This window comes from Phalacrocorax aristotelis, chromosome 20, assembly GCF_949628215.1.
Source record: "Phalacrocorax aristotelis chromosome 20, bGulAri2.1, whole genome shotgun sequence".
NCBI classification, from domain to species: domain Eukaryota; kingdom Metazoa; phylum Chordata; class Aves; order Suliformes; family Phalacrocoracidae; genus Phalacrocorax; species Phalacrocorax aristotelis.
Window position 1 is genome coordinate 4,905,143 of NC_134295.1, and position 69,721 is coordinate 4,974,863.

General features: G+C 54.8%; 1 protein-coding gene across 1 annotated transcript; it reads left to right on the forward strand.

The window, feature by feature from the left end:
- The first annotated feature begins 9,776 nt into the window (after positions 1–9,776).
- RUNX3 (RUNX family transcription factor 3) lies at positions 9,777–52,360 on the forward strand. Its single transcript, XM_075114808.1, has 5 exons — positions 9,777–10,506; positions 11,475–11,631; positions 16,572–16,676; positions 35,009–35,173; positions 48,698–52,360. Exons 1-5 carry the CDS (start codon positions 10,246–10,248, stop codon positions 49,219–49,221), a joined length of 1,212 nt encoding a protein of 403 aa, XP_074970909.1. The 5' UTR covers positions 9,777–10,245; the 3' UTR covers positions 49,222–52,360.
- Positions 52,361–69,721: the final 17,361 nt, after the last annotated feature.

Sequence of the window (69,721 nt, forward strand, 5' to 3'; positions counted from 1 at the left end):
ATTCCTGCTGTGATGCCAAAGTTCATCTTCATTTACTTATTCATTTACTTATTAATTTACATATTATTAAAATGCAAAGCCATTGCTCATACTTACTAGAAATATGTGCCTCTCCAGTCTCCAGGGTTTGTTTTTCCCAGGTAGCCCCAGCTGGAGGGGACGTTATCCTTGAGAAATGTGGCTCTACATGATGTGGTTGGATCTGGCTGAGCAGAAGACAAATGGGGTCGGTTAATGGTGATGAAGGCATCCCACAAAAAAAAAAATTGAACCTGTGATGGTGGGAGGGACTGGGACCCACAGAGTCAAAGCTTTGGGTCTGTGGTGGGAAAAGCAGGTCACCTGTGATGCTGGCTCTCAACATCTCCATCCCAGCTGCACCGAGAGCTGGACCCCCTTCACAGGAGGGGTTGAATCCCACTGGGGTTCCTCCTGCGCTGCCTGGAAAGTCGGCACACGCTTAGTGTAGGAGGTGGATTAGCCAAGCCCTTAAGGACCACCTTAAGGGCTTTTTAGTTGTTTCAAACCTCTGTCTACCTTGACAGCCAGCAGACACCAGTTAACCCAATGCCCTGCAAAAACCATTGCTTGGGTGGTCGGCCTCACCATCCCACCCTGATTTGGAGGAGGTGAAATATCCCTCATCATGTCCAATAAGAGCAGGGGCACCGGGGTACGCTCCTGAGGTGGGGAATTCATGATCTGTCTCCCCAAACTTTCACCAGAGACATCCCACCCCCCATCCTTGACCACCTCTGTGGTTCCACTGCTGCCGTTCAGCAGGCGAGCAAAGTCAACCCTCACCTCTGGGAGATGAAAAGACCCCAGTCCTGCCAAAACCCAACCCGCTTGAATCCCACTGACATCAGTGGAAGCAGGGAGCGCTTGCTGGAGGCAGGATGGGTTCGTCCCTGTTGTGTCTTGCGATGCCAAGAATGCAAATGCGAGCCTGCCAAGGCTCGCGGGGCTTTCCTCGGGTTAGCGTCACATCTAGGGGGGCTGGCTGAAATCGGGGGCTCCTTGCTGCCGGAGGTGGGATGCACACGTGGTGCCGGCACCGTGTTGCGTGGCAGGGTCTGGTGCGGGGGGGTTTGCTGCGGCCAAGGGGTGGGAGATGGGGGAACCGAAGCACTTGCCGGGAAGGCCCTGCGGGGTGCATTCGGGGTCCTTGAGGACGGCTGCGGCAGGGCTGCGGATTGAACCCAGACACCTCCCTATCCCTTGCCAATGCGTTCTCCTGGGGCCCGCGCTTCCTGCCAGCAAGGGCCTGCTGCTTGATTGGAGGAGAGAGTGTAAAAACATTCTCGAAAACCACCAGTTTTGGAGGGTCAGGCAGGCGCGGAGCAGCTCAGACCCCAGGACACGGCTGAGGTTGCATTTCGCAGATAAGATCCCCTCTCTCCCCACAGAGCTGGCTGCTCGTGCGAGACCGAAAGCCGCTACCGTTTTGTCTGGGCAAGTTCTCCATTTCTCTCGTCTCCAGCCCCAACCTGCTGTTGAACCGCTCCAACTTCCCGGGCTGCTGTCTGGGCTGGGGCGAGGAGCCTGCTCGTGGTGTCAGCCAGCTGACCCAGGCAGACAGGCACCTCCTGCTTACATATGAACTTTTATAAGAAACTTCTGCAAAAAAACCAATGAGCTCATGCTGATGAGCGCGGGACGGGGGTATGATGGAGGCGAGCCGGCGCGGTTCCCTTTCCAAGCTGCTGGAGATGGATGTGGAGCAACCAGTGACTTAACAGCGGTCCCTAAATAACATCGCATTTGATTTGTCAGAGTTCATAGCCAGAAACCAGAAAAGTACCTTCTATGTCGATTTTAACCTGTGACTAATTCCTCCAAGTCGGGGATTTGGTCTGTGCCTAAAGGGATGCATAAGTGCTGGGTGAATTTGCAGGCTAAACTCTTTTGGGGGCTTGTCTTCTGGAGCTACTCTACAACCACCAGACTTATTTGTGGGGGATGTCGGGGAAATTCATGCTAATGAGAGTCTTTACGGAAGGGCAAATATGAGAGCAAATGTTTGCACCGGAAAAAATAATCCGAGGAAGGAGCAGAAGCAATGCAACCCAGAGCCCATCTAGTCAAAGTGGCCAACCACAGCCCTGCTGTGAAATAGCATCACTCAGAGTTATTCATAGAAGTGAAAGCAGTGAATGATTGCAAAAAGCAAATGAACCTGGAAAAAAATGGTGTGGGCCTGCAGGACAATTTGCAACTGGAACCAGATGCTGGTTTTCTCAGAATTACTTTGCTATAGGCGAGTCATTGATGGCAGAGTTTGAGGTTGTTCCGTGTCGCTGCTGGAGGATCTTCACCGTTTCTCCTGTGGGTTGCCACGAAGTCTGGCAGAATTGGCAGAAATCAGGGATTGATCACATAGGGATGATAAACACCTCGCACAGGAAGAGCTGGTTCTTGCCCAGGACCTAATTTTTTGTGGAAAATGTCCAATGCATCGCATTGACGGAGATGTTTGGGGTGCAGTCATGGCACTAGCATTGCAAAAGGGCTGTCAGCCAGCCTAAACCTCGTCTGTATCTTCTGCCTTGAGCTATAAGGTAGCTAATGAGCTGTGCGTGCGGGTGATTTCATGGGCAAGCTGCTTGAGGAGCAACCTGAGCGACCTGGGGTGATGACTGACTGCAGAGATGCAGGATCTGCCCGCGAGGCTGAGCAGGCAGCTGCCCGCAGGCGACCTGGGCGCTGCCAGCCTTTTGCTCGTGCTCCACGCCAAGCAGCATCGCAATGGGCTGGAGAAACGCACTGTCAGCCTCCGGTTTGCATTTCTCCTGCTGTATGCGATGGTGCTTGGCACAGACCTTGCAGCTTCGCTGGGCGCCGTTGCTGCAGTCATCGGTCCCGTTCTTCCCATCCCTGACGTCTGCCTTTAAACATCAGTTTTGGGGGCTTTTCCAAACCTTTCTCTTGCTGGAGAACAACCATCAGCCACCCTGTGCTGGCACCACTCTGCAAAGCTCATCTGCCTGCAGACAGGTGGGGAAAACCCTTGCATGGATGAAAGCTGGTGGATTAGGCACATTTATAAACCACGCATTTATAAAGCACCTCCTGTGATCTGCCTCCCTCCCAGCCCGCCGGCTCTGCCTCCATCAGGGCTCAGCCCAGGCAAGAGGAATGGGGTAACCACCGCAGGGGGAAGATGGGGAAAGCACTGGGGCTGAGGCAGAAGGGAGGAGATGCCTGTGCTGGTGCCACCGCTGGCCACTGCAGCGTGCCAGTGGCTCTCCCGGCGAGGTGTCGCAGGCTGAGGTTTGGGGGGAGAAACTCTCCACTTCCAGCAAGAGAGTATTCCAGGAAGGGCTTTGGAAATTTAGCAAAGCTGCTGTGAGGCATCTCTGCTGCCCTGTGGTCAGCCAATGTGAGGTGGCACGACCCCGCCATCCTCTTCAGGGCATGATGCATGATGCACAAGGCCACCGTGGAAAGCACATCTGTGGGCTGCCTGGTTAAAGGGGTGTCTGGGTCTCTGAAATAGTGGGGCACCCTCGGGGTGACCAGGCTGGGTTCCCTTTGCGATGCTGATGCCCTACAGGGAAGTTAAACAGATATAGCTTGTTTGCACTTGCCTGTAAAGCTGCTTTTGCTGAGATGTGACCCTAAGATGCTCTATCAGACCTGAACCAAAAGGGAAATTGGAGTTCCCTGTCTGACGCCAGCACCCATTGCAGGCAGCCGCCAGCCCCCTCCTGCCCTCCTGGTGCGGGGTGAGCACCCACTTCTGTCCCACATCCAAGGGGTATTTGCAGACATCGCAGCCCTGAAGCAGCTAAACCTTTGGCCGAGGTTTGCTTAGAGCCAGGTGCTCTTCTCAGGGAGGTAGGTAAGTGTGCAGGAACGTGAGCCGTTCCCAAGGTTCACTTTCTCTCTCTTCACGTTTGACTTCCCCTAAGGGATTGTGCAGCAGCTGGAGCCCAGCACAGCCTTGCTTCACCCCACCAGGGCTCGAGCACCTACCCCAGCCGCTGTTTCGGTGTGTGGATGCAAGACCCTTCCCTGCAGACTCCCTGCTGCCCCACAAGCCTCAGCATAACATGGGAGCACTGAGCCCCCGTTTGCTAGCCAGCATCACCCCAACGTCTTGGGCCAGGCTGTAGGGAACAGCAATGAAAAATGCTCTTTAGGAAACCCCACAGCACATTCAGCTGCTGTACGAGGACAGGAGGTCAATTTTCCCACCCCACCAGGGATGGGGACAAGCGATGGGGCAGTTTTGCCAACGCACAGCTATTTTTCTGAGGCAACAAACAGCTTTCTGCAGCCTTTGCATGTTGCAATAGTGCTTTGCTCAGCACGTGCAGGAGGATTTCCCTGTGCCCCGGCCCTCGGCGCTCTGCCCGGGAGCCCTTCCGTGACAGCAACTCCTCCGAGCACCTCTCCTTGCAATTAGAAATCATGTTGTGTTTTTCTGCATCCATCCCGTTGTACTTTTCTCGTCGTCATGTGCCTTTCAGTTCCTCTTTCCACCATCCAGACGTTCCCCTTTTTCTTTCCTTTGGAATTTTTTTTATTTCTCCCCCTGTCGCGTTTTGGGTTTTGAAGGGCTCGGCACCGCCCTGGGCTCTGGCAGCACGGCCGCGGGACGGACGCTGCCCGGGGCCCCGGAGCTCGGTCCCTTCCCTCGTGGTTTTGGCTGTGCCAGGCTCCAGGGGCGTGGGGGAAGGTCAGTCCAGGGGTCCCAGGAGCCCCATGAAACACTCACCATGACTTCAACCATCTGCCTTCCAACATGGGGAATGGGCACATTGGGGATGTCTCCGTGCAAGAAAAGTCCTCATTCCCCATCGGGTCTGGCACGAGGCATCACACCCCGCTAAACTCCTCCAAAACCCCCGAAGAGAGAGGAACTCCCATGAACTTAAATAGCTCTGAACAAAGCCCGATGTTTCCAGTTGTGCTATCCACCTTTGGGCATTTTTGGAGGAGATGGGATGTCCTTAGGTGCTCCATAACCTTTGCATGAATAGTTCCTTTTCTCTGCATAAGCACATTCTTAAAGGAGCATTGGGCTTTCATTCTCCACTTACTTCAACCGTCGCACTTCTCTGTTCACTTGTTTAAATCAAGCATAAAGCTCTAACTGTTCTTTGAATATTTATGACTAGTTTTTATCTCATGCCATGCATACAAAACATACTTGATTTCTTTCCTAAAAGTTTTTTCAAGTGCAAAGTTTTAAAAACATGTGGCTTTTATTGCAGGCAGGAATGAATAACAGCATTCCACCAGTAACCACATTAAATGGAACAGTAATATTCATATGCGTAAGGGCAAAAGCTGCCTTGTTTCCTATTTGCAGTTGAACTCTGAAATTAATTAAGAACTAAAAGGATCTGACAGTCATTAGGATCTTTTAAAAAGGAGTGGAAGTCGCAGATGGGACCCACGCTCCAAAAAGCTCGGCCACGCTATCAATAGCACAGAGGATGTGAGCCCTGAACATGCTCCTCATTGTCGGGCCGTTGCGGGGACAGGAGAATCGCGGTCCCGAACAATGAAGAATGGCACTTTCGTGACTTCAGAACCACAGGATTCACGTCAATCGCACTCGTGCTCCTAAGTCACTTCGCAGCTTTTGAAAACCCCGTCTCATCCCGTCTGCGCTGCACACGCCCGGGTATTTGTGCTACGCCTGGAGCGCAGGGTGCCCGCCAAAGGCTGGTGCCGGGGGAGCGGCGGGTCCCGGCTCCCCTCGCACGCTGTTTAGGGAGACGATAAATCCCCTGATGACAGCGGCATCGCTCCTGGTTCACCCCGGTGCGTGCGCTTGGGGCTCACCGCTCTGGTCCCCGAGTGGCCGAGGATGCGTGCGTGGGTGCACGCGTGTGTGGAGTGTCTCCCTGGGGACGCGGATTGAAATGAGGACCGGTAATTAAATGTGCTGGTTAAAAATGGGGAGAACTGGGAGGACAGGCAAGCCCCAAAGCTGTAGGGAGAGTCAGCAATCGCTCTCTGGACGCGGCCATTTCTAGTCCTTCAAATGATGGTGAATGAAACCTGTTTGCAGGCAACTGGGTGGGAATCTCAGGGAATCCCAGGGGACAGCATTTCATGCCAGCATCCAAAACCCTTGCTAAAGTCTTCCTCCTCCTCCTCCTCTTGCTGTCCCAAGCAAGGATCCTGGATGCCAGGTGCCAGGGCCACCTACGCAGACAGCAAGGTGAATTTGGGCAGCCGTGGCTCCCATGGGGTTAATGGATGTCCCAGCTCGGGATTTGATGTCAGGCTGCAGCCCTGGCGCTGGAAGCGGGTGCTGAGAAGGGTTTCCCCCTCCGCGGGTATCACCCAGCCCCAGGGCACAGCGGCCGCAGAGCAGAGCCGAGCCCGGTACAGCTCTGCTGGAGTCATCAACAGGCCGGTCTCGCAGCTGGTCCCTCGCCCAAGCGCAGGCTTCCCCCAGATTTATGTCTGGGGCAGCCACTGCTTTTTCTTCCCCCCCTCCAGTTCCCCCTTATTTCTTCCCCTGAGCCCCGCAGCTTCCTCCCGCAGGAACCTCTGCCTGCAGCGCCTGTAATTGCCCCATGGGAGCCCATTTTAGCGGTGACACTCAGGGGTTAAAAACTGTCACCATCGTGCACCCCATTGGACCCAGCATCTGTTGTTTGATTTATGAATGAATAGCACGCTCCCTCCCTGCATGCTGCTCTCAGATCCCCTTCCCTTAACTACAAAATAGATCCAGACACCCGCATGGCCCTACCCAGTGCCGTGCTCCTGAGAGGTCTGAGGCAGAGTTTGCGATGAATTTTTAATAGAAAACTTCCTATAAGCCTCTGCGCTCGCTTCCTTGCTGTCTAAACAAGTGGGTCTGCTGCTAAATAGCAGCTCAAATGAATTAAAAACTGCAGAGGAGCCTGTAAGGGAAGTAATTCCAGCGAGTAATGATTTAAAGCGCCGCTGACCTCCCTGCGATGTGAACAGTAGCTTTTAAGTATTTGAAAAGAGGCCCATGCAAATCCTGGGTCTTATACTCTATTAACCTCCTCTGGAGTGCAGGGAGGGTGGCGGAGGAATAATCCCCACATGTTGATGTCTCCTGGTTTGAGGAGGACCAGAGCAGTGGGAGATTTTCCCCCTGGTCGGGACTCTGAATCCTGCCGTGCTGAAAAGGATCATTTGAATGAACGATAATTCCCGTGAGAGCTCAGGGATCGCCGGTGCCGTGGCTCCCCGTAGCTCTGGGATGGCTTTGCTCACTTGGACACCTCTTTGTAGAAGAAGCCGCTGGGTTGCTTTGCTGGGCTCTGCGCCTCTGGGGGTCACCAGCCGATTTGGGGTTGAGGGGAGCCCAGCTGGCCGCTGCCCTGCCACTTGGGTCTCATTTTCTGTTGCTGCAAGTCGGCAGCTGGCTTTGCCCTGGTGCAGCAAAGCGCAGGGCCACGTAGCGGGTTATGGGGGTGAGTCTGCACCCCCTTGCCCTCCAGTGCAGAACAAGCCAGGGTGAGAGGGCAGAGGGTGCCGAGAGCTTTTGGGGAAGGAGCAGGACATGGTACCCCGCACACCTGGAAATACCCACCCTCGGTGACTGTCTGGGGGTGTTTTTGGGAGGCCGTTGTGCGTTACCTTGAGGACACCGAGGTGATGTCATCAGGTGCCTTTTCTAACAGGTTGCTGCCAGTATGAAAAAGGGGCTGGTGCAATGGGTGGCTGGCAGGTCTGTGAGCGGGCACTGAGGGGACAGAGCAAAGAAACCAGGAGAGGCAGGAGCTGGGAAGCTGGAAAGGAGCATCGTGCTGCAGGGGAGCAGCTCTGCCCTGCTGGGGCCACCCGAAATCACCCGATGGGGGTTTGCAGGAGGGGATGTGCAGCCCCGGGGGGGCTCTACCTGCAGCTGGAGGGGGGACACCTGCCCAGCAGAGCTCTGGGGCTGCAGCTCCGGGGGAGGGGTTGGCCAGGAAACACCCCCAGGGCTGTGAGGGGAGTGGCTGGGGCAAAGGCAGGGTAGCCCCGAGTGGGGGTCAGCAGGCTTGGGGGAAGGTCAGCGGGCCTGAGGAGGGGTCAGTGGCCCGGGGGGTGGTGGTAAGTGGACCAGGGGAGGGGGTCAGTGGGCTGATGAGGGGATGTCAGCCAGCTGAGGGGGCAGTCAGCGGACCGGGGCTTGGGTCTCAGCGGCCCAGGCGGTGGGCGGCTGGGGGGTGTGTGTGTGTCAGCGGCCCGGAGGGGAGGTCAGCAGGCGGGGGGGGGGTCATCGGCCCCGTCCGCCCCGTCGCGCCCGCCCCGTCGCGGAGCCGCCACGGCGGAGCCTCGGCGCCAACTCGCGGCCGCGCGGCCGCACTGCAGCGCATGCGCCGTGTGCCCCCCCGCGCCCCCCGGCAGGTACCGGGGCGGGGGGTACCGGGATGGGGACGTGCCGAGCCCCGTCCCCCCCCCGCCCGGGGACAAACCCCGGCGTGGGGCCGCGGCAGCGCGGCCCGGCAGGTCCTCCCGCCCCCCCCGGGGTTTGTGCGCGTCCCCCCCGCTGCCGAACGGGGGGCGAAAAATAGAACTAAACACGGCGGCCGCTTTCACCTAAAAAGGGCAGAATTTCAGCGCCGGTAACTGCGGGAGACGGCCCGACACGCGGGGCTGGCGGCCGCCCCCCCGGACCCCGCCGCCGCCCCGGGCCGGCCGGGCTCGGAGCTGCCCCCGGTACCGGCTCGACGGACCCGGCCGTGCCCCCCGCAGGAGCCGGCACCGCCACCGGCGATGCCCCGGCCGCTAACGGGGCGCTGCAGCGAGGCAACCTCCGCTCCCCCTCGTTAAAAAAAAAATACCTTTTTCTTTTTTTTCACGTGTTTTGGACAAACACGGGGTTTCTCTGGGTCCTGCGAGCAGCGGGATGCGGAGCCCGGCCCGGACTTGCCTCTCCGACACTGCGGCTTGTGGAGGAAAAGGTTTCATTAGATTGTAGAAAGAGTTCGGGAAAAGGAGAAATTTAATTTTTTTTTTGTGTTGGGGTTTTTTTGGTTGTTTGTTCTTCTAAGGAAAAATTGCGTTTCACCCCGCGCAGCGCAGAACCGGGACCGCTGCGGCCCGGCCGGCTCCGCTCCGACGGGACGTCCCGGTTCCTGAACACCACGGGCTCAGCCGGAGCTCGGCCCCGCCGGGGAAGAGCCGGCCACGGCGGGCAAAGAAACCTCTGCCTGGCTCCCGGTCCTGCCCCCCGCCCGCCCCGCGGTTCGGTGTTTCCGCGGCCGGGGCTCCGCGGGCAGCCGCGGTACGGAGCGAACTGCCGCCTTCGTTGTGTTCCCGCAGAACCGGTGGCTTCGCCACGATTTTTTTCTCGCCAACGATTCCGGCCGGAGCCACCGGCCCCTGCCCGCAGCCGCAGCCCCGGGGGAAGCTGCCGGGGACGCCGGAGATCGAGGCAGTTTTCAGTGTTTTTGGAGGAGGGGAGGCAGAAGGCGGAGGCGGGGGGAGCAGCGGTTTTCAGCGCGGGCCGTGGGGGCAGCAGCCGCCGTCGGGGATGCTTGTGCCGGCAGCCCGCGGCCGCGGTTCCCCCCTGTCCCGCACGGCCGAGCCACGGGAAGCGGCGGGGGACGTGCTGTACCCCCAGCCGCTCTTCGCGGCGGCGGCTCTGGCCCCAAACCCGTCCTATCGCGCCCCAAAACCCTCCGCCGGCGGCGGCGAGAAGCCACCGGAGCCCCGACGTGTGCCCGCCCCGCCGGGCCGGGGAGGGGGCGTGGCATTCCGCGGCCACGCCTTTTTTTTTAAGTAGAAACCACGCCCCCTTCGCCCCGCAGGAGACGGGTGGTGGGCGGGGAGCAAGACCCCGCGGTCCCCCCGCCATTGGCGCGGCGCCCCGTCCGTCAGGGCGCGTCCCGCCTCCCCCCGGGGCCGGCAGTAAATACGGTACCGGGCGGCGCGGCTGACACTTGGGAGCTGGTTTCGGGGCCGCCCGGCGGAGGGGACCCGCCTGCAGCCGAGGGCACCCGGCCGCGACGTGGCTCTGCCGGGGTTCCGAGCCGCCTTTCCCCGGGCGGGGCGGACGGGAGAGCAGCGAAACCCCCGGCAACGAACCCCGGAACCGGGTGGGAGCGGATACCCCGCACCGTTCACCCCGCGCCGCCCCGCCGAGGACGGCGATCTGCCGGGACGGAGCGAGGCAGCGCGGGGCCCGGCCGCCGCTGCCCCCGCCGCGCCCCGCCACCGAGCCCCGCCGCAGCCGAGCGGTGGGCGCCGGGCCCCGCCGGGTCCCTCCTTGTCCCCCCCGGCCGCGGCGGCTCCCTGACGCCCGCCGTTGTGATGCGTATTCCCGTAGACCCGAGCACCAGCAGGCGCTTCACACCCCCCTCCACGGCCTTCCCCTGCGGTAAGATGGGCGAGAACAGCGGGGCGCTGGGGGCCCCCGCACCGGGCGCCCGGGCTCGCCCCGAGGTCCGCTCCGTCGTGGATGTACTGGCCGACCACGCCGGCGAACTGGTGCGCACCGACAGCCCCAACTTCTTGTGCTCGGTACTGCCGTCCCACTGGAGGTGCAACAAGACGCTGCCCGTCGCCTTCAAGGTAAGCCGAGAGCCCCGGGACGGCGGAGGGGGGTGGGTGGGGGGGTGGGGACTGGGAGCCCCGATGGGTCGGGGGGCACCGGCTGGGCTTCGGGCTTGCCCTCCGCCCAGACCCGCTCGCCTCTTTTCCTCCACCCCTTTCGCTTTAACTCGCCCCTGACATCACCTTCAAGAGAGCCCGGTTTATTATTTTTAATCAAGTCTCCGCATTGCCCCGCGGTCACAGCATCTTAGATATTCCGTACAGTTAGGAGCTCTCAGGCGACTTTGAAGTTTAATGAGAGTGGAGGTTAATTACCTTCCTGGGAGAGGGAAAGAGAGCCAGGGAAGGGAAGATCTAATCTGCAAGAAGAAAGCGAAGAGCTGAAGCACCAGCGCCGGGTTGCGCTGCCCGGGCTCCCCGCGGCCTCCCGGCTCCGCTCCCGCGGGATGGGGCGACCCGACGGGGCACCCCCGGGCCGGGCATCTCCGCTGCGCCCCCGGGGCGAGCAAAGCCCAGAGCTCGGCGCGGGGAGAGGCTGGGGGGAGCCCGGCGGGGGTGTCTGCAAACCGGGGTTCCCCCGGCCGTCCCGGGGCTCCCGGACGGGGGGGGACCCCTCTTCTCTGCCAGCTGGGCCGGGCGCGGGGCCCCGAAAGCGGCCCCTCCGCGCTCGGCAGCGTTTTTATATTTTTTAATTTCTTTATTCCCCACCCCCCCCGAATCAAATAAAAGCGCAGTTCGCTCTCGGGGCTACCCCCGCTCCCCGCCCCGTGGAAACTCCCCGCTCCTTTTAACCCCTTTTTTATCTCATTTTCCCCTTCCCCCTCCGATTTTCCAGCCTTTCTCGGGGGCTCCGATTGCTTTTGGTTTTGCTTTGGTTTTGCAGAGTGTTAGCGGTGGGGGAGGCAAGGCCGGGGACCGTAGGGCAGGTTAGGTCCGACTGCAGTGAATTTTAGTCTTAAAAAAAAAATCCTCTCGTCCTGCCCTAGGTCGTAGCCCTCGGAGATGTCCCCGATGGGACGGTGGTCACGGTGATGGCAGGGAACGACGAAAACTACTCGGCAGAGCTCCGCAACGCCTCCGCCGTGATGAAAAACCAAGTAGCGAGATTTAACGACCTCAGATTTGTTGGGAGAAGCGGCAGGGGTAGGTACCAGCTGGGAAATGGTTGGCCTTTTTATTCCCCCCCCCTTTTTTTTTTAAGAGATAGGATTAAAAAATTTTTATTTTATTTATTTTATTTATTTTATTTATTTTATTTATTTTATTTATTTTATTTATTTTATTTATTTTATTTATTTTATTTATTTTATTTATTTTATTTATTTTATTTCTATTTTTAACGGTGTATTTCTCGCGGGCCGGTGGTTTTGTTGCTGCGGGCTGGGTTTGTGGCGCAGGGAGGAACCCACCAGCCCCAAAGCGGTTCCCGAGCGGGCGATGGGAAGGATGCAGGAGGGATGCGGGAGCAGCTCTGCACTGTTCGTCCCGGGGGTTCTCCTCTGCTCAGATTTCGGTGCAGGGAGGGGAAAAAAAAACCCAACCCAAACCTCATTGTAAAACCTCCGCGGTGAGTGAAGCACCCCCTGCCCAAACCCTCCCGAATTCCTCCCACGGGCGAGGCAAGGGGGGGGGCGCGGTGCGGCCCCGCCGCAGGTGGATGCGCTCAGGGGCAATAACCCGCCTGGCAGCTCGGGGTTGGTTGTTTGGGTTTTTTGGTTTGTTTTGTTTATTTTTTTTAAATGGTGAAAATCAAGTGGTTAAAGTAAAATAATAACCCGGTGCTCGGCATGAAGGGCTGCGCGGGTCGGGGTGCGGAAAGGCTGGTTCCAAGGGCAGCGGTGGGCGCAGGGCAGAGCCGGGGTGCTCTGCGGGAAGGTCCCCTCGGCGTCTCCACGCTCGTTGCATGGAAAAACGGGACGGAAATTTTACTTTCTGGCCGTAGAGGTGAGCTCTGGCATTTAGCCGTAAACGGATCGCCCTGCTGGGTTGGCCTTTTTTTTTTTTCTTTTCTTCAAAACAAACCTTCAAGGAAATCGGGCTGTGCCATCCGAGGGGCGAGAAATCAAACCCCTGAAAACCCGGCGCGCCAGCGGGTGCCGGGGCAGAGCCCTGCCTGCCCTCCCCTCCCGCCCCAACCCCTTGCACCTGAATTCCAGAGAGTATCCATAGAATTTCGGCATCTCACCACCAACAGACACAGCGGGTCGAAGCACTTAATCGTTCATTTAAACAAAAATAATAACCCCGTATTTTAACGGCCACATGGCAGCGTTTTCTCAAAGGCTTCCAATGCCTACACACAATGTCAGATATATTTTTGACTTCTACATTAATTAAAAGCAGTGCTGTTAGGAATTATTTGCATGTAATAACTGTTTACTTGTTCCTCTTTATGAAACTTGAATAGTTTACATTCTTTCATACATTTCCTTTTTCCTGCTGGCTCCTTCTCCATGTTGCAGTTTCTTTAAAACTCTCCACTTAACTGGTTGCAGGTTGATGGATGGAAAATGTTTTTCTTTTATGAATTAAGCTTTCATTTCTGTAATCAATTATTCTCTTAGGCTCTTTTTGGTTTGTTGGTTGTGTGGTTGGTTTTTTTTTTCATCCTCCTTACACAAATTTCCAAACTGAATGCAACCCAATCGCAGCTTGACTCTTGAATTCATTATTAATGTTCCTCCTCTGTAGTCCCAGGCTCTGAATTAACAGTAGTTTACAGTTGCAGAAAGCACTTGGGTGAACACTCGCCTTCCTCGGGCAGAGTCCTGGCAAATACTCATTACAGCAGTGGAAACACCTCCACTGCCTCTAACAGGCTCCAGAGCGAGGAGCGTAACTCAAGCGCTGATTTTTATTTTGTTTTAAAGTCTATTCTTGTGGGATGAGGCTTTGTAATGCTTGCAGGGAAATAACCCCATCGGGGCTCTCTGGGGCTGGCGTGAGGGTGGCACAGCGGGGTTTTCTAGTGGCATGAAGCGTGTGCTTAATTCCTCATGTACGGCCGTGCTTTCCCGGCAAGGGGCTCTTTCAGACCTGTTTAGTGTGAAAAATCGTTTCTATCGAATTTTTATTCTGGGTGTTGCACTTGCTTTCCCTTGTTTGGCTTATTCTCTGAAAGCCCGGTGCTGGTTTCTTTTATTCTGGCAGAGATTTGGATTCGCTGCAAAACCGTCGGAGCAGAGCTCTGCGTGTCCCTGTAAATGTTTGTGTAAATCCGATGCGTGGACGCGCGCATCTGCAAACGCCCGCAGCCCGTGCGTGAGCTGCAGGAGCCCTGTAAAATGAGAAGCAGCGAGGCTCTCGGTTTGAAAACATGACTTGAAATGGTTCAGAATTGGGTATTTTTAATATTAACGTGTCGGGGATCATTCCCCAGCACTGTGAGCTGGGAAGAGCAGGTCCTTACCCTGCTCCTCCCCCACCCCCCCGCCTCCAAAATTACCTTCATGTGCAAGACAAAGGGAGGGGAGAAGGAGCAGCTTCCCTCTTAAAAAAAAAAAAAACAAACCACCACCAAAAACCCCCTTCTCTGCTCAGATTGCACTGTATAAAATGAAAGCCAAGGCCAGCGGAGCGCTGCGGTGCCCGCTGCGCCCCACCGCCTGCTCTCCCAGCTGGAATATCCCCCCGGCGCATCCCGCAGAGCCGCGGGTGCCCCCAAACCCACCCAGGAGCTGGGATCTAGCCCCGCACAGCCGGCGAACCCCAGCTGGGGCTGGAGCGTGGTGGAAATGAGTAACCTCAGCCCGGCTTCCTGAGAAGGCGGGAAATGAGTAAAAATGATGCTGAGTAATAATTGTCATTTTCGAGCTCATGGGAGGATTTTTGAGAGCTGTTAAGAGATGCTAAAACGGCCCGGCTGGCTCCGTGTTGTGGCCGTCCTCCCTGGAGAGGTATTCCTATCTGCGGCGACCAGAGGGGGAAACCAAAGTGCAGGGAAGTTATTTCACACAGAGAATATAAAATAAATAAAAATAAATAAATAAGAGCCCCCGGCTGCAGAAGTAAGTCGGGGAGCCGGGCACGGAGCTGCTGGGCTGAGCTCGGCTGTGCGGGAGGATTAGGCGTCTCACAAGCCGGACTTGCCTGCACACTGCCTGATCCCTCGCGTGCAGACCCAGGGGCTCCCACTCCTGGCCTCTCCTCCCGTGGAATTTCCTAAATAATTGCTCCTAATAATCCTCGTCCCTGAACTCGGGTCCTGCAAACGTTTTGCCAACAAATACCCCACGTCAGTTGGATTTACGTGGCCGTTGTGCTCAGCAGGCTGTGTCAGCCCGGCTCTTCCGCGCAGGTTGTCGGTGTGGCCATTTCACTGAGGTTTAAAATTGTATTTGGGAGGGTTAAAAAAAATGTATTTTTGTGTAGAAAATGAGCTAAAGATTTATACAGCCTTTAGTCCTGTTTTGAAAGCTGTGGTGAGGCATGGATTGATGCTTGCCGTCTGCTTTAAAGCCAGCTTTTCCCCCCAACACTCACATACGTCCCATAGAGAATCTCTCCCACCTGGGATAATTGCAGGATGTTCTCTGGAGGAGATAATTTAATTTTTCTCTTTATTCTTTTTTTTCCTTCTAGCTGTATAAATACTGTTTTGTTTTGCTGTGGATATTCTCAGGTCCAGCCCTGTAGATAGATGATGGTTGGGACCTGAAAATCCCTAATCCCTTTAGGGGAAAAGAGAAAGGAGGAGGTTTCTTACTGCATTTATTCGTGAAATAAAGGCTGGAGGAGCTAAGGGCTATTGCACGGGCATTTTCAGCCTGATTCCTGCTGGGGTTTATACTCTAAAATACTCGATACCTTTGAAATCCCACGGTGATTGCTCCGGGGTGGGGGGGGATTAGAGCAGTTTGCTCCCTTGTACGTGTAACATCCCCTCTTTACCCAAGGGGCTCCCAGGTCTGGGGAGGCTGTGGGAGAGCGGAGGCTGCACATCAAGCGGGTGATGGCAGCCGAGATCGGGCGAGGAGAGGGCAGAGGCTCTGGGATGAGGATGCCAAGGCTGCAGGAGGCGAATGGGGTTGGGGTCGGGGTGGGTGCTGGGAGAGGAGAGCGGGGCGGTACCAGGGTGCAGGTGCGATGACACGCTCCATGATGCCAAAAGCATTTTTGGGTTGCGGATTGAAACATATTCTGCTGGGGCAAGGGGGTCACTGCTGTGTTCTTGCAAAATTGGGTTCCCAAGAGCTTTTCACTGCTTTACCTGCCCCCTCCCCCCCTTTTTTTTTTAAAAAAAAAAAAAAAGGTGGCAAGCTCGGTAGTTCAAAAGCATTCCTGAAAGTCCCTATGATGATGTCTGACCCCTTTCCCAGGAGCAGGTTTCTGCTCTCTGGTCAGGGCTGGGAGAGGGGGACAGTCCCCACAGCCGGTGGGGCCACCTTCTGGTGGCTGCTTCTGGTGGCCAAAGCTGGCTGGATTAATTTTCCAGTTTCTGGCCCTGGCCCCGTACGTGTGCCGTGGGTGCCCATACGGCCGAGCGCCTGGCACAGCTCCCCTCCAAACGTCCCCGCATGGGTGCAGCCGCAGGGCCAAAGCCACCAGGTTCCCCCCGCAAACACCAGCACCCACCACCTGCAGGCAGATGCCATCTCACCGGCTCGCTCCCGCAGGAGCATCCCGTGAGCACCACGACCCAAATCCGTCCCTCGCAGAGGGGGGTCCCGTGTCCAGTGCCGCGTTTCAGGGCTGGATTCCCATGGGAAAAGGGGAAGCATCTGAGCGGGAAGGCACCAGGAAGCTGCTGTGGGTGGAGGGGTCGATATGGGGACAGGGCAGGGGAGGTGGGGGACAAGTGACTTTTCCATCCAGGAAGGTCCTGGCTCCCGCTCTGAACCGGGTCCAAGCCTCTCCCTGCTGCAGCCAGCTGAACCCCAGCGGGAGCCGGCTGAGCTTTGTGTCTCGGCAATAATGTCTCATAAAATTAAATGATGTGTGTGTTGGAGTTTGGATGTGGATATTTGTGTCTGAGCTTGCTCCAGCAGGAGCCTTTTGCTCCCACAAGAGCTGAACCCATGTGAATATCCTCATTTCTCTTTTTCTTTCCCCACCCCCCCCCCACCCCCCCCAACCCTCCTTAGGAAAAAGCTTTACCCTGACGATCACCGTGTTCACCAACCCCACCCAAGTTGCTACCTACCACCGAGCCATTAAAGTGACTGTAGACGGACCCCGGGAGCCACGAAGTAAGTGATGTGTTTTATTTGGCAGCTACCGAGAAGCGCGGGGGCGGGAGGGGGGTGCAGGGTGTGCAGGGGTCCGAGCTCTCCGTGGCCGAAGGACGCAGAACGCCTCTGCGGCCAGGCAAAGCCAGCCGGGGCAGGCACCGCTGGCAGCGCGCAGGGCTAATGAGACGGCATTGCTGTGGCTGAGCGAGCCCCGGCAGTGCGTGCTGCGGCGGGCTTTTATTTTCTCCGCACGACGGAGCGTGGAGTGTGTCCCTGCCCGCTGCTTGCTCTCGCCGCGCTCCGTATGGCATCGTTGAGGGACGGTTTTATAGCTCCAGTCCTCGTGGTGGTTAGGGCGTAAGGAAAACGCTTTGGGCTTCGACAGCAAAAATACAAAGGACTCAAATCCAGCAGTGCGTGGGGCATTTCTGGGTGGTTTACAAAGCCAGAGATGCTACGCCTGGCTTCGGAGGCTGACTTGCTGATTATTAAACTAAAAATGTTTGCAGGTTTCCTCCGCACCGTGCTTGTATTTGCCTGTCTGTCCGCATGGGCCCAGGAGAGCTCGGAGAGCACCTTCCCCTTTTGGTTAGTGGTGGTTTCGCTTTCGGGTTGTCAAAGGCTCTGGCTGGCAGCGCCCACGGCCGGGGGCTGCATTGCTTGAGAAAACCAAAGAGACGATTCAACCGCAGAAACGTCTTTCTGTTTTGATCGAGTAGGCTCTCCTGGATGCAGGATGGTGCCTCTTGCTTGGCTGAGGGCGGCTCTTTGCAAAGGCGGCCGCGAATCGCCCTCGCGGGTGTTGGTTTTCAGTGTTGGGCTGGTTTGAGCTCACCTTGGCGTCTCCCGTGATCCGAGGAGCGCAGGGAAATGCTCCGGTGCCGTCAGCTGGAGGAGCCTCATTCTTCCATGAGTATTATTTGCATTGTGGGACACCCTGTGCAGTGGGACCTCGTCCCCAGGGCCTCCGTCTCTGGCTTTTTGCTTCAGCTTCTCCTTCCTGCTCACTCAGCACCACCCTGGGGACTATAAAGCAGAGTTTGTTCCCTTCGCGTGTAAAGCTGTCGGTGCCCAAATTGAAGGGAAACAGTTTGATCCTTCTAAATATGCTTTAGAAAATATTTTCTGTTGATGCTGTCGTTGGGCCATCGGTGCCCCTTGATGTCAGGCCAGGTGGAGGCGGTTACCTCAGCGAGGGGGTTTTATTTGCATCAGGGTTTGCTGGATTTTCTTCCCCCTTGGTTTTTATTTTGGAGCGTGAGAGGCTTTACGGGAACCTTGTTGAGCTGCCGGGCTGGATTTGCAAAGCTGGCACCCAAGCGATGCAACACAGTTGGTTTTATTTTTTTCTTTAAGCCAGAAACACAAGGCAGGTCCCTGTTGTGGGGCTGCGGCGGCGGTGAGCAAACGTGGGTCGTGGAGGGTGCTGCGGCCACCGGGAACAGGCTCAGCCCGCGGCTGGGAGGGGAAGGCAGGCAGGGCTTGGGCAGGGAGTTTCACAACTCTTCCAGGTCAGGAATAGAAACCAGGTCTCCTGACTCCTGGCTCAGCCCCTTATCTACTGCATCAGATCGCCTTTCTAATAATAATAATAATAATCAGGAATACATAAATAATAATACAAGGTGAGATAGTTACTACTCTTAGCGTTTGGTTTGCTCTGACTTCACCGATAGCCAGCGCTCGCCCAACCCCCGCTGAATCATACCCGCTCCTCCTGAATTTCAACACCTCAGTCGATGGCTCCCCATCTTTAATTTAAATGTTCTGATACGGAGGCGAAGGCTGTGCAGGCAGGCGGGGAGCTGGGGGGCTGAGCCGTGGGCACGTTGGCCCTGCGCTGTTTGGGTTGGGGCTCTGCCTTTGTTTGGCAGAATTAGGCAAAACCCGAGGATGGAGCGGCTTGCCCTGGCTCTGGCTTGGGGTGCCCGAGGGATGCCCTCCCTGGGATGCCGTCCCGGGCTGCAAGGTCAGCAATTTTCTGCCTTTTTTTTTTTCTCCTCTGATTTGCGGACCTGAAGATGTTTGTGCTGGAGGTGTAGGCTCCTTAAGGAGGTCTGTGTGGTGCTTATTCGCTGCTTATGTCCTTGCCTTGTATGGACCCCAAAGGTCAATCTCTCCCCCATCCCTGCACCCCACAGCCCATAAACTGCCAATCTAAGGAGTTTGGACTCAAGCTGTGATTTTCTTTTTTAAAATATTTTTAGACGGTTGTAGATTTGTTGGCAGTAAAGGTCATATTTTGACTCCCAGTTTGACCCTGGGGCTTAGATTCATGATTGATCAAAATCCAGTCTCGCACTAGAAGAAAAAAAATATTAAAAAATCTTTTCCTGTGCCACACTTTGGTTTGCATTTTCTAATAAACCTGACATTAAAAAAAAAAAAAAATACCCTTTGCCCTTCCCTCCCTGCAGTCCTCTGTAGAAACCTTTGGTGTGGAAATACCGGCTGCAAAACGATCCGAGCTCGCTCGTGGAAACCCAGCGTGGTTTTCCCGGTTAACCTGCCACTGGGTGGCTCTCCGGCATAGCACCCCTCGGTGCGCCGGCACCCGCCGGGCTGGCCGGACGGCAGTCGGAGCCGGTAAAGCCCCGGTAATAACCACCTTTGGCCAAACACGATGGCTTGCGCTGCCTTCCCCTGCTCGGCTTTGGGAGGTGAGACCTGCCAGCAGGAACTGCAACTTTTATGCGTGTATATATATGATATATACGTTAAAAAGCATATATAAATACATGTATATGTGTATATATGTGAATGCATAAAAATATATGGGTTTTTTCCCCCTTCTTGACTGCTGTGTTGCAAATGAGTAGGACATGGTGTGTGTTGGCTCTGGTTGTGCAGGATCAGCGGTGGCCGGGGCTGCAGGCTGGATGTGGGGCTGGCGTGAGCGGGCAGAAAAGCACCCTTAATGTGGAAAGAATTGGCCGTTTGTCTTGGTATCCTGGGAAAGCCCTGGGCATCATCTTCTCAGATGGAGCGAAATTCCTCCAGCAAACGTTCTCGTGGGGTTTTTGGGTCAGAAACGCGGCTGGGCTCCACGCCCCACCTCTGAGCATCCCATTCATCTTCCACCCCTGTCCCATCGCTTCATCTCAGCCCTTGAGCAAGTGTTTTAACTAAAGCTGTGCCCAGAAAAAACTTCTGAGGAGTCTGAAATAGAGTCAAGTTGGGTGAGAAATCACAGGGAAGCGGGTGACAGCCAGAGCCCCTTGTGGGGGGGGATGAAGCCTGGCTGGGGGGACCAGGAGAGCTGGACCACAGTGCTGAAGACACCCAGGCGTGCTCGTCTGAAGGACCCGCAGCCAAGCGAGGAGCAGCACCAGGGCCGATGATGGCCGAGGCTTTGGCTGAGCCGCTGTCTCGGCTGCTCCGCCGTAGTCCCCGAGCATCCCCTACAAGCCATCACACAGGCTCTGAGTGCCCTGCTCGCTCAGAGATATATTTTTATCTTGTGCTCAGGCTCTTTCTGGGTTAGATCTGGAGAGAAAAAGGACATTTTTTCAAGCTGACACCTTAGCTCTAAACAAATGGCGCAGCGGGTGCCAAGTGTTGACATACTTTGTACAAACAGGAAGTAATAAAATATTTGAACTTCCTGTGGAATTTCCTTCTTTTTTTTTCCCCCCTTCTCTGCAGCTCTTTATTTAGCAAGGGCCTGACTCGGCTGAGCGGCAGCCCTGATGCAAAGCCCTCTTGCATCTACAGCTGCTTGCAAAATAATCCACAGGAGGCAGAACATAGAAAAATGAATAGCTGGAAGCTATACAGGGATGTTTAGTCTGTTCCTGGGTACATGGGAGCATCTCCAGGGCCTCCCCCCTCACACCCACCTGCTGGCTGCCTTCCCTTCCCCTTCCCTTCCTGCTGCTCTCACCTCCTCTCTGCTGCCACTTTTGCTCTCCTCCTCCCAGCTCCCCCTTGCAGCACCAGCCCCTTTCTGCCCAACTCCTGGGAACTCTTGTGCAAAGGCCTTTTTTCTTTTCTTCTTTAAATGCCTTCCCCCCCCCCCTTCTTTGACTTTTTCTTCCTGCCATTCAGTCTTCCTTAACCCCTCTCCCCCCTTTCTAAATCTCGTTGCCTTTAACCCCTTGTTTCTGATTTCCACCCCAGCCCTGCTGGGCTGGCCACTGTGTCGAGGAGGAAAAGGAGACCAAGGTCCTTTGATCTCGCCCACCATAACCCTTGCAGGGAAGCACATCTCTACCCAGCCGTGCTTGCCCGGGGTAAAAGCCACCCCTCCGGCTGTGAGTGTGCCCAGGGCCCCGCATGCCGGTGCCGGGGAGGTGGGAAGGGGCGCAAGGCAGCCATGCCCGGATGTGTAGAGCCTTCTCTGCTTACATGGTGAGAGCTTGGGCTGCTTTGAGTGTAAAATTGCTTTCTGAGGTTTAATGCTGTGTAAGTTTGGGTTAACGGAGATGGTTTTCTCTTCCCCTCTGCCCCACCTCAGCAAAGAGAGTGAGTCGGGGAGGGAGCGGAGCTGGAGCCAGGCACTGGGCTGCAGCCCTCACCCGGCAGTGTGGAGCTCCCTGCTCTTACATTGCAGTTAATTTTTCTCCTGTCCTGGGCTGAATGATGAAATGGAGGGTGAGGAAGAGAGGATAACAGCTTGGGCTTCCACACCTGAGGAGTGAGGAGCAGTAAGGTCCCTGTGTCCCCCCCTTGTTGCCCACTTGGCCACAGCAGCAGTGTAAATGCTTGTGGAAGTGCTGGTGCTGGTTGTTGGTGTCTCCCGCCCTGCTCAGTTTGGATGTGTGTGTCAGATTCGGTGCTTTCGGCCTCGTCCCTGCTTGGTGTGACCACGTTTAGTGCCAGAAGTGTGTCCCCATCCTGCAGCGTCTGCTGGCTTGGCTCAGGAGGAGGAGGGAGCTTGTGGCTGGGGTCCCCCGGCTAGGCAAGACCATTTCAAATCCCTTCTCCCACCATGTTGTCCCTGCAGGGTTTTTCTGGCTGGGCCCTGTCCTGTACAGGCTCAAATCCTCTCTGTGGCCATTTTTCCTCCCCAGAAGGCTTCTTCCCGCCATGTCCCTGGGGTGGGAGCGATGGGGCCATGCTGGGAGCAGTGCCATCCTGGACGGGACAGCCCGGCAGCCGCTGCTCCAGCTCACGCCGAGCACCTGCTCCCACCTCGTGCAGCACGTAGCTGGTGGGAGGAAAGGCTTCTCACCTCCCACAGCTCTGAGTCGTTTCCAAGAACTGCTGCTTTTTGCTTTCATATTTTCAAGAGTCTCAGCTGAGTGAGGGTTTCCCTCCCCACCTGCCCCCGTGTACGACGTCAGCCTGAGCCAAAGCCATGCTTTTGAATGGGAAATGAAGAGTTTGGGATCTGCAGAGGGTGGAAACCCCCTTGTTCATGCCTGTGCTAACACCTTGGTGTTAGTGGCGTCTGTCCCCCTCAGGGTGCTGGCGGCCAGCAGGTGCAAGGCTGCGGCTTGGGTGCTGTCTGCCCTTGAGCACCCCATGCATTGGGGGTCTTGGCTTCAAGTACGGGGCAAAAATGCAAAGGACTGATAAAAAGATTGACTGTAGAGGGGAAAATCATCTCTGCAAATCCATCCTGAAGATGGCTTTGCCACTGATAACAGTGGGGTGCTGTGGGAGGAGGGTGCCCGTGGCCCTGGGTGCCCCCAGCCCTGCTGTAAGGGCATTTCTTCCAGCAAGCGCTTGTGCTGCCCAAGCGGCAGCTGGGAAGGAGAAAGGGTTGTATCAGCACTTGCTGGGGATGACACATAACTCGCTGTGGCTTCTTTATCCACCTCGAAGCTGCACTGATAAAAGCAGTTCTCTGAACCACCCTGTCCTGTGTCGGACCCGCCAGCCTGGACACACCTTGGCACCGCTGCCCACACCCCCGTATCTCACCGCCTGCATCTCGGTTCTCATCCCACGCCCAGCGCCTCACCAGCCCCAGCTCCCTGAACCCCGGCGTGTCCACAAACCACCCTGAAAAAGCCTTTCTCAGTTTTCTTTTTTTAATTTAAGGTGCATCTGAATACATTTTTTTTTTCTTGAGTCTGGAGGAGTCTGTGCTGTGGATCTTTTTTTTTTCCTTTTATTCCTAATGGATGCTCTGGTTTGAGGCTAGAGACAAAAAGGATGTGCAGGACCACACTGCTTTCCCCATCTCTCGTGGCTGCAGCTGAGTCTGAGATTTACTAGCAGAAATAGCAAAACTGAAACCCGTTTTACTCAGGGAAGGGAAAAGAGGTGCAATATTCCACCCCATTAATCAGAATAAGCTCTGTAGAGGCCCCAGGATGATGCTAACCACTAGAAATCGCTAGGCGTCCCCTGTAAGATGGCGCTGCCCTAATTTGAGCCTTGCACCCTGCCCGATTTGACCTGCAGATTTTGAGCAGGGGGGTGGGAGGCCGAGCACCCGGGATTTGCCTTCACCGTGGGCCACGCTGGGAAGCCCCAGTGCTTTAATTCAGATGCTTGTGTGCGTGGAGTCGGTCCCTCCCTGCCGCCCTCTCCGCTCGGCGCTGGGCTCGGCCCCCAGACCGGCTCCGCTCCCCCACAGCCCCCAAGCGTGGCGGGGATGTGTTTATTTGAAGGCAGAGGCAGCTTGCCCAGAGCCGAGGCCGTGCCGTGGCTGGGTGAGGCCGAAGAGCTGAGTCAGCCCCTCCGCGCTCGCTGGCAGCAGGGCTTGGATTTGGAGGGTTTCGGCAGCGGGAGGTTCCCCATGGCGCGACCTTCCAGGCTCCTGTTTGTTTTTCCTGGGGTACAGCAACCCTGTGCAAACTGGATTCCTTTAGCAGTATCATATTTTCACGTCTTAGTGGCTTGAACGCCATCAGAAGTACAAAATGATGTGTTTAATATATTGCAGGGTTGGTTATTTCCTTGCTAACCTTTGGGTTGCAATGTCTTTAAAAGCATTGATGGTTTTCTGGTGAGGTTTCTGACTCCTTGGTAATTGCTTGTAACAAAGAGCATCTCTTTAGGGCTTCCCTCATTTGCATCATTTTGGGTAGGGGGAAAAAGAACGAAAGGTGGAGCAGAAATATTCCCATTACCTTCAAGAAAAGTGGCTGAGCGGGGGTCACACAATTATCTTAAATGGTCTGTAAAGTCACACATCACACCCTGCCTCCGCTGGGCTCTGTGCTTCATGGAAAGGGAATTGCTGGCGCTTTTGGCAAAGGCAGAACCACCCTCCGGGAGCGGGGCCAATGCTGGGAACCCCGTGGCAAATCTGTCATCTGACCCCCCCCGAGCTCGGTGGGGATTTTGGCCGGCCCGTTTTGGGGTGCTTTGTCCCATGGACCTGTGCTGCGGGAGGATTTGTGTAAATCCACACTGTGCTTCCTCCACACAGCAGGGAAAAAAAGGTTGTCTCATGGCTTTGTTAGGATTCAAAGCAATTTTGAGGGAAGATGGGGATCTGGAAGAGCTCTGCAGGGCTCGGGTGCGCTGCGGGGAGGCTTGGGGTGATGCATCGTGGCCCTCTGGGATGCCACCTCCATGAATCTGGATGGTGAGATAAAATCTGTAGCTCTCCCATTCCTGGGACACGGGGAAATCGGAATCTACCGTGTGGTGGGTACAGGTCAGTGAGGGACAGCCAAAAATAGCTGAGGATGAGGAAGAGGGCAGCTGGACAGGGCTACAGGATGGGAGCCGAAGGAAAACAAGGGCTAAATGATCCACTATTGCCATATTCCTAGGGGTGATTTTGGGACCCAGCGGTGTGCAGCGTGCCCAGGGCGGTGACACCCCGTGTTCGATGCGCCTTCTACCCTCTGAGGTTTGATAGGGGTTTGGCAGGCGCTTGGAGAAGAGCTAGTAAATTATTACAGGGTCTTGCGCTTCTCGGAAGCTCGAATGGAGACCCAGGACGGGGGCTGTGTCGTGCCAGTATTGTATGATTTTAGATCTTTATCTTGGCAGAAAGGCTTCCTCGTGGGGATGCACAAAACTTGAACTTGAGATGTTTCCATAATTAAAAGCAGGCTCATTGCTGAAGTGCTCCCATGGGATGATAGTTTTGGGTATTATTAGGGTCTTTTGTTTTATTCCCCTGCTTGTCCTTAGCTAGATATAAATACACAGACATTACCCAGTTCGTCCGGGAATTAAAGGGGGGGAAAAAAAATGGGAAATGGTGAAGAAAAAGGAAAAATAAGGAAAAAAACCCCACCAACTAAATCAATGAAACCAACAAGATCATTTAAATAAATGACCTCACCACTTCCTGGACAGTTGTCAGTCTAAAATTGCTATAATCTATTATAATTTAAAATGCAGTGCTTAAAATATGCTGATTTCCTACTTCTTGAGACCTGTCCCCTCCCCTGGGGAGGAAGAAGAGGAAATCCTGAATGACACTTCGCTGCTTCCCTATTAACTCCCTGCTCTCGATGCGCTGCAGCCGTCTGAGGTGAACGCTTAAAGAAACCCTGCGGGCTCCGTACGAGCACCCGGGCCTTTGGCATCGCGCTCGCAGGGATGATGCTGCCTGGGAACATCAGGCTAATCCCAGCCGTGCTCCAGCCTCCTGTTTTGGAGGACAGAGCTGGCGGGCCTCTGCTTCTCCCTGCACTGATCCAGCCCTGCAGAGGGTCCTACCTGGAGGAGCGAAAGGGTTCTGGATGGGGTGTAGGCTTTCTGGGGTGTCCTGAAATAAGGCAGACATGGGAAATCCTCAGGGGGACTGCAACGTATTTTAATCTTTTAGTTTTATTGGTGTTTTCCCTGCTGTCCCCCAGCTGCTGTTGGGGTTGGGGATGGGGCACTGGCATGGACAGTGCCCAAAAGCCCGGACCACCCCCCTGTGTGGGGACTGTCCAGCTCCATCCCACCCTTCCCTGTCCCATTTTGGATGGAGACAAATGAAAAGCAAACGCTGGCCAGGGCAAGGGGCTGGGAGGATGGCATGGCATTGGTGCCATCACTGCACACCCCACCAGGCAGCTCGAGTGGGGCACCATGCACACCCCGCTCTCGCCCTCCATCTACCAGATCCCTTAAAAATCTCCCTAATGCCCCGTTAACCAGGGCCTTTGCAGCAAGCAGCCGGGCAGGAGGCAAAGGACGAGGTTGAACCCGCATCTCTCAGAGCACGGAGGAGGCCTGCGGGCAGTGGGGCAGCAGCCGGCCCCCGGGGTGGGGAGGGATGAGGAGACGCCTGCTCCGGGCTCCCGAGTTCATGCAGGAGCCCTTGCAAATCGGTACTTGCTGCGAAGGAGGGTTTCTCTGTTTGTATTCCCATCGCTAATGTGTTTTGATCCCAGCGGGGAAATTTGCACCCTTTGGTATCTGCCGAGACCGTCCAGGGCATTGTTTTCTTGCAGAGGCAGTTCGGGACCGCTGTTGATACATGCATCGCAAGCAATTATGTTAAACTACCTCCTCCTCTAATTTCTTATAGGTGCTGCTATTCAGTTAACCCCTTCGGGGTCCAATCCTGCAAAGACGAGGCGAGGGGGAGCTGGGGCTCAGCTCTGGGGGGGTCTGGATAAAAATCCCCGGGGCAGAAAAGCAGCCCGGCACTGGGTTTCTGTAGGTCGGGCTGTGCAAGACCCCCAGCCCCATGTGGGACCCGCTCACCCCGTGGCAGGGCGCGGGGATACCCCGGGGGGACGCCCGGGTGCCGGGGGCTTGCAGAGCATCACCCCAGGAGAGCAGAGCGGGGACAAAGGTTGCCCAACCGCGCTCAGAGCAATGGGTTTGCATCGCCTGGGCCTTTGGTGCTACAGCTCGAGGCTGTAATCCCAGCCTCAAAAGAAGTGTTAATAGAGCAACCAAAATTATATGGGCTCCAGTAAATTCACTCCTTTAATTATTTTATTTGCCACATAGAGTAAATTCCACTTAGCCTGGCACATAATAAGTTCAAAATCATTTCACTTAAAAATGACCAATATTTTCTAAGCGAAGCAGGGTTGGGAGTCAGAATAGGGAAATTATTTTTGCTCGCATTGTACAAAGAAATCTTTGTTGAAATCGGTTGCAACACCTCCCGCTTTTGAAAACTTCGGGAAAACCCCAGGGCATGATTCTCAGCTGGATGGAAGAGGCATACCTGCGCCTGCTTTGAAAATAAATCAGCATCAGAGAGGTGGGCATTGATAGTGTAGTTGGAGAAGATTAAACTGGAGCAAAAGGATCCTTTGGTGGATGGGGGGTGTTAGGAGAAATAAGCTTCATCAAAGGCTTCTTGCAGCAGGATGTCGGTGGTGTTTGGATGCCGTGAGCGGGGGCGAGTTGTGCCAGGTGCTGGACAAACAAATAGCAAAAGAAACTCCTGCGGGGGCCAGTGGCGTGGCCCAAAGGGAGCTGTGCAAAGGGACGAGCGGCTGGGCTGGGGTGCTGGTGACGGGACCGGTCGGCGCTAAAAAGGAGTGTTTGGGAGCATTGCAGCAAGGATGTTGGTGAGCTTCGCTCCTTCGCCAAGGTGTTTTGCCCCGTGCCTCAGTTTACCCGTCTGTAAAGTGGATCGAATAACCTGCTGGGCAGCAGGTGATACGGGAGCATTGCATGTGTGTGGAGGTTGTCGCCGGTGAGCATTTAGTGAGCGGTAGCTGGGACTGCATGTTGCAGGGATATTCATGTGACGAGGCCCCTCTTCCCTCGGGCAGGATTTGCAAGCTCAGGAGGACATTGTGAAGGGTCACAGATTGGAAAAGAGAAAAAAAAAAAGGTCAATTCTAAAAGGCAAGTTTCATTTCAGGGAAGACAACAGCTAAAGGACCAGAACTATCAAACAAAACCACAAGATCACATCAGATGTCAGGGCAGGACACATCTCGTTTCTCTCTCTCAAAAGGGTTTATCAGTGCAACCAATCACTTTAATGATGTGGCGGGGGGAGGAAGAAGATTTGACTCAGAGTGAGATGAAATTTAGTTCCTAAGACCCTTCTCTTCCGCTGCTGGAGACCAGTCACCTGTTCTGCAGTCAGCCAGAGATAAATCATATCCTGCAGCGGAAGGTGATTAGACATGATTTTGCATTATTTTATCTTACTCTTTCCAGTGAATCTACACATTGTAGTGGGAGAGGGGGAGAGAGGGGAGGAAGAAGAGGGACCCAGCAAGTGGAGAGCAGCGCCGGTGCCCAGCTCCACCTCCAAAGCTTTGCACTGAGGACAGCGGCAGCGGGAAGGTGCTGAGCAGCCGAGCCCCGTGCTGCCATGCCGCCCCGCATGGAGGTTCCCAGCCGAGCACGTCCCAAAACCACGTGCGGGAGCAGGCGGCCACGGAGCCCGGCGCAGCCCCGCCGCCTGCAGATAGACCATGCGCAGCTCCGTTTTTTTGGCTTTGGAGGAGCAGCGCTGCAGAGACGATTAGGGGTGCCATGCAGGTAGCGTTGCTCTGGGGCTATTGCTTATAGCATTGCGCTGTGTGTGCTGGCAAAGTTCGGCAGAGGCTGTAATTATCCGACATGCCAGCCGGTCTCTGGAGATGGAGCTTGGAGCTCAGTCCTGGGATCGGGAGGTATTAACATTCAAATGTCAGGGCTGAGCTCCAGCTCTGTCCTAGGGCAAAGGGGAAACCCACAGCTCAGCATCCTCAAACCTTGGGAAAGTTTGGGTCTGGTCTGGGTTGCGCTGTGTTACCGAGAGCACAGGACCGGCTGGCAAAACGCTGCTACATCCAGTCGGCTGCTGCGTGGCCCCGCAGCATCAGATACGGCTCCCATCCATTAGCTGTGCCACGGCACATTCCTCGCACAGGTCTGAACCCAGCAGATGGTCCTTCCCATCCTGGGCAGAGTATCCTTAACCAATGTCACCCAAAGGAATTTGATGTGCTTGCCCTAATGGAACAGGTTATAAACTGGGAAAAACCAGCTACACTGGTACCACGCAGGTCCCATTTCAAGTTGTTAGATAGCAGGCATTAACTCACTGCAAATTGGCATCGCTCCACTGATCTACGTAGCGACAGCTACTATGTGCAGTAGAAAATCTGATCTCAGACGTGACTGAGGCAGTACCAGCTGGATGTGCTTGAGCTCTGCCTGCTTCCTCCCAAGCACCCAGCTTTGAAATCTTTGAATCAGGGGTTTTGCCTAATTCCGTGAGAGCTGGATCACAGCCCATAAATGAATTTTGCCTTCCTGGAAATGGGAGCAACTGCAGAGAAGGCGGCAAGGCTCGTGGTTTTTGCACCCTGTTACGAAAGCTGCTGTATTTCCCGCAGTTGTGCACCGATCTGATAGTTTGTGACACACGAGGTGAAATCTTCAGATCTGCTAATCAAAACTTTTAAAAACCACCTAATTCACTGTGCAGCCTCAGAGCCAGATTTTCAGAGGTCTTTAAAGATGGGAAGATGCAGGAAAGCATTCGCGAGGCTTTTCAGCAAGGCACGAGTGGGCTAAAGACTTAAACCTGATTAATTTTACCCAGTCTGCTGCCGAGACTGCCCCCAGCTTTACCTGTGCTGTAAAGTGCTTTAAATATTTTTGCAATCTAGAAAGACTCAGTCTCCTCGCTGAAACCCTGGGAATGGGGAGCCTGTGTCTTTCAGGGGTTTGAGCCGGAGTTGCATGGAAATTCGGGTGTGATGTCCCTTTTGATTTGAACAAGGGCCACGGCTCTCGCATCCCAGGAGCTCTTGGAAATGCTATCCTAGATTTCTGTTTAAATTTCTCAATTAATGCCCCGCTCTGTTTTTCTTCCAGAGGGCTTAGTTTTGAGATCTCCCAGTGTAATAAAAGGCCACAACAGGATTTATCAGAAGCTGCCCCGCTTGCAAGGCCTCCCATTGCAGTCGGGCAGGGAGAGAGGCAGAGGCAAAGTCAAGGGACTAACCCATAAATGAGAGATTAGGGGCTTGCAAAGCCAGCTAATCAATAGCAGGCTGCCTAGAACGAACATCTCTCCTGCTTCTGGAGCTTCAGAGAGTAAAAAAAACCTACTGTAAATGCAACATATCTCTGTGCTTCCTGCCAGCTGGCCGGGAGCCAGCCTATTTCCTTCAAAAAGAGGGATATTTATTTTCATCCTTTTAGAGGCAGCCAATTCATCTCAGACCACCACCAGCTAAAAAAGCTTTATAAATTAGCAGCCTTTTTCTTTTTTTTTTTTTTTTTTTTAATTCTCTCCCCCACCCCCTTAAATATTATTTTCCTTTCGTTGTTCAAGTCGGTGTAAATCCTCTGCCAGGACATGCGAGCCGAGGCGCATTGCGACACACTCCCCTTTCTCTCCAAGCTGGAGGAAGACAGTAGCGGTAGTGTCTCACGAAAGCCAGAGGAAACCAAAGCAAAGCCTCGCCGTGACTGATTCTCTTTCCAAATGGCGTAAGCAGGCCAACTTCAAACATGTGAATAATGAGTTATCTGTGCTTGACTTTGTTCGGCAGCAGAAGAGACGGTTCCTTCTAACATTTTCCTCCCGCTCCCTCCTGTGAACTTCTGGGCTTTGACTTTTAGAAGTGGGCTGAAGTAGCACTGGCACTTGCTGGCTACTGCTGCTCACTGGAGCTCGGTGGAGATCTCCATCCTCCTCCATGGACACGTCATGTTTGAGTCCCTTCCAGCTGCCGGCGCTGCGGGCAGCTCGGTTCCCGTCTCCACACTGTCCTCCCCTCACTCTCTCGCTGGCTCTGGGGCTCCACCAAATTCTTCTTGGCTGGGAATTTCCCACGGCGAGTCTCGAGCCAGAGGTGGGATTCCAGGCAAAACCTGAGGGACGTTCATGCCTTGTGTTATAGGTGTGCAAAGATGAAACCACCCCAGCATCTGCTGTAGGGGACAGGCCTGCTGTTCCCATAACACAGGCGTTTCACATGTGGCTTGTTTCTGGAGCACATGCTGGGACTTGATAGTCTAGCCGAGACTCAGACTGGGAAAAAATTCAACCCTCTGTAGAGGATTGGCGTGTCTTTCTGAAGTACCTATTTTGAGGGCTACAAGAGGGATTTGAAAGGTGTTTTGCGCATTGAGCCGGAGTTTTATCCACTGCCGATTGCTTTCTTGTGGTCCACTCTCACGGACATGTAGAGACTAAGCCACTGGGCTGTGTGCGGCGTGGCTGCACGGGCTGCTCCTGGTGAGCTCCTTCTCGGCTAAGGCGTAGAGTTTGGCTCTTCATAGTTGAGCAGAGCCTTGGGTGAAGGATGGTGGGAGCTTGCCGGCGGGATGCTTGGAGCCTTGCTTTCAAGGTGGATGAGCGGGGGGCTCTGCAGCCACCAAAGGGGCAGTTCGAGCTGCTGCCCCAGCCCGCACTACCATCTCCTGGTTCTTGTCTCCGCCTCAGTGGAGCTGAGGAAATGATCTGCAAATGTGTGTGTTAATGAACATCCCCCCCGAGCTGAAACGCTCCGCGTTTCCTTCGCTCCAGCTTGCCGCCAGTGTTTCACAGCAAGACGCCTAGGGAGGGCCAAGCCACTTCCCACCAGCTGCTCTCCCGTCCTTTGGTAGCGTGGGGCTACAGCAGGGGACGGGGATGAACGTGACACCCAAATCCCAACCCGCCGAGGGCAGAGAGCAGGCTGTGCAGCTCCCTGCCTCTCCCGACAGTAACCCCATATGCATCTAAACACAGATACTTCAGGGCTCTGGGACCCCCAGGCACTCCAGTGGGTGTTTTTTCAAATCAAATCTGCCAGCTCTGAGATTTTGGTAGCACTCAAGCCACGGAGCTCCTGCAGCCCCTTTCTCCTTTTGATCAACTTTATATTCTGCATCTGGGGAAATAAGCTGCTTCTGGTGAACACCATGGACACCCCCCCACACTGCCTGGAAACCCCATCTAGGTCCCAGCTTCAGAAGCCACATCAGGTTGCGCACTCCTAGAAGGAAGAGCTGGGTCTGTTTGGTCTTTGAAATGCTTTAATGCAGAAAGCATGTCTTTAAATCATAGCTTTGAGGGCCTGAGCTCCAATGCAGCACACACTATTTCGCTGTCTGCATTCCAAGATAACACCCAAAACTTCCAGTATGCTTCTTATTACTGGTCTAAAGTGTCAAATTCACATCAGCTCTTCCAGCTGGGGAGTGTTCAATGGGATCGTTTGTCTGATATGCTGATACAGATCTTGTTATTACATCAGGATCGTAGGTGATCTGTCAATGTTTACATCATGTCATGTTCAATATCTGCGTTAACTGATTCGGAAACTCGATCCAGCATTAAAACCCTTGCGCTGGTGACATGAAGTGCCTAAGGTCAGTAGCTGCCATCGTTTTATAGCGCTAAGGACTGTTGCTTCCATAAATATTGACCTGCAAGCCAGTGCTAGCCCAGCTGGAAGCGCAGTGCAAAATCTCCAACCCAACAGCAGGTTTCATGCCCCAAAAATTCACAGGTCAGGGTGATTAAGACTTCTCAGACAGATTTCTTGGGATGAGGTCTGGAGCTGTTTGAAGTCGATTGAAAATCCACCCACTGGCTTCAGGAGGCTTTGAGTCAGTCCTCGGGTTAAACTAGAAACCACCTTCTTCTTCTCTAAGGTATGAGCTATTGTTCACTTGACGGCATTGGTTTCCTCTCCGTGACAGCTGCGGGTAGATGGGGAAGGGCTTTTAATGAAGCCAACCGCTGCAGAAATTAAAAAGCTCAGGTTGTTCTGATGAAAGAAACCCATTAATAGCAATTCTCTCTTGCGTGACAAAGTCTGACGTCCCTCGCTCTAAGTGACAAGCGGCAGGAAGTCCTGGGGAGACAGCCTGTACCAAAGAGGGTTGGCAGTCCAAGCTGGTGGCTTTTAACTCATTCACTGCCTTGTTTCATTCAGTTTAGTGCTGCCTGGTCCCACCCATGTAGGTGGGGTGGGATATGAAGTGGAGAGGGTCTAGGAGAGCCGGGAAGGGTCCTGATCCCACCACCGCTCTCCTCTGGGCTTTCACTCCTAAATGAGTCCCTGTAATTGCCTTGACTTCTATTTGCATCAAGTTTTCTACTTTCTTTTTGTCAGAATAGTTTTAGGTTTTTGGTGGGTTTGCTGGTAATTGCTGGGTCTCCCCACAAACCAGTGCCTTTTAGAGGGTGTAAGTACAGCCCTGCTATTTACTTGAGGCTTAAAAACCCCACGGGGCTGTGCCCGCATTCAGACAGCATGGGGACCAGAGCAACCACAGTGCAGCATGATGCAGCCACATGAAGCCCTCGGTTAAGTCGTACGGCTGAATAATCTTTAAAAACATTATCAGCAAAGAGATCACTTGATTTATTTTTCAGGATTTTCTGCATCACATGCCAGATACTACCGCAGGATAGGGTTTCAGCTGAGATAGAGGCAGAGAATTTAATTTCCCTTAAATTTCTGTGGAACTTGGTCTTTGAAGTCCTTTTGGCTTCTCTGCTAAGCTCTGCCTGAGAAAACTGGTTAAAGAAAAAAACGTAAACCTATTTTTCTTCTTCCGTGCTCAAATGTATACTGAAATAATAAAACGTGGACCAAAACAAGACACCTCGCTGCACACGCTTTGCCCCTTGGGGAAAGCACAAATACCATGTGACAGATGCTGCTCGCGTCTCTGAAGGCCCTCAGATAACGCAGAGACGCCCGAGGTCTAGGGACGCGCAGAGATTGGAAGAGACCATTTATGGTGTTGATTTGAGGTTTCCTTGGTTTACTTCACACAGCAGGAAAAATACATTTTCAAAATACCGCTGAGTTTTGCTTTCTGCTGGGAGTTCGTCCTTACCAAGTTCTGCTCTGCCGTCAGCACTTTTTCATTCCATTTGGACTTTTACGCACCCGGGAGCCTGGGGATTATAGAGTTTGGAGGGGATGGTGGGGCTCACCTGGATGTGGAGCTCGCACAGGAGGGTCAAAGCCCCTCAAAAACTGTGGCTGGGGGTGGTTTGCTGTTGGCATAGCCGTGGGGCGCCGCTGTGGCAGGGACCTTAGCTGGGAGCGTGAGAACCCCTCCGGAGTCGATGCTTTCCCCTCCCGCCTGAGCCATGCAGCATCTCTGCAGACAGCCTGGCAAGTGCAGCCTGAGCACGACGAGCCAAACAAGTGTGAGATCAGAAGATATCAGACATCAGATTTAAAGAGGGGGAAGTCTGGGGACTTTCTGTGACTTTGCTATAAATTGACACCGAGCTCACACTACGCAGATGTGAGGGGGGGAGGGAAGGGAGGGCGCGAGAAAGAGGTGGCTGCGTTTTTCACCTTTCAAATGCATCAGTTTTCTTAAAAGCCACCAAGAACTGAGCTTGACTTGGTGGATGTTGGCCATAGGGCTGGATCTGATAAGGCTCAGCTCTCAGAAGAGCTGCAGAAGGGTTTCTTCCCAGCTCCTCTCCTACCTTCCTGGCGTGCCTGCACGTCTCCAGTGCCCCCGAGCTCTGCTCTCGATTATGCCAGGATAAGGTGTTTGCCACCTTGGGAAGGTCCTTTCATGACAGGTGCAAAGAGCTGGGGGTGTTGCACGGCTGTCTGGCTGCAGCAGGTAAAGAGCAAGGAGAATCCAAGGTCTAAACCCGGCACTGATGTAAAACTGAAGCAGCTCCAGCTTCTCTGGAGGCCCTCCAGCTTTGTGCGGGTGTAACTGAGACTGGAATCCGTCCCAGAGAGACTGAAGCTGTTCAGCGATGATTAATATAGTAAAATGCGAAAGTTATGTATCAAGTGTATTTCATGCGCCTCTTGCCTCAGGACAATTAGCATAAATTTAATAATTATTGCCCTGTTCTAGCAGCTGCTACCTAGGGAGCTGGGAGTGCTTTACAAATGCTCATTAGTTGCTGCCCTGCCTGGGGGAGGTAGGTGAATAGTCTCCCCATTTTATAGGTAGGAAAAGAGGAACAGAAAGAAAAGTGAGATGGCCAAGGTGCAGTGCTGTGGCCAGGCTGCTCCCTCCCCTCCTCCTGCACCCTCTCCAGCCCTGCTTGGCTCTGGCCCCGTTGGGTGAGCAGAGCTGGGGAAGGGGCTGGAGTAAGATGACAGTTTATTCTTTGTGCATTGAGCAAATGCTGTGGAAAATACTTAAAATTCAATGTTTCCTTTGCTGGTACTCCAGTCACCAGCCTGCCAGGAGATGGGGTTTCTCCTGCCTTGCACGTGTTTCCCCTCCTTGTTTGGAGCGAGATGGCGTAGGGCGGTCGCTCAGGCACGGCACGGGGCATCCTGACCCTGGCGCCCACATCCTGCTCCCTGAGCGGACGCTGACCTGCTGGGCAATCTGGGGTCTCCTGCAGGGTTTAGTCTGTGTCCCTTCTTCAGCAGGCTTTGTCCGTCTGAACCACAAGCTCTTCTCGCATGTGTGTGCAGTCCGAAGCCCCCGGGGAGCCGATCTCCACCGGGGCCGCCACGCATTACCCCCATGCGAATAACAGCAAACCATGAAGATGGAGGCTGTGCTGACTTTGTGTTTAACCAGGGCGCTCTAGCCAAAGGGTAACTGATTAGATATCAGACTCTCTTATCATGTTCCAGGGCACAGACAAAAGCTAGAAGACCAAGCCAAACCCTTCACCGACCGCTACGGGGAGCTGGAACGGCTGCGCCAGTCCATGAGAGTCACCCCAACAACACCCAACCCCCGCGGATCCCTCAGCACCCCAAGCCACTTTGGGTCCCAGGCTCAAACTCCAATACAAGGTAACTGGCTGGGTGCCCCAGCCTGGCGTCGCACCCCAAACCCTCGTGATCCCGACACGGCCAGGCGGGGAGCAGAGCCGTCCCAGCCGAGCAAGCCTCCCTCTGGATGGTATTTTAGGGCTGGAGTCCAGATCGCCCCTGGGTAAGGAGCCCTGCCTGGATGACAAGCCAGGGAGGGGTTTGGTTGGGTTTCTTGACCCTGGAAAGTTTTTTGCACCCATTAAATCAGTAGACGGCAGCTGAATCATAAACCCAGGCGATTTCACCCTGTGCACCGTTAGATATGGGGTCTTAGGGAAAACTAGGCAGTTTCAGCAGGAGCGCGAGGGAGATCAGAGCAGCGCACTTTGAATCCAGTAGCTTCTTTGACATGAAGGCGCCCGTGTAGACGGTTAAGCATCGACTAGAAAGGGTGTATTATACTTTACATGCTAATCCAAATGGTTTCTTATCTTGTTGCATTGTGTTTATGCCAAGTCTGGTGATCCATCACCCAGCTCCAGCATAATTCCCCACACGTATGCACACCTGCATGGGTGCACGCGTGCGCACACACACACGCACACAGGCTTTGCTCTTCCCATATTTGCCATCGGCAGAGCTGAGCCCTCGGGCGTTCCCCATGATTCTGCATCGTAGCTTGTTGCCAGGAAGGAGGTAGGACTCACCACCACAGTTACCTGAGAGATATCAGTCTGCTAATTCCCATGCACCTGCATTTCAGACCCAAACTAAGCACTGCATTTGAAAATACCCAGCTGCCTTGCTGCTCCCGGCTCGCTGTGCTTCTTAGCACAGCTGGATGCCACCAGGATGTATTAAGAGAGACCGTTCTCTTACCAGCATGCGAGACGTGCTCTTTTTCCATGCGTTTTTAATCTCAGTGGTGTTTTCCTTTGAAAATCAGCAGCAATACTAACGGGGACTTAAGGGATAGCATTTAAGGTGTTTGCATTTTGAGTTTTGGTGAAAAGCAGCCCTTTTGGGAAGGATTCATGTGAAAAGTTCCAAAGGCCTTTGTGTTGCGTTTTCAGAAGTGACGTAGATGTTTGAAAACCTCAGTGTCATTGGCAAAGAGGGTGTCTTGGGCGCAAAAACATGTTTGAAAACGTTACCTGAACTGTAAGAAGCTGCCCCGCTCCTCCCAACCCAAAATTACAGTGAAAATTTAATTTCTTTCTCATTGAAATGCAAATCTTTATGCTTGGAATTCTCATTGATATTAGCACAGTTTATGGGAAGAACCTGGGTATTTTGTGTAGGATTATCGTTTGACTTCTGTTAAAAAAAGCAAGAGGCAGAAAGTTTTATAGGCTCGTCCTGTTGGCTGCATAATAAAGTAAGAGATTCTTGGGGGAAGAAAAAAAGATGCATAGTTTAAATTAGCACAGTCCCCTGTAGTGCCAGAAACCCAGAGAGTGTTGTTTGGAGCAAAGAATCAGGTGATGACACAAATTCAACAAGAAAAAAAATGAAACTGGCTACAAGCTACCGTCCGTGCCAAATTCCCAAATGTCAAGTGACAGCAGGAGTGGAGACACACAAAATTAGCCATCTAAAATCATTCCTGCGGAGTGAATCCAAAGTACCAGGAATGCTGCGAAAGGCAGTTCGTGCACGCTCTGCTCTTGGCTCCCTTGTTCCCAAGTTGGAGGAACTGTCTTAAAATTACTGTGGGTTCTTACCAGCGTAACTGGGAGCAGAATCAGCTCAGTAATTTTAATCTTAGCCCTGTCCTTTTGACACAACGCTGACTATAACCAATCATAATAATAATAATAAAAAAACCCAACCTCTTTCTCTCTCACACACACAGCTTATTCACAAAGATCATAATTTTTACCCAAGCAAGTGGAGCCTGGCTCGTGCCAAGAATAACACAGGAGTTAACAGGCCTGTAATTCTCACGACTTGGCACGTTCTAAGGTAACACACACGAGAAGCCGATTAGCAAAAAGCATAACAAGATATTGGTTAGGAGGGACGAACGGGGCAGGCTGGAGTTCGTCCGGCCCCTGCTATCCTTTACCTGGGTGCTTCCCAGCCTTAATGTTTTTAGCATCTTTGCATCCCTGTGGAGGGATTAAAAGGGGGCCAGCGAGAGGCAGAGAGGCAGGTTTTCCCGCTGCGAGCACCGACGCCCGGCAGCCCTCCGCTCGTGTGCCGGAGGTGGTTGGCCTCCCGGTTCTGCTGACCGAGCAGTTTGCATGAGTGCTTCCTAATCCGCTTCTGGCAAAACCAGGCTGGGGAGCTGAGATGCTCAGCAACAGCCTCAGCCACCGAGGGGGGATTCAGGCACCTCCAATCCCCGAACGCGGCACGTGGGGTTTGTGCTCTGAAGCAGATAGGCACGTAGGAGAGAGCGTTGATCTTTGGGAGGGATTGGGGTCCTTTGGAGATGTGTTTGCTCTGGCCCAGCCCAATCTTTCCTCCTCAGGAGTGAAGGCTGTGGGCGCCATGGAGATCACAGCAAGGGCACTGGTGTAGATGGAGGAAGAATCTGGCCCCCAGCCATTTGCAGAAGACTTTCAGTAAAGCAGCCCCTGGAGGTTATAAATAGCCCCCATGTAAAACGATCATCCTGAGGTTAAATGGTCTCAAACCAAAAACCTCCCGGTAAGAGAAAACCGATCGTTTCTGAAGGGCATGCCAGGAAACATGGGAGGAGAGTGTGCTCAGCACCGTGGGCAAGCAGGTCAGATCCTGCTCTCGTGCTGGTTTCCCACTGCCCAGTGTCAGTGCTATTGCAGTGCCTTCAGCCTTGCCTCACCCTGTGCAGATGGGCAGAGAATCAATCCCTTCCCATGCCTGTCTGCAAAACAGGACCGACTTTTGCAGCCCTCCACACACCAGATTTCATTCCCATTTCCACTGCTTTGTGGGGGAAATAGGGTAATTCTGGGTTCACCCAAGTGTAGCTGTGACGAGAACCTGGCCCGGTACCCGGGCAGGTAGGACAGGCAGACCCTTCTCTAGCATCACAGTGCTGCTTCCCTGCCTTCAGCAGAGCAGAGCGTTTGCCTCCATTGAGGATTTGGCCCAATACTTCTCCAGTGAGGTCTGGAAAATCTGAGGTTTTGAAATCCCGGCTCTCCCGTCTCCGCAGCGAGACACCAAGCTGTCATTAGGATGGCTTGAAATGCTTCCTTATTACGGGGCATGCGAAGCCAGACCTTGCGTGCTTGCTTCATTTTGTGTTTTGTCTTTTAGCTCAAAAAAAATCAAGTAGCTCTCGAAAGTGAAGTAAGATGTTAAAGGAACTTGCTTCTGCCCACCTTTGGCTGCTGCTCGGGGACCCCTTGCTCTGGGGAAGCGGGATGGTGACAGACACATGTCCTCCCGGGGAGAACTGGGATGGTCCTAGCAGCCCCCAGTTCTCCGCGCAACGCTTTGCCCTTGCCCATGTTTCAGCAGTGGTTCATGCTGAACCATTTTATTCCCGTTGCAACAGAGGAGGACCGCCCACGCAGCCGGCTCCTGTGTTCTAGCTTTGTGGTGGAAACATCTTCAACCACTCAAAAGCAATTGTGTGCATTGTCCAGCAACATGTAGGGGCCTTATGTACACGAGGACAATTGCAAAGTGATTTTAAATTTGATCTACTCAGCAACAGAGCAAGCTGTTTTGATTAATGCACTTAACCTCCCCTTGCACACTCTTCATATTGCTCCAGCGAAACCAAATTCCCTTGACTTCACAGGGAGAACAGTTAATGCTGGATCCTTCTGCAGACTCCCTCCTGTCTCTCCCAGCCTGAGTGTCTGCTGAATGGTTTGGGAGACATTGTCTTTGCTGGTGAAGAGCTTTCAGATCTCCTGATCTGGAAACTGCTCAGCTTTAACCAGCTTCATTTCCAATCCATTACTTAAAGTCAGCGCGACGTTTTTAACATAGGCCAGTCATCAGCAGAATGCTTCACCATATGCATTTAAAGTAAAATCTCTCCCTCTTTTTCTTTTTAAATATACATTTTTAAAGTATTACATTACTTTTAAGAAGCCTCTTGGCATAGGCAGTGAGTGCCCTATTGTTTCCGAAATGCAACGTGGCTGCTCTGAGGTTAAGTCCTGAATTATGGGCCCAGCAAATACACTGAATTGCTGCTTCCTAATCCCTGTCCAGATCGACTTATGGTTTCTTTAAAATATCCGTTTCTTAATGGATAAAAACATTCTACCATGGGCAGAGACTAAATTGTTTCCAAAGGAAGCTAGGCAAGCATTAGTGGGAAGAAAACATATTGTGGGATTCAGCTTCAGCCTCAAAGGAAGGAACACGCTTACGATGGGTTTCCTGCCTGCTTTCAGGCTCCGTGGGCTTCTGCGCCTATCTTTAAACTGCTTTTCTGCTCCTCTCAATTACATTTGCCCACTGTGCAGTGGATGTCCCTCAAATTAATTTGGCATGTAACAGTCAAAGCTGAACCACAGGCCAGTGCTGGACGGGAGCGTCCCCCAAGAGAGAGTCCCAGCACCCGCGACCGCTGCCTTTGCCGCTGACGTGCAGCCGCCTTCATCTCTCAGCCACAGCTCAGGGTGCCAAAATGCTGCAGTTCCTACGAAACAGCAGACGAGCGAAACAGCAGACGAGCGAAACAGCAGACAAGCTTGCAACGAGCCCTGCTGAATTTGCCTCGGGCTCCAGGGATGCCATCCTGCCTTTGACGTGGGATTTTCACTATGCTGGGATCCTCACTGCCAGATTCAGGCTGCCGATGGGGAGCCTCCAGCCCGGGGTCCCGCTGCAGGAGGGCACTGCCTGCGTTGCCGGGCTGTTTGGCTGTGGTGCAGCCCAGGAGCGGCAGAGCAGGGCTGGAGGAATATCTCCTACCACCTCTATCAGCCTCCCCTATCAGCCTGCTGCTCCGCAGTGGGTTTCCCATGGCAGACTTGGCCTGGTCCAAACCTGCTCAGCAGGCAAGGTGGTCTAGCTGCAGGCTGGGTTGTAAATTCAGCAACTTCCTTTTATGTAGTCAGGGCTTGTTAATTTTTTTTAATACCCTTTGAATACAGGTAAAGAGCAAAGCGCAGGCAGGCCAGAGGGAGTGCCTGCAATCAAGGGAGCGTTTCCCTTTCAGCCCACCCACCCGCTCCAATTAGCACCGTTAGCTTATTCATTAGCTTTGCGGGATGGAGTGGCAGGGATTGAGCCTGATGCGGTGCGCGCCGGGCAGGGGGATGCGGGCAGAGGAGGGCTTTGGGGATGGCAAGGGGAAGAGAGAGGCTCTCGCGGGAGAGGAAGCTGGGAAAGGCTGGCTTGTTTAGTCTAGCAAAAGGCAGGCTGGGAGTGGAGCTGATTGCTCTGTATAAATACATCCAGGGGGTAAACATCAGGGAGGGAGCGGAGCTAATGTAAGCTATGAAGGACAGTGCTGGCACAGGGGATGGGGCTGAGCTGGCCCTGAATAAATCCCGGCTGGATGTTAGAAGCAGGGTCCTCCCCAGAAGGGCAGGATGGGTCCAGCAAATGGCTGGGAGCATCCCAATGGACGCTGAAGAGTTTGCAGAGGAGGTTGAGACGTGGTGCAGGATTCACTGAGCCGGAATACCTGGGAATCGCCCTGCCCACCTGCATAGACCGGGAGGCTGTTGCCCAGCGTATTTGGGGTCTGACTGAAACTGCTGGGAGAGAACCCGGGAGAGCAGGGTTAAGGTTCGCAATGCTCACCGGGGTAGGTCTGGGGGCTGTGAGTGCAATAGCATGGCAACTCATGCTATTTGAAGAGAATTAGAAAACTGAGCAGTAAGAGTGCAATTTGAGGTGGTGCCTGGCGATCCTGTGATAAGCGACGTGTGTGTTGTTGTGTTTTGGTTTGGGGTTTGGTGTTGTTTTGTTTTTTTTTTTTTCTTTCAAACTCTGCAGAGGAAGTACTTGCACCCAGTTCGTGAGCCGGTTATATCAGATACAGAACAATTGCTCCATGGGCGTGTAACAACGGATGCTGTTCACACCCTCATTTTTTTTCAACACCTCCCCTCCTCCCCCAAAATAAATTTTGCTCTATTTTTCGTGGGGTGGGAGGAAGGGGCCGTTTTCTTTTTTAGTTGGCTCTGACTTGGAAACGGATGAACTTGTTCACATATGTGGCAGAGGCGTGAGAGTGTGCCTGCATGTGTGGGTGGGGAGGAGAGCGGCGCCTTCTCTAGAGATGAGCAGAGATCAAATGCATCTCGTGCACCTTCCCATACAGAGCAGTTTCTCTCCATCATGGGCCACCTGCCTCTCCGTGCTCCCAGATGGAGCCGTAATGATCAGGGGAAGGAAGCGGGGAGGAAGGGAGGTCAGAAAAATGCTGAAAGACAACTTGGAGGTCCAAGCATCATAGAAACTAGTAGAAAAAAAATAGCCAAAGGTATATACAGAGAGAGAATTTCTGTCCCCACTCCGTCTCGCACATGAACGCGTATTATATACATAAGCATAAAGTATCATTAGTGTTTACGCTGTCATCAATCATCAGTACAGGAAAGGAGGTTTTTCTTCCCCTGGGCTAGATTTTTCATGACAATTTTGCAAGGCACGTATATGCTTATAAATAAAACGGTGATATATGGCCAGGCTGAAGATATTTATATATTCTGTACACTTGGAGAGTTCCACACGATCACGTTCCCTTTAAATTGCCTTTATTGTCTCTGCACGTACCACACAATTTGCGTGTGTTGTGTAATGTACACACATGCTTAGGTTTATTGCTGACTTTATTCAGTAAGCCACTGCATGTTCCCCACATCTCTAAAATGGGGACCAGGGAGGGATATCTGGGGTGCTGTGGAATTGCGCAGGCTCCTTGCATCACTGCACGGCTCCACATGATCAGATAACCTCCTGCTGCTGTACCTCGAGCCCCACTGCTGTGCTCTGCGCACACGCCCTGGGTGAGCTTGTTCTTGAGTTGTCCCTCAGAGCCCTTTCCATGCTGGAGCACTGAAGAGGTCCTCATATTGCTTTTGCTGCCTTTCCTCTCGTCAGGCAGAACAGCTGTTTTCCTGGGTTAGGAGGCAGTGGAAGCCCCCACCGCTTTGCTGGGATGTATGCACATCAGTGCTGTTAGTCCCTAAAACCTCTTGCAGGGTCCATTGCCTCAGTTCCACAAAGACTTCCAGGGAACTCAGAGCAGATCCACCAGTCCTGACCCAGCAAGGGTGCAGGGACCAGTTCCAATCCATCCATGGCAGCTCCCAAACCCAGCACGGTCTTAAGGGAGGTGACTGAACACACCCAGAGATACGTCTGTGGTTGGCAGCCTCACGAACCAGCCTCCCCACCTCGATGCTCACGACCAGCCCTCGCCACCCTGCCCGTCTGTCTCTGCCACGACCCAGCCGAGGTTTAGCTCCCATCGCCACGCAGGCGCTCAGAGGCAGCTCTTTGCATTTATCTCCTTGCCATCCACCCAAGAAAAGACCCATATTGTCTCTGAGGCGAAAAGAAAGCTGCTGTGTCACTTGAGTGCGGTTGTTTTATCTGGAAGGAGGCTGAGTGGCTTTGAAAGCCTGTTTCTATCTGGCTCCATGTGCGGGGGGGACTTGGGGGTCGTCAAAAGGTGCAAATTGCAGCTGCACAATTAAATAACAGGGTGTGTCCCGGCCTCCGTGGTCCCCTGGGCAGCACAGCCCTAACGAGGAGACAGTGGCATTACTAATCAGGGCTTTGACCTTTACATGGCTTTTATTTAATACACATTCCACACTTCCCCAAACTCCCATCCAAAACATTGACATTTCCGCTGATAGATTGGGTCAGATTTTGGAGTAGTTGGGGGACTCAATTCACTCTTACAATGGTTAAATTCTTACAGCTAAATGGGCTTATTCAGTTAGTGCAGCAGCTGGTGTGATTTCGAGAAGAAAATAAACATTTCCTTCAAATATTTTGATTGGCAACTGGACAACTGAAATACTCAAGCTCAGATTGCCAGGGTCCAAAAAAGCAAATGGGGGCTGGACAGTGAGTAAGCGAGGCAAACCGTAGTAAAACCTCCGAGGCAGCACTATTGCGCAGATGTGTGTGTGCGATGCGCTGGGCTCGGCTGGGGAAGGGGCAGCGAGATGGGATTTTTTAAAGCACATTGTCAGCTGTGATTTCGAAGGGTGCACCAGGCCCGAGGGTACAGCTTCACCTGCTCCTTTTTCCCTGGCATTTGCTTAGCGCGTTGCTTGCTCCAGGTTGCTGTTTGATGGCTGGCTGGGCGTGATGGAGGGTTGCTTTGCTGCTGAGTTAGGTGGTTATAGAGGATATTAATGGCAATGTTTTATTTGGACCTTGCTGGGGCTACTTCCAAGGGAATCTCCTCGGATGCAGGGCAGGAGGGCTGATGCCCCTGGGTGGAGTGGCGGGCATGGGGCTGCATGGCTCCCACCCGCATGGATCCATGAGGAGGGGCAGCCCTGAGGTGAAGGAGATGAGGTTGAGAGGCAGCCCTGAGGTGAAGGAGGTGAGATGGAGGGGCAGGCCTGAGGTGAAAGAGACAGGATGGAAGGCAGCCTTGAGGTGAGGACTGAGATGGAGGGGCATCCGTGTGATAAGGGCGCTGAGATAGAGGAGCATCTCTGAGGTGAGGTGGAGGGGCAGCCCTGAGGTGAAGGAGACAAGGTGAAGGGCCAGCCCTGAGGTGAGAACTGAGATGGAGGGGCAGCCCTGAGGAGAAGGAGACAAGGTGAAGGGCCAGCCCTGAGGTGAGAACTGAGATGGAGGGGCAGCCCTGAGGTGAAGGAGGTGAGATGGAGGGGCAGACCTGAGGTGAAGCAAATGAGATGGAGGGGCAGCCCGGAGGTGAAGGAGGTGAGATGGAGGGGTGGCCCTGAGGTGAGGACTGAGATGGAGGGGTGGCCCTGAGGTGAAGGAGGTGAGATGGAGGGGCAGACCTGAGGTGAAGGAGGTGAGATGGAGGGGCGGCCCTGAGGTGAGGACTGAGGTGGAGGGGCGGCCCTGAGGTGAAGGAGGTGAGATGGAGGGGCGGCCCTGAGGTGAAGGAGGCGAGATGGAGGGGCGGCCCGGAGGTGAAGGAGGTGAGATGGAGGGGCGGCCCGGAGGTGAAGGAGGTGAGATGGAGGGGCGGCCCTGAGGTGAAGGAGGCGAGATGGAGGGGCGGCCCGGAGGTGAAGGAGGTGAGATGGAGGGGCGGCCCTGAGGTGAAGGAGGCGAGATGGAGGGGCGGCCCGGAGGTGAAGGAGGTGAGATGGAGGGGCAGCCCGGAGGTGAAGGAGGTGAGATGGAGGGGCGGCCCTGAGGTGAAGGAGGCGAGATGGAGGGGCGGCCCGGAGGTGAAGGAGGTGAGATGGAGGGGCAGCCCGGAGGTGAAGGAGGTGAGATGGAGGGGCGGCCCTGAGGTGAAGGAAGTGAGATGGAGGGGCAGCCCGGAGGTGAAGGAGGCAAGATGGAGGGGCGGCCCTGAGGTGAAGGAAGTGAGATGGAGGGGCAGCCCGGAGGTGAAGGAGGCAAGATGGAGGGGCGGCCCTGAGGTGAAGGAGGTGAGATGGAGGGGCAGCCCTGAGGTGAAGGAGGTGAGATGGAGGGGCAGCCCTGAGGTGAAGGAGGCGAGATGGAGGGGCGGCCCTGAGGTGAAGGAGGTGAGATGGAGGGGCAGCCCTGAGGTGAAGGAGGTGAGATGGAGGGGCGGCCCGGAGGTGAAGGAGGTGAGATGGAGGGGCAGCCCGGAGGTGAAGGAGGTGAGATGGAGGGGCGGCCCGGAGGTGAAGGAGGTGAGATGGAGGGGCGGCCCGGAGGTGAAGGAGGTGAGATGGAGGGGCGGCCCGGAGGTGAAGGAGGTGAGATGGCGGGGCGGCCCGGAGGTGAAGGAGGTGAGATGGAGGGGCGGCCCAGAGGTGAAGGAGGTGAGATGGAGGGGCGGCCCGGAGGTGAAGGAGGTGAGATGGAGGGGCAGACCTGAGGTGAAGGAGGTGAGATGGCGGGGCGGCCCGGAGGTGAAGGAGGTGAGATGGAGGGGCAGCTTTGAGGTGAAGGAGGTGAGATGGAGGGGCAGCTTTGAGGTGATGGCGCCGAGGTGGAGAAGAGACCCCGCCGCGAGGGCGGTGGGAGGCCGCAGTACGCCCCGCCGCGCCGCCGGCCCGGGCCCGCTCCCGCCGCTCCGGGTGTCGGTCCCCGCCTGGCGGCTCCCCTCGCCGAGCGCGGGCGGCAGCGAGGCCGGCGCGGCCGCGGCTCCCTCTAGCGGCCGCCTCCCGCCGTGGGCCCGGCGACCGTTGCCCCCTGCTGGCGGCGGGACCGGCTTCGCCGAGCCTCCGCGGCGGCCCGGGCCCTGCACAGCACGGAGGTGGTTAGCGAGGAGCTCCGTCCCTCAGCCCGGCGACGGCCGCCTCAGCCCCGTGCGGCCAGGGCGGCTCTCCCGCCTGGGTGTCGCGGCGGGGAGCGGGGGTGGACGGGCTTCGCCTCCCCGGGGTCCACGGGACAACAGAACCCGACATTACACGGTGGAGCAGCCTGGAGTCTGGCTGTCACTGCCTGGGGAGGCTGAACCCCGGCCACCCCGCCCCCCCTCAGGTTCAGGGACAAAATACACAAGTGGGGTTGTTTAGGTTGTGGGTTTTTTAAGTCTCAGACTGGTCAGGGGAAGCTGGAGCTTTATTCTGGGACAGACTTTAACCCCAAGGCCCAGGGAAGATGACAGCAAGCTGGTCGTGGTCGCTTGGGTGCCCCACTCGCTCCGCAGGGCCGTGATTTTCCCTGGCCGGGGCAGGCACAGCCAAGGGATTTGTTTTCTAAGGGATTTGTACCCCTGCACACTCAGGCCAGAGGGGCCCAGCCCTGCAGAGTGCTGTCTGTGGGAGCCCGGGGGTTCAAAGCCTGGCACCTGGAGAGCTCGCCCGCTTGCAGGCAATAGCCGGGGTGTCTCTAGACCCAAAGGTATGGCTGTGCTGTGCTCGCCACACACAGCCTGTAATTAACACTCTGACACGCTTGTGTCTGAATTAGTAGCAAGGACCCATTGCCAAACGTTGCAAGTTCAGGCCAATAAAACATAACCTTTAAAAAAAGAAAAAAACATTTGAGTGCATTATAGAGGAAAGGGGAAATGTGCCCTGAGCACTTCCGTTTTATTTCAATTTTAATTTAATGGAATATTATTTATGGACATGTGAAAGCTAGGGAAGGAGCGCAGTCTGACCGCTGGAGATTGTCATCTGTTCTCGGGAAGGCAGCAGCAGTCTGGGTTTTCTGGGGGCTGAGGGAGACATTTAGAGACTGCTTTCTCTCAGTGTATGGCAAAACAGTCCGGCTACTTGGACCGCAGTGGCAGGGCTGTGTGCGCTAACGGAGGAAGCATTCAGAAAACGGCACTTTTTCTCACCAGTCCAAGTTCTGCCAGGATTTTTGCCCCATAGTCCTACCTTTTCTTGTGATGCTGCTGGATTGCTAAAGCTATGGGCTCTGGTCAAGCTGCTTCTGGCAGAGCTGGTCTCCAAACCTCGGCTGACAGCGCCTGGTGGCAGTTTTGGTGCTGCTTTTGCAGTAGCGTGGATTTGGGATGGAAGAGAGCATCCTGCTGGCAGGCTGAGATATGAAATCAGGTTGGTTTGATCAGTTGTGAGCATTTTTCACAGCATTGTGCTTCTCCAGCCAGCCCAAGCACACTAACCCTCCACATCATATGCAAGAGGGGCGGCCCTGCGGCCAGACAGCCTCTTCCACGCTCGGCTCGGCTGCATCCAGCCCCGGGTGTGTGCACAGCGGTGCGGTTCATGACAGCTTTGAGCAGCTCCTCTCTTATCTCACACCAAAGCCGCAGCCACGTTCACAAACCAGGTGCTCCCCCGCCTTTCTCCTCCATGGAGCCTGCGTGGGAAGGCAGGCACCACTGATCGCCCGCAAAAGGGCTGGAGGGGAGGGAGGAACCTCCCCTCCCCTTCTCCTTCCAGCGGCCCATGGCTGAAGGACTCACCTGGGATGAGAAAGAGGGTTCAGAACAAATCTCCTCCCTGTGTTATCCTCCAGAGCATGCCCTTGCCACTAGTTAGCTGGAAGGAATTATCGCAAGTATTTTTTCCTGGGGAAATGCTGCAGGGCCTGGAACACCAGCCCTGAGAAGTTAAAAATGCTTCATCATAATAAATATATATAAAACATGCATCTGTCTGCATGCATAGCAAATATACAGTTATATGAATATGTGTGTGTCTGTCTGCATACACATATCTAAAACCAGCAAGCATGTTTATCACACTCATCTCACACATTTTCTTGCTCTCAGTCAATTCAAAATCCAGCTGATGTGACAAAAAAAAGCCACTGAGGCCAGGTGACATCCCCTACCAAAGCAGAGAGGCGCGATGCCCCTGCTTTTAACAAGGGAAAAATAGGGGTCTTGGGAGTAAACAGAAAGGATGAAGAGCCACCTCCAGCTGGCCAAGGCTTTGAGCTCAGTGGACCAGCCAAGTGCTCTGGGCTAGAACTGCCCTTTCTAGAGTCTGTCGGCTCATGAGCAGTGTTAAAAGGCTGAGAAAGGCACAATCGCAGCATTTCTAGCCATGTCCTCCTGCATGACCAGTGCCAGAGCTCGGTGGGGGCCATGGAGGTCTCGAGGACAGGGGTTTCGCATCTCTCCTTGGAAAGCAAAGCTCATTTCCCTCTGTCTCAGGTGCGCCAAGGCCAGAGGTGTGCTGGACCCTGTAAGGAAACGGCACCAGCCTTGGGACAGCTGCGGTAGCCACAGAAAAGCCTTGAGGTCCTCAAAGGATCTGCTGGTCTGGATTCCGCTCTCTAACCTGCGGTCCCCACGGGACAATGGGACCCGGCAGTGCCGGGCAGAGGTCCCTCTCCTGGCTGGCTGGCTACGACCCCTTTTGGATTTAGACCCCCCCAAGAAAAGGCATGGGGGGCTCCAGCATCCGAGGGAGCCGGGCAATGTCCCCACCATGCTGACCCAGGTCTCCCTTCCCCCAGCAGAAGAAAGCCTGAATTTCTCACTCTCTTTATCCTCTTGGAAGGAGAAAAATACACAGAGAAATCAAGCAGAGGGATATTGTGGCTCCTAGCTTGGGAGTTTTCAGCTGTGTGTTTATCAGCTCCATCCCCTGATGGTATCAGCACGAACAGGCCACCCACAAGAAGGCTTAGCAGGCTGGTCTGGGCTCCAGCTTTTCCTCTCTGTCTCCGTGTGTGTGTATATACACCACCGACTATCTCAGGGACCGGCCGTCTGGGGCCTGCATCCATTTATTTACTACACAGCTGATGTAATGGCTAAACATTTTTTTTTTCTGTGTTTATGGGGTGTGTTTTTTTAGTCTGCCAGAGATGAATAGACCCCTAGAGAAGTCAGCTTAGTTGAGTCCCTTCTTGGGTAGGAAACAACAAATTTTAGGACAGGAAATGGAAGCAAGTTAAACAAATGGGGTTAAGATTTCTGTATTTAAGGTCCCCAGCAGTCTTCCCTGGCAGATCCAAGAGATGCTTTTCCCTCTGACTTCAGTTCCTTGGGCAGGGGATGGCCCAGGCTATAGGACAAACTCTACAAGCCGCAAGGCTAGTGCTCTAACCGCCCACTTTCTTCCTCCACCTCAACAGGCACGTCAGATCTGAGCCCCTTCTCTGACCCCCGGCAGTTCGATCGCTCCTTCCCGACGCTGCCGGCTCTCACTGAGACCAGGTTCTCCGACCCACGGATGCATTACCCCGGCGCCATGTCTGCTGCCTTCCCTTACACCGCAACGCCTTCCCCCACGGGCATCGGGGGCATCAGCATGACCAGCATGCCCACCACGACGCGATTCCACCACACTTACCTGCCACCCCCCTACCCCGGCTCCACGCAAAACCAAAGTGGACCCTTCCAGGCCAATCCCTCTCCCTACCATTTGTACTACGGCACATCTTCGGGCTCCTACCAGTTCTCCATGGTGGCAGGCGGCGAGCGCTCGCCCACCCGGATGCTCTCTTCTTGTACAAGTGCCTCAGCGGGGAACAGCTTAATGAATCCCAACCTGGGCAATCAGAATGACGGGGTGGATGCGGACGGGAGCCACAGTAACTCGCCAACGACCATGACGACTACTGGGAGGATGGATGAGTCTGTCTGGAGACCCTACTAGGAGGAACTCAACTGGGCACCGATAGCTTTAACTTAATCAGCCACCGTTACGTTACTCCTTTTGGTAGTCAATAGAGCGAAATGATGCCTACAGAAAAGGTAAACCAAAGTCTCCCAAACCAAAAGCAAACCAGGATCCTCTGCATGCAAGCATAGGCGAACATCAAGCGAAGATGGAACAGGACCTACGTTACATTTCAAGACGAACATCCACGAGGCTTGAATTTGGTCCCTTGGTGGTTCCTTTCACATGTTTTAAGCATGTGGAATGTACATAGGGAAAAAAATTTAAAATAAGGGCATGTGGAATCCGACGTTTGTTTCTTGCAGAACACTTCTCAGTCATCTCACTTGCACCCTCTTCCCCACACAAAGCATTCAAAAGTTACGAAAAGCTCACCCTTCCTCTGCAAAATGTTTCAGAGAAGAGAAAGGACCAGGGAATCGTCCAAGCCATCTCTCTGCCAGGGCAGGAAGACTGGACTGAAAAAAAAAAAGGAAAAGAAAAAAAAAAAGAAGAAAGCCCTGTTGTGTCCTCTCCTTGCCTCCGCCAGTGTAGGGCCCCTGACCACCAAAGAGCTCCGGGACGACGCCAGAGCCGCACGCGGCACGTGAGAGTCTGGTTTACAGCACAACCGCGGGGACTCGGGCACGCGCGGGGGCCGTGCGCTCCTCGCGGGTCGGCCGGCATCAGCCATGTGAACAAGAGCTGTGATGTGATTTATTATTATTTGTTGTTGACGACAGAGGTTGTATTGTTCATTTTTATCATTGTCGTCATTTTTAAAACAGTAACGTGGTTGATCCCGTGCCTGACAGACCCCCCTTTCCTGTATGTTTACATATGAGATGTACTTTTTACGAGATGTATTTTGTTTTGTTTTGTTTGCTCTTTTGTCCTGACCTCACCATTCGATTCTTTGCTCCTCTTAGCAAATCTCAGCGATGGTGGCTGAAGCGAAGGCGGCGTTCAGGACAATCCAAGATGTATGAGATGCACTTCCAAGCGCGTTAGCTGCAAAAAGGGACTCGGGAGCCTTTGGCATCACCCTGCCACTGGTCGCTGGGTCTTCCTTTCATCCTCTCTGAGTGGCGACACATGCAGCTGGTGGCAAAGCATCATATTTCTCTTATGATTCTTTCCCATGTTTTCACCCAGAGCGGATTGACCATGATGACTTTTTTTTTATTGAGAAACAACTTACACTTGTCAGTTCATACTGAAAGCTCTAACTGAGATTTGGAGAAAGGAGCAATTTCTACCCCGTCCCTTGGTGGTGGGAATAGCGCAAAGCAATGATATCTAGCATTTTCCATCCCCTCACCCTCCGTTCCTTTCCCCCAAGTGACCCAGAGCACGGCTATCTTGCTGTAGCTGAATAAGCTGAAGGAGGGGCACTAAAGGCACCACCGGCCCATCAGTACCGGCTGCATCCCGTGGCACTCGGAGGAGCCGGGTCTCCCGGGCACCGCACACCCTCGCAGCTGGTACCGAAGGGTTTGCAACCCGAACGGGACGGTGCTGGGAGGCCGTAGGCGGCCGGAGAGGTGGCCGGGGCTCCCCCGAGGCTGGGATAGTGGCCTGGCTCTGACACGCCGAGGGGTTACGTCGCCCTCACAAGCCGGCTGCGCTTTCTGCTGGCGTGGGAATTCGGGCTGGATTCGGGATTCCTCGCACCGGCAGGGCTGAGGGTGCGTGGGCAGGTCCCCGGGAGCGTGTAGCTGCGGTCCCCACTGCCCTCCGCAGCCTCCCCTGTGGCGAGGGGACGGGGACAGTCCCCAGCCCCCGGTACCACCAGTAACCAAGCCTTTTGTTTTTTTTGCATGAGCATAAGAAAATCAACACCCACCCCCCCCCCAGCTGCCCTCCCAGCTCCTCTGCCTCAGTTACGCCATTGCAGCCGCGCCGCCTATCGCCAAATCTCAGTTGGCAGCTTGTCAGCACTCGGTTGAGGTACAGAGCGTTGTAATTGCACTACCACGTCAAGACTGGAGCAAGACATCCTGGCTTAATTGGAAAGCTGCGATGACCACTCGTGAGTTAAATAAGCAACAAGAAGAACAACTCTTTTTAAGTAATAATGATAATAATAAAAAAAAAGCCCTACCCCAGCAAAACTGCAACCTTCACTTGCCTTAGCGACAGCGAGCACCGGGCCGGTGCTTGCCAGCTGTAGAAACTGGACCACGGCAGCCTGTGTTTTGATACATTTATGTTTTATCATCCGATCGCGCCACTGATTGAAAGCACAAAGAGAACAAGGCATTCGTAGTACTAGGTTAATTTAAGACTGTTCGTAGTGAATTTTAAAAAAATGAAAATAATAAAAAGAATGGCAACGATGTTATTTTTATGACATATTGTCATGTGAAGGTGTAAATATATGCACCTCTATTGTATGCAAATGGTCGCAAGACAGGCCGACGTTTTTTTGCTTTGCACTATAATTTGCTTTTTTAAAAAAATGCACAATTGCTTGTACAGTAAAACCCCTTTGTCTGGCTCACAGAATATTTAACTATAAAATCTAATTTTTGGTCTTATTTGTTATAGTAATATAATTCTTAAATGTGTTGAAGGATCCGATTCTTAATAATGCTTCTAATACTTGTATGTGCAGGGTAAAATAACAACAAACAACTAAGGAGATGAGAACAAAGATCTTTGTAGATAAAGAAGGCTGAAGTTGTTGGTTTTTTTAATGGTGTCTTACGATGGACATTAAAAAAAGATGCTAGTGATACCAAATAATGTGGTTATTTGTGTAATATACCAGCCCTACTTGAAGGTAATGCCCTATATTTAATATGTAGCCCATCTTTTTAACCTGTAGCACTTGTCACTGGGGGGGGGGGGAGGGGGGGAGAGGAAGAGGAGGGTCTGCTCCTGTTGAAGTCATTGGAAGAAGCTCTTGCTGGAGCCGTCTCTGCTGCGCTGGCTTCAGTGAGAACAGAGCTGGGCTCCTCCGTGAGCGCGCGGACACCGCGTTGGTACGAATCCAGAGCAAAGTGGTCAGTTCTGCTTTTCTGTTACTGGTGTCGATGTTCTTCTCCAATGTACGTGATTTTATCGCCAGGCCTCCGTGTAATCATTTTAATGACTTTCCATGTGGAATAATAAACATACGATTACAAGTCTCTCCGGTGCCTTCTGCCTGCTCACTTCTCGCCGGGGGGAGCAGATCCGTGCCCCCGTACAGAGGACGGTTCCTCACGCTGCTTTGTCTCCAGGGTCTAACTTGGCACCTCTCCGAGCATCCTGGTGCCCGGATCCGGTGTCTGGGGGGCTCGCGGCTGCTCTCACCCACATTTCGGGCAGGTGGGTGGGTGGGATGGGGGACACACACACACACGACCCCGTGCTGTGAGCCCTGGGAAAACCCCTGTAGGCTTTTCCAAGGTGGGTCTGAACCACTCGGACTGCGCTAAGCTAGACCTGGCAGGTGATCCCTGCGCCCCCGGCCAAGCACCCCGCGCCCCGACCGCCGCCTGTCATCGCCGCGCCGCTTCCCGAGACACAAAAGCTCCAGCACAAATCCTAAACAGGACCCAAATTCCCAGGCGGTCCAAGCCCAAACCCCTTAACACTCACCACTCGCCTCCAGAACCCAAATGACAGCTGAAAAGCAAAAATTAAAAAATAAAAAATCCCAGCCTACAATAGCGTCTGATGCCAATGCGCTGGCGGCTGGGGGCTCCCGAGGAGCCAAGCCTCTCAACGCAAGCGTTATTCATGAGCCCAGCAAAGGCAGCGGCGTGCTGCGGCGGTGCCAGCGCCCTCCCCGGCGAGCAGGGCTCGGGGCGGACATGCCGGAGTCGATGGTCTGCCTTTGCAGCATCTCTGTAAGCAAAACCCGTAGCGGCGTTTGCATGGAAAGAGGAAAAAAGAACCAGGGAGAAAAAAAAAGTAAAACCCAACAACGGAAAAGCCCGAACAAAACCACAATAAATGCTAATATGGGTGAGAATCCATCTCCGCAGCCCTGGCCAGCGGAAATATGTTTCAAGTCAAACCCTAGACATACCCGCCTTTTCTTCACAGCTACTGGGAGAGGAAACACCCCGAGGTGTAGCTATTATTTACAGGAACTTTCCATTCCAAACTGATCCACGCTTTACTCACAGCCTCATTTAAAGCTGCAATGAAAAGAGAGAAGAAGGAGGAAAGGGAAAAGAAAAAGAGGACAAATAAAAAGGGCTTTGTTGCACCGGCGTGCACTGGGTCACCCGCGGAAAAGGGGCTTTCGAGGGGTGCAGCCCCTCTGCAAAGCAGTTTTGGTGCCGGCGCTGGTGGGGCGATGCCCGGCGGGGACCGGGGTTGCGGCTGGATCGGGCACTGCCGTTCGAGGCGATGCTGGACCGAGCCGGTGCGGGGAGGACGCGGCAGCAGCTAAAATACAGCTGGGAGGCCCAGGTAGCTCCGCGAGCCAGTGGCGTTAAACGTACCCGACACCTGAGGGCCAGATGGGTGTTATTTTTATATAGGCGTTATTTTTATACAGGCCACCTACTGCGTGCAGGAGCCAGCGTGCTGCAGATGCTGGGGCTGTGTCTTGCTCGTACACAGGTTTTGCACCAATTTAATGAATTAAATGGGAAAGCTGGACCCCAGCACGGCAGCGCGGGCTGTGGGGTGCCTCAGCCTCTCCCAAAGGTGCTCTGAGAGCTGAGAGCGGCCACAGATGCTGGGGCGGGCTGCCAGAGAGCAGAGCCGAGCACCCAAGGGTGCCCAATGTTCCGGGGGACTCTGAAAAACAGGGCAGAAAGCAATACTGTGGGGCAGCCAGAGCAGAAATGTTTGGTTTTTCTTTTGCAAATGAAAACTGAAAGGGGGAAAAAAAAAAAAAGTCACTGGCGCTTGGATGGCTTTTTTTGAACATTCAGATATTAAATTGAGCAGAGTTTGGGCTAAAAAAATCTCCTAGGAAAAATGAAGAATATTTCCTTCGAGAACAAAGTAACAAAAGTCTCAGCAAAAATCTTATTATAGTCGCCAAACTCTAAACCCCAGCCTCCAGTTTAATGACTGTGTTGTCTCCAAACTGCCCGTCTTAGTAAATAAACTTTTAACTTGAAAAAAGTCCCTAGGCTTCGCAGGACGCGGGGGAAGGAGCCTGCTTTGCTCCCGCAGGCTCCCGCCTTGCCCGCACCGTCCCTTGCCCTCGTTAAGAGCTTTAATGAACCTTGCACGAAGGAGCAATCAGTGTGATTAGGGCACACTCCTGTTCCCCTGAAACAGTGGGGCCGAAGGGCCCCGCGAGGCGCCTTGCACCCTTCCCGCACCCCCGGCGACCCCCTGAACCTGCAAGCAACACCCCTCCCCGATGCCCGTCGCCTGGGCCAGTGCGAACCGGAGCCACCGGCTCCCGCTCCGGCACCGTCTCCGTGGGCATCCATGGGGGGTTAATCCCGCTGCAGGGCCGTTCTGCTGGAAAGGATGGGTGGTTTGTTGAGGTTGGGTTGGGTTTTTTTTGTTTTTGAATACTGCCTATTTAGAAGCTAAATGGTGGAAAACATGGAAAATTCATTAGGGTGTCTGGGAAAGTGTTAGGTTACACGTCATTCACATCTACTCACTCAGCGGGACCTCGCGCCTTGTGGGAGATATATATTTATATGTATCGGTTGGTGGGGTTTTTTTTCTCCCCATTCAATTCCCAGACAGGCACAAAAATGAGCCCTTTTGCTACTCACAGGCTCTTCAAAACTCGCCCCCGAAGCGGAGCTGCTGCCCCTTCAGCCGGCTTTGCTGGGGCGCTGCCCCCTTCCCACCCCTCCGGGGCCAGCCCCGATGCTCGGCATCTCTGGGAGGCAACCGGTGCCGTACCCACCCGCTCGAAAAAGGCAGGAGCTGTTAAACCAAGGCCCGTAAAGGGCAAATACGCAGCCACGCCAGGACCTGCTGGCAGCAAGCCCCGGCTGGCTGTGTCTTCAGTGCTGGCTGGCAAGAGTCTTGGCGAGGATGGGAGCTGGGAGAAGAGCAGGGCGGGTGGAGGGCTGGTTCAGTGCCCAAGCTATAAAACCTGAAAAAAACAATCCTTCATTCCTGATCACTCAGAATTTCTCAAGTTTGGTGCAATACAAAAACAACCCAGTAAAAACATCGTTCTGGGGTCACAAGAGCTGTTCTGTTCAGCTGTAGCCAGGATGTTTCGTTTTTCAGGTCCGCTATAGCTCCTCTGCTGAGCTCGTTCTCCCCAGCTTCGGCCAGTCCCGACACCACCATCCAGCCCTGAACCACAGCTTGTTCAGCTAAAATCAACCCCAAATATTTCCATGTATTGCAGAGGAGACTCCAATTTAAAGAAAAAATAAAAAAGTAAGAAAAAGGCAGGCAGGCAGGCTGTGATTTCCCATAAATAGGACTCCAACAACACATCCTCGCGGCTCAGCCCGTGCCAGGATGCCTGTTTTCCCCGGCGCCTGTTTGTTCCTGGCCAGGGCAGCCCGGCCCACGTGCAGGGAACAAGGCTGAGGCATGGCTGCATGTAAGGGCTGCTCCCGTGGCACGTGGGGGCTTTGGACACAGGATGGCTGGGAGGAGAGAGCAGCCGAGGCCAGGGCTGCGGGGCAGCTGGGGCTCCAAGGGCTAATCCCCGCCCCAGGGTGCACCGTGGCTCTCCTGGGTGGGGAACGGTCCGGCAGGAACAGTCTGGGCTCATTTTTAGTGGGTCTGGGGCACTTCTACAACGCCACCCCAGGTACCCACCTTGGAAATGTCTCCCTAAAGCCAGTTTGGGATTGAGGCTGCACTTGGAGCTAAAACAGGGAAAAAAGCTGGTGGGAATTAAGCACCTAAATTCTTTTGTACGGCTCAGGAGTCTTGCCCAGTGCCAGATTTAAACCCAGTTCCCTGGATCCCCATCAGCCTCCTCGAATCCTTCCCGCCCCGCAGGGGTGTCACCAAGCGGGGCCGTGTCACCGGGACACGCATCCCGATGGCACCCAAGCCTGCACGCCGGCGCTGGCTGCGCCACGAGCAGCAGCCACGTCTCAACCTCACCCTGAAGTGCCTTATGTGCCATTCTGCACGCAGGCTGTAATTTAATAACATACTATTTTTTATTGAAGCCATGCAAAAAAAGTTGCCTGTATAACTGTTAATTCCCTGACAGCAGCAGGCTGAGATGCAGGGAAGGTGTTTTCTTGCGCAGAGGTTGGGCTGGGCCAGGAGATCAGAAGAATTTAAATCAAAATAAGCTCATGCCCTGCGAGTCTTTATTCTTGGCTTAACCCACAGAGGCTAAAAACGATGTTAGGGACACCGCACGGGATCCCGGCTCGTTCCACCAGGCACCTCCTGCCGCCATCAGACACCGAGCAATGAAAGCAGCTCGACTTCAAAGGGCTGGGGCAGGGGAGGATGGAGAGCAGGGACTCATTAACCTTGGAATCACGTTAGATGGGATGATAGCGGGCTTTAATTAGGCCAGCCGAGGCGGGCAGGGAAGACGAGGCTGCATCCCAGCAGGAGCGTGGTGTGTGTGTGCGCGGTGCCGTTTCGGCGCACCCCCCCCAGGTGAGCACCCCCGGGCGTGCACCTGCCTGTGTGGGCAGAGCGCACACGCGTGACGGGGCATGTTCGTGTGGCGGGGGGACGCGCGCCCGGCGGCCCCGGCAGCACCCGCCACCTCCCGCCAGCCCCGCTCGGGCACCTCCAGCCCGTCGGATCCCCGCAGGGATGTGCTGCTGCCCTGGGGATGCTCTGCTCCTGCGGGGCAGGATCCGGCCTCCGGAGCCGGTCAGGAGCGTCACCCCCCGCTGCTCTGAGGGGTCGGTGCCGTGTCCTGCTGCGGTTCAGGCAGGGTGCTTAAATGGGTGCTGCTTTTAAATGTTTTCAATGTGCCCTGGGCTTGTGGCAGGCAGTGCGCTGTTTGCCTCCAGCCCGACGCTGCGCTCCAAGGAGCACGTGGAAATCCCACGGGTCTCTCGGCTGAGCAACAAAACCAACCCTGGGATGGCACCAGGCTCAGCGAAGCGGTCAAGTGGAGAGCAGGGAAAGCACCAGGGTGCTGCCCGAAACCCCTGCCCATGGCACGGTGCTGCCTGCAGCCCCACCACGCAACGGGGAGGGACAAGAAAACACCAGCGACATTTTTTGGGCTGGATTACCCAAATCCTGGCTCTGTCCACACTGCGATGGCATGAGGGTGGGTGGCCGAGGACCAGGTCGGGCTCTCCATCACTGCACAGTGCTCCGGTGATCCCCCTCCGGTGATCCAGTGAACCCCTTCTCCAGCCCCCGCCTGGGCTCTGGCTCAGCTCCAGGAGGGATATTTCACACTGGTGCTACCAGGCAGCGTATTTCCTTTCCATTCTAGTGACTTGCAAACCCTCCCTGGGACCCTGCAAACACATACAGTTCATTTTTTTAAGATGGGGAGGAAAATAACCATAGCAGAGCTGGGTTTGGCTGCGGAGAGGGGACCTGGAGGTGCTGTCCCCAGTGCCGTCCCCAGGGTTGCGGCAGCCCGGTCCCCCCCCCTTGGCAGGTTTTGCTGTTAGTCTTTGCAGCCGGTGGGTTTATTACAACCAGGAACACCCAGGTTTTTTCGCTGTCTGCCATGGAATCGATACAGTAATTTCATTTCTAAGTCATAAATGAAATGAGCTGTAAAGTAAAGTTGGGTGTTTAAGCCAGAGTGAAAGAATGAATTGTTCTAATGGGGGACGTTAACGAGGGGATTAAATGTTCCTGCGAAACCTGGGGGTCCCCAGCTGCCCCTGCCTGCCCGCCAGGCACTTTTAGGGCTCCCCGCACCCCTCCCTCGTGCCGCCTCGGAGCTGTGTGGTCCAGTGCCCCCAGCCCCCAGCCAAGCCACCGCCGAACCCACCTGGGTGGGCAGCCGCACTTTGCCCGCTCGTCTTCCCCACGCCCCGCCAGGGACCCCATCGGGTACAGAGCGGCTCCGGAGGGTTTTTGGGGTGCTGGTGGCCAAGGAAGAGAGCCAGGGGGAGGCGCTTGCGGTGGGACGGGGCTGTTGCGGCAGCGCTGCTGGCCCCTCTTCACCAGCATCCTCGTCAGGATGGTAGGTCACCTCCACATGGAGTTAGTCTAAAAGAAAATGAGAAAAAAAGCCAAACCAAAAAGATGTTTCTTAACAACAGCTTTTCAGCTGCCCCAAAGCAACGGGTTTCTACCCAGAGTTTTCTGGGGGGGGGCATAAAAGCCCTCTGCTTTCCAGGAAGGGCGCGCAGAGGTTTCCGCTCCCAGGGCCGGCCAGTTTGCAGCACGTGGGACGTTTTCCCCAGGTACGGAAGCCAGGCGCTGGCCGGCCCCCGGGTGCCCGGCCCCTCTCGCCGTAGCAGGATTCACCCAGCTCCACACCACGAAATATTAAACCCAAAATTTGGCCTTTGCTTTCCTGCCCGCAGCCTGGCAGCCTGACCTTGGGAGCCCTCCTCTCCCAGCAAGTGACCGAGACCCCCATCTCCCCTGCTGCCCCTGCTCCACCATTTCTTTTCCAGCGAAAAATAACCCAGTGCTGATCCAGGGCAAGAGCGAGCACTTTGACAAGTCCAAAATTACGAGGGCCATATTATCTTTAAACTATTAAAAAAGAACCCCACAGTGAAAGCCCTATTGGGCCAGGAGAAACTCCAGCCAAGTTCCCCAAGTCCGCCCCCCGCTTCAGTTGTATTCCCCTGGAAATCCTCGCAAAGAAAAACACAGGGCATGAAAAAAAATTTGGTTTTCATTAAAAACCTCGAATGTGAGGCGTTCTGTAACTTTCAATGGGGCTTTGATTCCTATAGATGATGGAATGTTTGCAGAACATTTAAAAAATGTTCTCCACCTTTCTATCTTATATCGGCAGAAAATTGCGCTGGCGTTTTTCCCCCCGCCCGGGCGATAGAAGTGGCGAGCGTTGAATGCAGATGCAAACCCTCGCCTTTATTTACCTTGAGGTTTCATTTTAAAAATACAATATTTTTTTGTGGCTTTGGAACCAGAGGAGATAATCCACGTGGGGGGAAAAAGAAATGTGTGGAAAATGCTGCAGGAATTTTCTTAAAGGGGGATTTTTTTTCTTTTCATTGAGAGAAAGCAGGGTCACGCAGCACTTGTAGCACCCACATACCTCCCTGAGCACCACTGTCAGGGAGCAGAGAGGTATTTCCTACCCTCTAAGTCATCACCGGCTGTGTGGAGATCATTGTCTTGGCCTGAAGAGATTTATTGCTGGGTTACATCACTGCTCCTTGGATGCACAGAATCAGAGAATCACACAATGGTTTGGGTTGAGAGGGACCTTCAGAGCCCGTCCAGTCCAACCCCCCGCAGTGAGCAGGGACACCTTCAACCAGACGAGGCTGCTCAGAGCCCCGTCCAGCCTGACCTTGGGTGTTTCTAAGGATGAGTCGAGCATCAGCTGGTGACTTTTATAAATACCCCTTCACATGGCATCAGCCTTTTATTTCATTCTAATTTTTTTAGTGACTTTAAAGTAGCTTTCTGGCCTTTGCATTTTTGAAGGTGAATTTTAACAGGTCAGACTTGGGTGGAGAGGACTGGGGGGAAATGCCCCTTCCCATCACACCCACCTCCCCTGCCAGCCGCTAGCAGCCATGCCTGAGGAGCCCCGCGACGCTGCCCTTCTGGCTGGGCTGCGACGGCCGCATGTCCCAGGGCCCGTCCCCGCCAAGCGCGGCCCCGTTGTGCCGGGCATCCCCGGGGCTCGGCCGCCCTCGTTGTTCTCTGCAAAAAGCTTCTTTCCAGCCGTGCAGCCAGCCGGCTCCTCGGGGCTGTGCCGTGGCGCTGCCTGCGGCCAACCCAGGCCATGCTGCAGCGCCAGTGTCGCCCTCCAGACCTCGCCAGGAGCTGGCACCCACCTTCCCCCTGCAAACCCTGACCGAGCTGGCATTTTGGGCGACTTCGTGCTTTCTCCTGCAGGAAAAAAAAGAACCAAAACCAAACCCTTCTTGCAACTTGGCATCTCGGTGCCACGTTAGGGCACGCGGCAGCGGGAAGGAGGCGCGAGCCCAGCCCTGGGTGGCTTGTGCCGAAATGCGGCACCCTGGCACGGGCTGGTTCAACCGGTCGGGCTGGCTGAGCAGCGCCCGTTGCACCCAGACACGCCGTGTTCGACCCTATCTCTGCTTCTTTCCCGCCCCCCTCCCTTAGGTCAGCTTGCCTGCTGGTGTATATTAAAGCCTCATCTCAATTACAAGAGTCTTTAGTCACCACCCAAGAAAGGGCCACCCAGTCTGCGGTGGCAGGGTGCCACGGCGGGTGCCTGGCCCCGCTGCCCTGAGCCGAGAGATCACCTGCAGTGCTCCCAGCCCGTATTTATCAGCGATTCCTTCCAGAGGGATGAGAGGGAGCCGAAGGATTTGAATAAACCCAAGGGAGCCGCACACATGCTGCCGCGGAGGCGATGGGTGCCAAACCCCGCGGATGCCGTCACTCCGGCCGCGCCATGCTGACCCGACGCCCTCGGAAAAGCAGCCGTCGTGGGGTTTGTAGGTGCTCCCGATGCTGGCGTCGCTGCACGACGGCAGGGTCCGGCCAGGCAGCAGCGGCCTGGGGGCCTGGCGACGTGGGCTCTACGCCTGGCCACGGGGCTTCGCCCGCCTGCTCTTCTGCAGGCAGGGACAAGCCCGCTCTGCCTGCAGGCAGCGCCCGGGCTGCAGTGTGTCAAAGGGGTGGGAAGCATCATGGAATTAAGGCTTTGCCTTCACTCCCCTGGGGTGCCCCTGGGCTCCCCCAGCCCCTGCACAGGGGGCTGTTGGCCCCTGCCCGTCCCAGCGCCCTGCCCCGGGTGCCGAGGTGGCAGGAGGTGGGGGAGAGCCGGGCTCAGGCGTGCCTGCCTGCCGGAGCTCACGTAGGCAGGAGGTGCCGCCGACCTTGGCTGCCTCCCCTCCATCCTCTTCCCCTCTCACGATGGGCAGCGACTGGGAGCCAAAGGCACTGTCAAAAGGTGATGTGGCTGGTCCTCATTTTAGGATGTGAACGCCAGCAGCCCCCTCCCTGCCCCCTGAGAGCCCACGAGCAACAAGCGGCCAAATAAAAGCTACCCAGCTCCTGCCAACTACAAGAAATACAAACCTAATTAATATTTTTGTATAAAATGAACTTTTAGCAAATGTTATCCTTGCACTAGGAGTACAGTTACTGCCTCTGCGGCTGCCGCTTCAACACCACCCATAAAGAAGTTATAAACACCCTGACGGAGCCTTTACAGATTCAAGATCCAAGCTAGTTAGCACGCAGGGGTGGGCAGGGTTAAACGCCAGAGACCTTGCACTTGTGCTGGCCGTGCACCATCGCAGCATCCCACCAGCCGGCGGGTGCTGATCCGGGCGGCGTTGAGCCCCCCGGAGCTGGGGAGCAACAGCTGGGGCACCTCTGAGCGCCATCGGGTCCCTCGCATGGTTCCAAACAAGCTGAAATTATTCAAGGCAACCGTCAAAGGCCCCTCTATAACCCGGCGCAGGGTTGATCTGTGCCTTGATGAGCTCTAGCACTTGCCTACAGGGGAGGGGAAAAAAAACGCTTATTAGATTAAAACCAAGCCCCTCTTCATGAATCCTCTCCCTCTTCCTGAGTCCAATCATTTTAAATGCGGAGGTGGAAAAAAAAAAAATAGGATAGCTTTAGACTTACCCCTTCACAGGAGATACTTCGTCCTTCTGTAACTTTACAAATAAACTTTGCTTTAAAAGTTTGACTTGTGGCACAGTTTTGGCAAATTCAGACCCCTTAAATACACCGTTTCCTGCATTCTTGATTGCTATCTGAAGGCTTGTGAAAATATACAGGTGGATGGAATAAATTTTAACTCTTTGCTCCCCAACCTCCCCCTCCAAGTCAGAAAGCTGCCGGTCTAATGCAGAGCTCAAGGCTGCTCCGCAAGGGACCGACGTTCCCGGCTGGGGACCAAATCTCCGCTCCAGCAGCACGAGCCGATGTTCAGGACAGGCTTAGAGAAAAATAGGAATTGGGCCTAAAGGAAAAGGCTGGCTGTTAGGCTCAACCCCAGCTTCCTGCTGCCTGCGCTGCAGAAAAGCGGAGGACAAGTGGGATGGAGGGGACGGAGACCCCCCTGCTTCACCGGGCGGCTTGGTTTGCCTGTCCGTGAAATGGCCTCTCAACGCTGGCAGCAGCCAGAGCCAGTTTAATGCACATTTGCAGAAGCCCTGCGAGGCTCTCGCTTCACAATTGCAAAGGAATTTTTATTCTTGGGGTTTGGTTGGTTTTTTTTTAAAAAGGGTAATAATAATAATTTATGGGATGCTGGGCTTGAATCTTTCCCAAGCCCAGGGACGGGGAGGCATCTGCCAGTGCCTGTGGCCCTCCGTGGGCAGAGCTCCATCCCGTCCTGTCCCCACCGAGCCCCATGGCACCGGAGGGGCCGCGGGACCAACCTGCCCACGGAGCGGCACCAAACCAGCTCCAGCTTTCGGCCCAGGATTAACTCCCCCAGGAACCATCCGACCCCTTTCTCTGTGGGGCAGAGCTTTGCTCTCAGCGAGGTGCTCGCGGTAGAGGTGTTTGCCCCCCACCCTTTGGCCGTCACAAGTGTCCTGGGGGGGTTGTGCCCAGCGTGGTGCTGGCCTGGCCGGGAACCTCCTTCCCTCCTGCCAGCGTCAGCATCCCTGGGGAGAGCGAGGCTTGGACCTAATCCTATTATTTCCCAGTTATTTCCTCTCTATCCACTGCTCGGACGCTGCCAGGGCTCTTCCAAAACCACCGGGGCTGTTGGTGTTGGCACCTCTCCGCTCTGGGACCGAAGGGGCTGGGGGGTCCCCAGCCCACCCAGGGGTGCCTGGGGATGGCGCTGGGGGGGTCAGGGTGGGTGATGCTTTGGGGAAGCAGGCACTGCCGGCGTGGTTGTCCCGGCACGTTTCCTCAGCACCATCTCACTGCTAAAGGAAACAACCCCTGCCCGTGCAGCGAGCAGGGAGATTTCAATCATTTAAATAAAAAAAAAAAGAAAGGAATCAAGGAAGCCATTCCCGCCCCCGTCCTCCTGGACAAACAGCCTTTCTCAACCCACATGCAAGAACTAATTTCTTTCTGCCACATCAAGATACTACGGATCTGAATCAGCTGTTTTTACAGGAGAGGATTAATTTTTTTCTTTTCTTTTCTTTTTTTTTTTTTTGTATTTGCCAACAAAAGTATTAAGACATTCAGCTCTGCAGAAGAAAAACGAGTGGCTGGAAGGAAACGCAGCCCGAAGCCCCACGTGAGGCGTCAGGGGGAGTCTGTGCTGCCCAGAGCTGGCACTTTGGTGAGGAAAAGCCGGGCACTGAAAGTCCAGTTTAATTTCCACTAGAGCAGCCTACAAATGCCAGCAGCCCTGCTGGCTGAAGCTTGTCTGGAAAGTAAAATAAATAGAAAGAAAATAATACTAATTAAAAAAAAAAAAAAGAAAAACCAAAATAAAAATTCCGGCCAAGCCTTTTGATTAAAGGGGACCCCGGGAGCTGCAAAGACGAGGGGGCTCTGGTTTTCCTTTGCGCCGCGTGGCTGCCCGCTTCCCGCAGTGCAGGCGGGCAGGGCAGGGGCAGGCAGGGGATGGACGCACTCCTGGGCTCCTCAGCAAAGGCAGAAGCCAGCTCTGGCTCTGCAACCAGTTCCCCGCAGGGCTTGGACAAGGCTCTCCCTCCCCGGGTGAGCAAAGGCGGCGCGCAGCCCTCTCCTATCTGCTTAGGCTGCAGGTTTTTAGGACGAGCTTTTTGCTACGCAACAGCCCAGCTCTGGTGCACATAAAGAAGGGCCTTTTTAACCTTGCATAGGCACAAGGAGCTTTGCTAGAGTCAAACCGTGCTCCCGTTCCCACCCAGCTGCTCTTAGCCCAAAATCAGAGTCTTTTCACTCAGTTCGAGGTCTCTCCTTGAGAACTGTGTTTGCTTTCCACATTACATGGTGGGATGTGTTCAGCTACAAGCTGTGCTCAGAGACCATGTGTCCATGGCGTGCATGATGGACCAAGACACCCGCTCAGCCCCTGCCCCAGAAAGCCCCATCTGATGCCCAGGAGGTTCCAGCTCACTCGGCTCTGCCTCCCCCTCCCAGGCGGGCTGGGCTTCGGCGAGCTCGGTACAATAATGCTTGGGTTGCCAAAACCACAAGGAAAATAAACGTCTGTTTAAAAAAAGGAAAAGGGGGGAAATAAAAAAAAAAGAAGTCACAGTGCGGTCCCTTTGGTGGGTGCCAACGTTGTCCCCGTACCAGGAACGGCCCTCGGGCCCAGCCCAAGCAGGAGGAGGAACTTTCAGCCCCCCCCGTGCTGAAATTCCCACCGCAGGAAGATGCTGAAGGTGGCCAGAAAGGTGTTGGTAAGAAATGTGCTGTGCAGAGGCTCGGCCAGCCAGGAAGGATGCATCTGCACCGGGATGGCGGGGCTGGGTCTGGCCTTTTTGTCTCTTTTTCCCCTGCAAGCCCAGGTGCCAGCCTTGGCCTGCCTTGAGCACACGGACAGAAACACTGACAGGACCAGGACAGCTACATCTGTCAGCCAGGACATTGCTGAGGGACAGATGCATGTCGTGGAGGTCCAAACAACCTTCCAGCAGGAGCAAGACCATCCAAACCTCCCAAGGGAGTGTGAGCGATGCCACAGGGATGCAGTGCTGGGGGCAGGAACCCCTCCGGACCCTTGACTCTCCTGAGGCCACCAGCCTCACAGAAAAGCCATTTCCTGGTGTGCAGAGACCCAGCACAGCTGGTGAGGGAGGGGGTTACTCATCTCCGCAGGGTTTGCGGCTCCTGGAGAAGGAAAGCTCATTTCCCTCCCTTGCCCCAGCCTCCCCTCCTACCAGGGACAGATTTTTGCCTTGCAGAGGCCAGCTGGGACCTCGCTGAGTCAGGCAGTTCCCATGGCCCTGGCACGGAGGGAGCTGGCAGAGCATCGCTGTTGAGTTTTGCTGAGGTGGCCAACGGGACCCTGCAGCCAGCGCAGCAGCATTTGCAACATCCACAAGCCCACGCTGGGTCGTTCCCTGCAGGGTAGCACCAGCGTCACTGAGCAAGGCAGGCAGCAGCTCCAAGCTGATGGGAATATCCACATCCGGTGAGAATTAAAGAAAATTAAAGCGTTCACCATCCCACGGTTCATTCTTCCCATTTCACCTGGACCCCTTGTGCTTTGACCACGGTTACTGACTCCCAGGCATGGGTTCAATCCAAGCCCACCACTGCAAACACCCCGTGTCAGCAGCCTCTTCCAGCATGGAAAATACATAACACCCACTGAAGCACTCCTAAAAATTAGCAGTGTTCCCACCACTTTGCTATCACACCGGAGCATCCCAAAGGCTCCAGTTCCCAGCACACCGATTGCCTATGCATCTGCTCCCAGAGCCTTCCTCAGCTGCAGGACACTGTCCAAACCCTCATCAGCTCCCAGGAAGGAAGAGAAGAGCTCATCAAAAGCCCTACATGGTGGTAACACCCCCCCGATCAAAGTGAACACTTGAGTCAAGATGAAGGATGGGGGAGATCACCCAGGCACTGCTCCCCCAAAGGCACCGCCTCACCCTCTTACCGGGTCCTGCAGCATCGCCTGATGTCTGTCCTTGCCCCCCATGTGGGCAGGGAAGGGTGAACCCATGGCCCCCAGCCTCAGAGGACACCCTCTGAGTCACGGAGGGAATTGCACAGATGGTTTAGGTGTCGACCAGCTGCCCTCCCTGCAAAGGGGTGAAGATGCAGGCAGGACATGCCGCCGCACTGCAGGATGCGATGGGAGGCTGGACGAGCCGCTCAGCTGCGGGTGCTGTACTGAAGTGGGGGGCACAGAGCCCACCCTGAGCATCGCCACCCTCGGGGTGCTGCAGGGAGCCCAATGACTCCCCATCGGTGCATGCCTCTCCCCTCCCCACAGGGGACAAGGACATGGGGCAGAGAGGGGGCACACGCTGCCAGTGAACCCTCGCCCCACTCCAGCCTAGTAGGGGCAATTAACAGGAGCCAAATGAGGCTCCTGACTCACACCTCCTTCCCCAAGAAGGGTCTCAAGCGCTTGGGCATGGGGGCCAGGAAAGCCCCATTGTTCCACAGCTCCCCAAAAAGGACCGCGGCTCCATCCCACCCACCTCGGGCACATCTTCAATTGAGGCGACGAGGACTCGGCTTTCCCACCCACTCCAAAAGAGCACCGTGGGACTCAGCCCGGGCGAGGGCTGACCCCCCCTGCAGCTGGAAAAAGCTGGTGGGACCTTCCTGGGATATGCAGGGCTCGCACCCGCCGACCTGGCTCCTGGGAGTGGAGGAGATGCTGGCCCCGGGCGGCGAGAGACAGCACGGTGAAGATGAAAGCACCCGAGAGCATTTTGGAGAGATGGACAAGACAAAAGGAGAGGATGAGCAGACACAAACCTGCCCCAGATCAGCCGCACTGGGGCTGGGGTGAGGATGGGGAAGGTGCATGCTCAGATCCGAGCTCTGCCCCAGATTCATGGGATGACCTGGGGCAACTGCTTTCATCTTGCTCCGTCTCTGCAAAACTGGGTTAAACGCTCCCCTCTTTCCTCCTTGTTTGTTTAGACGGTGAGCGGGCTGGAGCACAGGCTGTCGCCCAGGCCCTCGTAGGACCAGTGCCAAGGCTGAGCCGCTCCAGGTCCCGTTTGACCCAGTAGCCATCGGGCTCGGGCATCCCAACGCACCACATCCACTCACTGCGCAACTGTGGGAACATCCTAAAAAAACCCCTATTTCCTTGAAAGGAGGGTAGAAATACAGAAATGATTCTGACCCTCACTTTTCAGCAGTGGGGAGGAAATCTGGATGTCAAAAGGGAGCTCCTTTTCTCCTTTGCTAACCATCAACCTCCTCCTCGCTCCATCTCCAGGGGATGGAGAAGCAGTCGCAGAGTCCCTGCGGCCGTGTCAGGGAGCAGGACAAGGAACCGAGGGCAGGAGCGGTTCCCTTTGGGCTCTAAACCCCAGCAGCTTCCACTTGGGGGTTCACGCTCGCACCCCGCTCTGCACCTGCCATGCTTCGCCCATCCCTGGTGCAGGGACCCATCCCACCACCCAGACATGGATGGGGTGGGCGGAGAGCAGCCAGGCTGGATGCAGCTCTCCCCAACACCCGCCAGGATTTGCCAGGACAAGAGGAAAGTGCAGCCCGTCTCGCCCTGCACCCCCCCGCAGCCTGGCCAGGGGACCTGGCTTATTAGCACAGGCACTGGAGGGGAGAGAGAAGGCAAAAAGAAACCCAAACCAAAAACCACACACTGCTGGTTTATGGGAATGGTTTGCATTGACCACAGGAAATAACACACATGTCCAGGCAGCCCTCCCCTACCAGCCTCTGCAGGGCCGTCACCACTGCGCAGGCGGCGCTCGGGCGGGCGAGACGGGCAGAAGCCACTGGGGTCACAGCCCAGCCTGCGGCCGAGGACGTGGCACCGCCGGCACCGTCAAGGAAAGGCAGGAGGGATGTGAGGGATGTGCTGACCCCGGCGCCACCGCGGTGACAGTGCCCGCACACACCCGGCCGTGGAGCATCCCCATTCCCCTCCTCTCTCCAGAAGTGCAGCGCCAGAGCGCTTTGGCATCCCCTCTGCAAGCACCAAAATTCAGCAAGACTTTTGCTACACGGAGAAGCCCCTACCCACTCCCAGTGCTGCTGTTTCTCAGCCAAGCCTGCATGGTGAGAGCCGTGGCGCAGCGCCGTGCCCGCTTCACGCATCAGCCAGTGGCCGGGGAGCAGCGTGGTCCCCCCTCCGCTCCCCGGCCATTCCCCCTCACTGCTGGGCTGCGCAGCCCAGCTCAGCCCCGCGATCTGGTTTTCCGTGGCTGGACCCACTGCCCGCCAGACCAGGGAGCTGATCTGAGTCACCGAGCGGCTGCACCATCCCCGGCTCGCGGGGAAAGTGGGAGGCGAGAGCCGCAGCCGGCGGCGGGGAGCATGGGCCAAACTCCCCGGGCACACGGCCCGTCCCGGGGCAGCGCGAGCAGATTGTGCAATAACACTCTGGTACCAGCCTGGCTTTGAAATGCAAAGGCAGAAAGATCTGTTACGTTCAGGTAGTGCTGTTGTGGTCTAAGGCAAACAAAGTACACAATATAAATCGGCTGCAATTGCTAATCAACGAGCAGATTCAGACCAAGAGGCATCTCGCATGTAAATCGGATTTACCACTAATTAAATGCACAAAGAAGATTTTTCCAGGCATCCAAGGTTGCTTCTGCAGAGTCTGAACACCCACATGCGCACACACCCAGCGCCTCTGCAAAACGACAACTTTTTTTGCGCACAAAGCAGTTCATTTCCATGCGCGTGGATTGGGCAACGCCGCCGTTCCCGTGTTCCCTTCCCTGCTCCCGCCAAGGCCACGCGTGCTCCCAGGCTGCACGGCGGCTGCGCCCCGCGCCACCGCCAGCTCTTGGGTCTCCCAGGTTTCATCCCCGTGTCCATCTCGGGGCATCTGGATGGGAAACACAGAGCGATGGGACAATTTCAGCTTATTTCCAGGTTTGGTGGAGGTGGGTGAGGTCTTGAAGGTGTCAGGCTCCTGCAGGTTGGGGGAAGACAGCTTGTTTGAGGGGAAAGACCCAGGATGTCCCATCTCCCACAGGAAATCCCCAGGTCCAGCCACTTGCTCTGGCTGGCTGACGGCACCTGTGCCACAAGGCGCTCGTGCCAACGGCCATAGGAGAAAGTCATCTGCCGGGATGAGGAGACGTCGCTGGTGATGCTCCACGAGCCAGACCGGGGATCGCTCTGCACCAGGAGCTGCGGGTCAGCGCCCAGCCCAGGCAGCGCTTACCGCACACCGGAGCGGGCGCTGGAGGGGCGTTAGGAGAGCGGAGCCTTTTTCTTCCTGACCGGCTTTGGGGCTGCCACAAGCTGATACGGGCCAGGAGGCGACCCTGCCCCAGCACCCCGCTCCCGGCACGAGGGCAGGCAGGAGCGGAGCGGGGCGAGCCGCACTGTGCTCCGCTCGGGAGGCTGTCCGCAAGCTAACGGGGATAACTTGGCAGAGGAAAGCTTGGGGTCAACAAGCAATTCCCTGTGGCGTGCTCTCATCCACACGAGGCAGCCAGCCTGTGGGACAGAGCGGCAAGCGCTGCCTTTAATGGGTGGTGAATATAAATCATCTGTTAAATTTACCTGAAACTAGAGTAACTTCAGAGCGAGGAGGAGGAGATGGCGGTGAAACCAGGCTGGCCTTTCCTAGATCTTCTCCTAGAGCGGTTTTACCGGCAGAGCCCCACATCGCCGCTTTGCCAACTGGACAGGCAGGATGGGGCAGTCGACCTGGGGCGATGCACACAGAGGCAGCACAGCCTGGGACATCACACCCTGCTTGCCCTGGCCGCACGTGCAGAACACGAACCCCAGCGCTCCCAGTGATGCTGAGGAGCTCGGGGCCACAGACACCCCAAAATCCCACTGCCCCGGGCCAGGGAGGGGTGTTAAAGACTCCCATTCCTTCAAGGCACATGGTCACCCCTGAGCATCACCTGCGCTCACAAGCAAGGCTTTAATCTGAGCTGGCTGGTGGCCTGCAAGTAGTCATCGTGCCATGAGGACACGGCCA

What these genes read in the sequence shown, in the direction of transcription:
- RUNX3 (XM_075114808.1), top strand. Translation starts at nt 10,246, where the DNA reads ATGCGTATTCCCGTAGACCCGAGCACCAGCAGGCGCTTCACACCCCCC. An exon ending in TGTTGGGAGAAGCGGCAGGG is followed by an intron (nt 11,632 to 16,571) that starts GTAGGTACCAGC and finishes AACCCTCCTTAG; the next exon opens with GAAAAAGCTTTACCCTGACG. An exon ending in CGGACCCCGGGAGCCACGAA is followed by an intron (nt 16,677 to 35,008) that starts GTAAGTGATGTG and finishes ATCATGTTCCAG; the next exon opens with GGCACAGACAAAAGCTAGAA.